We start from the raw sequence: 72089 nt of genomic DNA, 5'->3' as shown, positions 1-72089 counted from the left end.
CTTGGAGGAATGAGTGTTATAAAGGAGAGCAACTAGTTCCAGTAATGGTGGAACTACTCATGTCATAAAGAGGAAAAGAGGCTGACTAATAGGACCACTCATCACAACGGTTCCTCCAAGAAAGGGTAAACATCGAGTGAAAGTAGATGGTAGGCCAAGCAAATTATGATGATGGAAGACAGAAACCAAGGTTCATAATGCAGAAGTATGCTGATAAAAGTGGCAATCACAAGGGATAAAAATGGTGGAATCATCCTAGGGTATATCCAGAAAAGAGATGAAGAAGAGGACATGTGGCTTAGGTTCTAAGTCATGGTAGGTCAGAGAAGGACTTCAAAAATGGGAATAAAATGACTGCATGGACACCAAGATGACAAATAGGTGCTAACTAGGTCATCCATGTATAGGTAAGCTCTACTACCAAGCGATGAAATGCATAATGGAAAGTGGCTAAAGTCACAACTTGATAAGGCAAAAATATGGCACTGATGGTCAATAATGCATTGGTGATAGTGATATATGACCTACCCCTATATGCTAAGTTCAAGAGAAACACACCTAAGGTCCAATGGATGTCGCAATAGAAACACCACCCTATCCTGTAAAAACCATCCAGAAAGACTAGACCCATGGTTAAATCACATAATGAAATAAATAAACATGGATGAGGTAAAAACAGGACCATATATATATATATATATATATATATATATATATATATATATAGTTGGATTTTTGGCATAAATAAGGCATGACAAATACTCGCATCACACACCAAACCAAAAAAAATATAAAGCATCACACTCCTATGTACAATATGTACAAGCACAACATAGTCTAATAGGTCACGCTAATGGGTGCCCACAGATGTGCACAGGCCAAGGATTTCTATACACAAACTCATGGAAGGTAAGAGGACCATATGGTTCACCAATGTGGGGCCATGCCAAAGGAAATAAAACTACCTATTCTCGAAAGGTTGACCATGTCAGGGACAGTCTAATATAGTCGCGCCCTCGAAATTAACCTGAGGACATATGGTAGGATCAAGACATAAAAGGGGGATAGGATGCTCGTCAACATGTGGTAAGGAGTTGGACAATTCACTGACAAGTTAGGTAGTATAATACCAAGACTTGACTCGGTCCATGGGTGACATTTCCAAGGAAGGCCAAGGATATTCCCCCTGGGTCGATTCAATATTTATATTGAAAATCTCTACTTGTTCTGAATCAGGTATACTAGAGGAAAAAGGAGACATAATCTCACTAGGATTATCAGTTGGTAGATCCATGACCTCCAAGTTGACTAACCGGGGAGGTTTTTCATCAGGGGAGTCATGTGGAATGGGAAAAATCACGACCCATGTGGGAAAAGGAACTGGTCATATTCCATATTATGATGGAGTTTCTGACCAATATGATGAGCCACTGATGGAACTACCAAGGAGGAAATATCTTCCACAACAGGTGTCAGAGGGTGCTCACTAGCTTGATCAAGTTCCATAATATCATGAGACACCACCTAAGGACCAGGAGGTCTATGGAGTCCACAAGTGCCGGAAGAGATCATATGCATAGGATCTTTAGAAGGAGTGTTTGGCAGAGGGACTTGAGGAAAAACTCCCATAAGATGGGAACTTTTAAAGGGTCCAGCTCCAACACTCTAAAATTGACCAAGGTGATCTCCCACAAGTGGGACTGAATTCCCCGTAGTGAAAATTTGGGCCAACGACATGCAATAGTCAAGAAGATCAATGGTGACAATCTTGCCTTTATGAGGAAAGCAAAGGACACAAAATACATATGATACCATTGTGGTCATGGCATAAAACCAACTATGACTAAGGAGTAGGTTATAATCCAAAGGGGTGTCGAAAACTTTGACATCAACCTATACAATTTTCCCTCCTAACTCAATGGAAAAGTTTGGAAGAACCCCCTTAGGTACAAAGTTATGTTCGTCAAAATCTTGGAGAGCCATGTTGGACATGGCAATCATTGGAGAGCCAAGAGATTTCCAGTAGAATACTGACATAACACATGTGGAAGAGACTTCATCCACTAAAGTGCGATGAATATTTCAATGGAAAATATGAACAATGATTTGAAAAGCAATATGACGGGAAAGGAAAGGAGCAACTTTGTTAGCATTAAAAGCGATAAGACTAGAGTCAGATAGGTCAACTCCACCAATGGCAGACAATAAGGCTTTACATTGTTGAGGACAACTTTGGAAGACCTCCAAGGTAGACATGGAACAAGGAGCTTGGGTAAGATCTTCAACAATACTGTAATGCTGAGAAACCCTGGCAAAAGGACTATGTGTTGTCTTTTGGAGAATACCCTTGGGAGGGTGATAAATAGGTTCCACAAGCTTATCCAAAGTGAGAGGTCCAGTGGAAGGTAGTGAAGTTGATGATTCCTTAGAGGGATAACTCAACTCAGGAACATCATAAGATTTGGTGTGCATAGTCATGCTGATATCCTCCTTGCACATGAAGATGGGTGAACTATGAGGAGAATGGGAAGATGACCCATCATTTTCCCCTTTCATAGGTTAAGGAGGTTGAGCAACCATCTATTGTTGGGGTTGTGTAGGGAACAGATGAGTCAAAATGGGAAGTTTTTGAGTAGATGTTCGTGAAAGAAGCCTATGGACTTCATCCATTTGAGGGAATTCGTGAGTAAGGTGGTCACCTTGACAAATTTTATAGGGGGACTTGAATTTATAGCGATGTTCACCAGTGCCCCCTCCCTTACTTTGAGGGTTGGGTTGGGACTCTTGAGAATTTTGGTTTGTTTTTTTATTCCTATTATTATTCTTTTTACCACTTGATTACTGGTTGTTCTTTGGGTGAGTGGACTTCATTGTCAGAACATTGATGGACTGCTCAGGAGAGGGTGCTTTACCAAAGCTGGACACACTTTCTGGGGCTTGAGATGTAACAATTAGTTTCCTAAGTTGGGTGGAAAGTTGGCTCATAGAATTGGAAATAGACTCGATCACACCATCGACATGTGGGCCAGGAACATGTTTGGGAGGGTCAACAAAATGCCTATGGGCATTAGAAAACACTTCGTAGAGTGTACCCGGCTGTGAATAGATGAGATTCAAATGTTTGGCAACTAAAATGGCTTGTTCATTGGTAATAAATCGAAACATAGACACATCCTTGGAAATATGAGGTCATAGAGATTAGATGAACTATTTACGTAATATCTGATTAGGTAACTTGGTTCTCACCAACCTCTTACAACGACACCACTCATAAATATGATATAAATTAATGTGGAATTGTCTTGCTTGAAATTAGACAAGAGGACAAAGTCAATGTCATATCGATTAGGTAACTGGAAGTGTGTCAAAAACATTTTAGCTACGAAGGCAAAGTCACCGTAGGATGCAATATCTAACTCGATGTACCACTTTGCAACATCCCCAGTCAATGTACGTTGGAATAAACAAAGTTTAACATAATCATCCACCAAATAATTGTATGAGCACCATAAATGATAAGTGGTAATGTGCGTGGATGTATTCTCCCCAATATTTCCTTAAAACTTGGGAATATCTTATGGTAATTTGGCAAGCATGGGTGGCCACCAGGGATCATGACGGATGGGGTCATTAGTCAATTTCACCAAATCCGGTAAATCAAGAGAAGATAAAAATGGATTGTGAAGCTGACTAAATGGGTCATAGGCAGTAGAAGCCCCTAACCAACCATGTTGGCCCCCTATATAAGGAATAGAATGATGTATTTTTTGGTGAGGAAAAGGGTTTGCCCTGACATAATCCTGCTGCGGGCCAACATGAATTGTAAATGGATGTTTCCCCCCGAGATAAGTACCTCTAGAGAGAAAAGGACCCGCAAAATCATGGTTCTTGATGGGTTGTACCTAGGGATAGAAGAAGAACCACTCTGCACAGTAGGACTAACATAAAGGGGATAATCCACGTGAGAAATAGTACTGGCAGCAACGTTGCCCCCAGGTGAACTAGCACCTCCAGTATAAGTACTAGTAGGTGGTGCCCCTCCAAAGAGCGAACTGTACCAGGCTTGTGACATACTAGAAGAAGCATTGTCCCCAGGCTTACCAGGAACAACAAGTGATCCCCCCCCACATATTACTAGAAGTAACCATGCCTAACTGAGGAACATGAATAGTTGGTTGGGAAAAGTGCAGTGCAAAGATTCCTGAACCTACCGACTAACTAGGCTGAGGCACCATGGTCAGCATAGGAGATAGTGTGGGTGTGGAAACGTTCGAGAAATTTGTGAGGGTTATAGAAGAAACTGGTGGAATTCCAAAAGAAGAAGTGACGGGTGCGGACGAAGGAGTGGGTATATCCACGCTAAGAGGTGGCAATGATGTCATGGAAGTTGATACTATCGATGCAGAAGGTAAGGAATTCTTAGAATCTGCCATAGGATAAATCACATACAAAGGCATGTAAGTGTAGGTTGGTGTAGAACCATCAGGGTTTAGCCGCAATAACTCTGGTCGTAATGGATCAGTCAAAGATGGATTGGCAAGAACATCAAAGTTGTCCGCCAAAGTCTCGACAAAAATACGGTCACTACCAAAAGGACTAGGTATAGACAACAAGACGATGTGTTGGTATAATTCTTGAGCACCGACAAACACTCTCTATGCAGGAGTAACAAGTCCACCTCGTTCAGGAGGTAAACTGTGAAGACGACGTGACCGTCGATGAACAAATTCATTCAGGGCGATAAACTATAATTTAAACACAATTATGTTAGTGCAAACACCCTAAGGCCAAAAATACTGACTCAGACCAAACAACACACACTAGAAATGTCCTAGAAGATAGCACACGCAAACCAAAATACAAAAAAGTTGGTGGTGGAACAGTTATACTAGCGACCTGTTTCCCAACCCTTTTAGCTATGAAATCGGCACAAGTGCCCTCACAAGATGTGGAACACCCCCTGAGAGGACTAAGAGAGTATGACTAATATATGTCCCAGGTACAAAGAAGACGACCCCAACCCTACACCTATGTATGAGCCCTAAGAAGATAGGCCACTATGGTCACCACCTACAATAACATGACCTAGGGGGATAGTCACAGGACAAATGCACATGTAAGGGCATGATACTTAACTCCAAAAAGGAGCTAAGACTAAAACCCCCTTGCGAGTTGCCTCCCAAGTGGTCCCTAAGTGATAAGAATACCATTTGTATGCGTGCAACTTCTACTATATTGCACCACCTGCAACTAAGCGAAATGGGTCATGTCACCCCGCTTAGCCCAAGTGTGACCTCGTACTTACCTTTTTGTGAGCAGGGTTTCCCAGACCACACTACTGCAAATGGATTTAACTCCCTACTACAAGTTGCTAAGTTGATTTTATATTCTTGGATTAGTTAACTCACACTCCTATCTCCAAGACTCTAGCCTAAGCTTGTGTTGGTGTACTACTAGCAAAAATAAAATATGAATCTAGTTAATTTTATTATCATGTTGATTTTAGTGGTTGTTGTTTACAGAAGTGGGATGTGGCGTGAAACTAAGATGGTGTGAATGACTCTTAGTTAGTCACCCTAATGCAACTATATGCAATTTTTTATTTTCATTTCGATGAATGCTAACTACAGGAGGGTAAGAGCCTTCTAACACACTAATGCCTATTGTGATGCACCTCTTCACTAAATCTTTTTAAATGCAAATTATCCCAAAATTTTGTGAATTAATGACCCAAAACAAACCAAGAAGGAAAACCAAAGCAACCGAAAAGAAACCAAAGAAAAAATTCCCAAGCAAGAACACAAAGCACTCCAAAAGCATCACAACTAGGAAAACAAAGCCCAATAAAAGAAACACACTCAAAGAGATCAAACCAAAATCCAAAAGTCAAAGGAGGAAGGAAATGTCAACAAGATAGGGTGGTAGGATAGTGGCTCAACCAAGGCCAATGTTCTACAAAGGTCACAACCAGACCCTAGAGGTAGAAATTCATAAACAAGATCAAATGAGGATGATATAAAACAATCAAAACACACTCAAAATAACTTTTCTAGATGACAATTGCACAACCAATCACAACACCACCAATTGTGACGAAAACGACCAAAAGAGGAAAGAGATCACCCAAAAACAAGTGAAAAAAAATATTGCACAAAGGACACAAAGATTTGAAAGTGAGATATGAAATAGATACAAGAAGTCACTAAAGAATCCAAATAGATCTGAAACTGAGATCTAGAGATGAGAACACTAATCCTCAACCAAAGCACACAAAGAATCCTTCAAGGGAACCTTGAAGAACATAAGTAATGGAAGATCCCAACCAATGAATAAGAAATGGCTCAATCTGACAAAGATCAGCAGTTGATAGCAACAAAAACAATAGATCCAACAGGTCTCTAATAGATCAGCAAGTTCTGAAGAAAAACACCCAAAAAATCAAGCAAATAAGCTGAAAGAAAACCCAAAAATTGGAAAAACGAATAGAAAATAGGCTAATTTTTCAATAAGCCATATCTTCCTCATATAGACTCTATTTCAAGTGGTTTTTTTTTTTTTTTAAGGAAAAATTTAAAGAGGATTACAAATCTGTAATTAGTTTTACTCAGTTTTATACAGAAAATAACATAAACAACTAGAAAAACAATCGCGCACAAGGGTGGAAGAAAAACAAAGTAGTCAATCTTCAATTGGACATAACTCTCTCATATGGATTATATTTTCAGTGATTTTTTTTGTTTTGTTTTGGGGTATAAATTTGAGAGGAATCTAGATCTATGGTTATTTTTATCAAATTCTATACAGAAAATTCCAGAATTTGATTTTAAATGCACAATTTGTTCTTCTCTCCTAGAAAAACAAAAATAAAGCTCCAGATATAAGATCAGCTCATACTTGAAGCAAGTAAATACAATGGAGATCAAAATGAATCCAAAAAAATACAGAGAACTCAATGGGAATAAGAGAAAACAAAAAATCATAAATAAGAACAGGAGATCTAAAAATAAATAGGGTAAAATAAAAATTCTCTCATTAAAAGCACCAATTCTATTGCATTTAATTATGCAAGGAGCTATTGCTCCAGAATCTCATGCTCGATTGAGATCTAGAAAAAGAAAAAGGAAAGAGAAATAGAGATATAATAGTGTCCCAACCCAAATGATCAAACATGAATTAGGCAGTGGGTTCTATATACTACAAGGAAATATGTGTGCACCTGGCCTCCTCGTAAGTTGGGGAAGGATTTTGGGTATGATGCAGATTCCCGCACTCCACTCAAGCGATCTACCTCATCCACACCTGATCTCGATCCATACACACAACCACAAACAAACAAAGACAACAAGTGACCTTCCTCAAAAAATCATTAGATCAAAATATCATAGAAACATAAGAAGTATCACTGCAAACATGTAGATGCAAAGAAGGAACATGAATCTATTAATCCAAAATGAAATTACAAAAAATGTATACCTTCCAGCAAAAGAGATCCTCTCCTCAAGCTTGCAGTATGTTCTCCTCCCAATACAACAGAGCTCTCGCGCTATAGTTTAGATACTCTCCTTTGCCCCCTTTCCTCTTGGTGGGATTATATATGCTCATTCTATCCTCCAAGAGAATGTATCTAGACACCTAGGGGCCTCAGAAGTTAGGAAAATTCTACAATAATGGACCCCTATCCAACTCATACACAAGTGGGTCAAGTTGATCTCCTTGGGAATGACAAACTCTGAAAACCTTTTTCACAATTATGAGATTTTCTCAATTATCTCAATTATGAAATAATTATTATCTCATAATTATAATATTTTGGAAAATTAATTATGAGAAATAACTCAATCATGTAATTCCACCCTTTTATCATGGGATAAATCTCACATAAGTAAAAGAAAAGGTGAAAATGGATGTGTTTTAGCCAAACAACTGAGGTAAGTTGATATTGGGTTTCTCTCACTATAATGGAGTGGAAAATAGGGTTATAACACTTTTTATCGTTGAGGCCTTTATTTTCTTCATTTTCATTCATTTTTCCTTCAATTTTCCTCTCATGCAAATATGTGACTCTTCATCTCCCTTTTCTCCTATTTTTTTTTTTTTTTCATAAACAAAATGTCAACTAATGCCTCTTTTCCTTGGTCAATTTCCTTAGCCATAATAAACTAAAAGTGACACCCACTAGGATGTTTTTCCCAACATTCAAATCCAAATATGTGTCCCATGACCTTGGTCTTATTTTTCCTTTATTAACTTTTATTACATGAACTTTATCCCGAGGTTGTTATAGCCACTCCATGAAAATCTCCATGCCAATGATGACACATAACAAGAAAATTACATGCATCCCAAAATCAGCAAGGAAATCACACATGTAACCTGTTATCTGCAAAGCAATCCAGCTATAGTTGTTGATCCAATTGTTCCCTTGCGCTTTCTTACTTTCCTTTGCCTTCTTTCTTCAAAGCCAAGTGACTACTAGAGTGCTCCAAGCATGCTCTAAGATTTCTCTAAGTGTGCAAGAGTATGACAGAATGGAAGAGAGCTCAACCCAAAAACTATCAAAAGGCTCCACTAACAAAATTTTTGTATTGATCCTCAAAATCCTTTTTATTGTTGAGGCCTTTATTTTCTTCACTTTCCTTCATTTTCCCTCTAATTTCCTTGCATGAAAATATGTGTCCCTTTGCCTTCCTTTTATCCTATTTTCCTTTATTTTCATAAATCAAATGTAAATTATGCCTATTTTACTTTTCCAATGCCTTTGTCAATTTCCTTAGCTATTAATTAACCAAAAGTGATCCCCATTATAATATCTTCCCGTCATTCAGCTTGGAATACGTGTCCTATGACCTTGGTCTTATATATTTTTACATGGAAAATCAACTAGGGGATGTTACACCCGTAATGGGATAATTGAGGAAAAAATGTACATAGAAAAACCTTAGGGATTTGACGTAAATGGGAAGGAGTCACATGTTTGCAAGCATAAGAAATCCTTGTATGAATTCAAGTTGACACAGAGAGAAAGTTATTCTAGGATTGATGGATATTTGTTGAGTATGGGTTTCACTAAAAGTGAAACCAATCCTAGCCTTTATTAAATATTAATTAGGATTGATGTACTTATTATGGTGTTATATGGAGATGACCTGTTTATTACATGTGCAAAGAAGCTCATTGTAGGGTGCAAGGTAGATATGGCAGTTAAGTTTGAGATGAAGGACATTGGCATCATGCATTACTTATTTGGATAGGAGGTTTGGTAGAAACCATGGACAATATTCCTTGGGAAAGGAAAGAATGTAATTGAGATCTTAAAGATATTTTGGAAGAAGGACTGCAAACCTATGGCCACACCCACGATTGTAAATCTAAACAAGGTGACAACTATATATTTAGAATTTGTGGATTTCAAATTTTGCAGGAATCTTATAGGTTCCTTAATGTATTTGGTCAACACTAGAACAAATATAAGTTTTGTAGTGACCACCTTGAGTGAGTTCACAATGGAGCAAAGGTAGGAGCATTGGGTAGCAGGAAAACATGTGCTCAAATATTTAAGGGGCATATTAGAGTATGGTCTAATATATCTTAGAGATGGTGAAGTGAAGTTGAAAGGGATTATAGACTCAAGTTGGGTAAGTAATGAAATAGACAGAAAGAGAACCTCAAAGTGTTAGTTTAACTTGGGATCAGTGTTGATATCTTGTTTTAGTAAGAAGCCAATATCTATGGGACTTATCTCAATAAAGATAGAGAATACGAAAGCTAATATAGTGGGTTGCAAGTTGATCTGGCTTCACTAGTTTATTGTAGGTTTATTTGATCAAGAGTTGGATCCCATGATGATTTATTGTGGTAATAGAAGTCATATTAAACTCTATGTGAGTGTATTGTTTCATGACAGATCCAAGAAAATAGAGGTTAAATATCACTTAATTCAAGACATGATTTAGAAGGGACTAGGGAATCTACAATATATTCCCACCAATCAATAGGTAGTTGATATTCTAACCAAAACCTTAATAAAATGGAAGTTTGAAGCATTCAAATATGGACTTGGATTGGTGCATAATTCTTTCCTTGAGAAGCGTGAGCAAGAGCTTATTGCACAGGTTAGGTGTGAACGTGTGAGAAGTAGTTCGATATAACTTCTACTAACCACTTAGTAAAGGCGGGAAATAATATCGTCATGCAATTTTACTCTAAAATAAAAGTCAAAGTCAAAGTCAAATTTCCCATGTTCTCCTAGTCTTAGAAATCTAAATGAAATATTATAAGAATATTAGTGAATTATATTTTTTCTAATTTTAGTCATACACATCATTATTGACATAACAAGGTTACTAAGATTAGGAGATCGGTTGCCAGGATATGGAAAATTAATTCCTAAGATTGATGAGATTAGATATCTCTCTCAAAGCATAAAGAAGACAAGATATGAGGTGATGAAACACACATGAGAATACTTGAGAGAGGTGGAGACCAAGAGAAGGAGAGTGCATTTGAGAGCAAAAAATATTGATTTGCTATAAAACAAAAGAGGGAATTTGTACGACAACACCATCATCTAGTTGTATAGTAGTAGTTGTTTCCTTCTTTGTTCAATAAAGCCATACTTGTATTTCAGCATGTTATACTTCTCTATTGTATAGTGTTTTGTTTACCATGTCACTACTACCTTTTTTGTTCAAGAGAGCCATTTTTCTATTTCAACAGTCTATACTTATTTGTTCTATAGTGTTTTGTTTACCATACAACTGCTAAGTTACAACAGATTGTGGATGTACCTTGTAATCTTTGATCACTAGAATGATAAATTATTTTGAAGAAAAAAATCATTATGCATGTACGTTATTCATGTTATTCATTTATTGCTTCAGTTGTTCATTTTTCTAGCCATATGTGTGATTGTTGCATGTTAAAAATATTGATTTCTATGATTAAATAAGTTTAAATCTAATATATTTACTTAAGAGGAACATAGAACAACAACCATATAGGGCCTTTTGAAAATTTTGACAATGTATAATTCTTTCGCATTAATCACATCATTAGGATTGGGTCGATGTTTCGAACTAGCGAATGTGGTTCATCCTCAAGACAAGGTGAAAAAAATCATACAATCTTTGAGAATAAATAGTAGGGATGCATCATAGCCCAAGGTCAACCATTGGAAAAAACTAGCCGTTGAAAACTAGTCGTTGAGATCTAGCCGATGGAGATTAGGTAAAATGAGATTCACAAAAAGGAATTATTTGATATTCTAATTTTAGTTATAAATTATTTGATATTCTAATTTTAGTTATGGTAAATTAGTTATAATAGTAATAAGTTGTCAAGATAAAATAAGTTTTTAATTAAAAAAGGATGGGAGATTATATAATAATAAGATAAAAATAGTTGTTATATATTAATTACTAATCAGGTTATTATGCTACAAGGGATGGAAATTATTTAATATAAATTTTAGTTATAAATAAGTAAATATTTATTATTTATTATTATAAATTTAGTTATAAATTAGTATTGTTAAGAATACTCCACATTAATAAGATGGTTAAGAATAACCTATAAATATTACTAGCGATAGTTATTAGGAAATTATAAGAATATTAAATACTAGAGAGGTATAGATCTAAATAATTATATACTATAAAAAAAAGGTAAAGAGGATTTATGATAATGAAGAAATGAGAGTTAAGAGAGAGATCCAAATTATTATATGCTGAGAGGTTAATTGTTAAAATAGGGTTGGATTATGGATAAAGATATGTTATCAAAATATACAAAAAGGGAGAGGAGGAAATTTATTTAAAAAAGAGTCCATGGGAGCTTAAGAATTATAAGATAAAATAAATCAAGAAAAAGGAGGGGGAAGGGACGATAAATACACGAGGGACAGAGGGGGGGATAAATACACAAGGGACGACTAGTTTTCAATGACTAGTTTTTTCCAATGGCTGACCCTGGGCTATGATGCATCCCTGCGCTTTATTCTCAAAGATTGTATGATTTTTTTCACCTTGTCCTGAGGATGAACCACATTAGCTGGTTCAAAACGTCAACCCAATCCGAATGATGTGATTAATTCGAAAGACTTTCATCTACAATATTCTCAGATCTAAAAATGTATAACTTGTGTGTTCAATATAAAATTGACACATGGCATATTGACATATATAGGCACACACACAAAGAATCAATATAAATTCATTTTAACTTCAAATCTATGGTTCACTAAAGGTCTAGTTCCCTCTCAATTTCACTAAATCAAAACTAAAACTTACAAAAAGTTTTGCAGCCTCCAAGGATTTGATTCCTTTGTGTATACACTAAAAAAAATACTAAAATCAAAATATATCTATAACATTTACCATATATGGAAAGAAATTAAATTTCTCTAAATAATTTTTTTAAACCAGCCTAGATACATTTTAACTCTAGAGGGATCAAATCTCTTTTCAATGTAAAAGAGGTTTGCATCTTAAGAGATTTGATCCCTCTTGAGTCTTGGTATATTTGGAGGTTCAGATAGATCTAGATTGGTTTAATTTCCCTCTTTAAACATACTATATTCCACCTAAATACTATAGGTCCTCATAAATTTGAAACTCAAAAACCACCAACAACTTAACTATGTAAATTTTACCTTAACTACATAACAAAAATTAATAAAAATAATAATAATAACATACAATTTTCATTTTTATTATTTTAATTTAAAATTATTTTTATTTTAACATAAAATTATTTTTATTTTTTTTACAAATCAAAATATTTACAAAACATTACAATATATTTTAACATTTCTATCACCTTCAACTAAACACAAATAAAAATATGTCCAAATAAAATTACAACCCATTAATATTTCCACCAACACAATAAATGTTGAGTTTAAATAAATTTACAATTTTCACAAACAAATAATATTTGACAATCATAAATTTAATTACGGAAACTAGTTGAGCTTATATTCATAGTGTTAGTGATGGTTCACAAACTAAAATGGTGATTTTAATATTATGTTCTAGTTTGTTGAGTCTAAGAGATTTATTTTATAATTTAGTGTGAAGATAATGTGAAAGTATGTTTGTTTTAATTTAGAGTTTATACTTGTTTTTATTAAAATAAAAATAAAATGTTTTTTAAATAAATTAATTTATATGAATATCGATTTCATTTATGTTTATATTTATATATAAAAAAATGTTAAAAATAATATTTTAATATTGTATATAATAAAACATCTAAAATAAATTATGAATACAATATTTTAATATTTACTTAAAAAATATATACCATCTAAGAATACAATTTAAACAATAAAAAATTACACATTAATTTTACGCACTCTAAAATAAGTTTGCATATGAAGAAATTTAATATGTTACTTATATTAGATAAGTGGTTAAGATGGATCTATGCTAATAGATAACTAATCGCCAAATTGAAGTAAGTTTTTAAGAGAATATAACTAACAGTTATCATGATAATGAAATATTATGTATCAAATTCAAATCAAATTTCTAAACTTAATAATATATATGAAAAAAATATTCTTAAACATTTAAAAGTTATAAAGATAATAGCCAGAATCAACCTCTCCCAATTAAATATAAATACAAAACCGACCCATTACTAGTCCTATATTTCACTCAAAACAAAACGACTCAATTACTAAATAAAACAAAGAGAGTTTAAATATACAAAAACCCATTTCAGTAAGAAAAAATTGAAATACACAATGCTAAGATGCTTTGATTGAACTTTATTTTTTGCACAAATATTTATTTAATGGATGGGGTGAATAATAGAAAGATCTTAGTCTCTTAATTGGTGTCATTTATCCCAGGAATTCAATATATCTAATTTAACTTTCACATAGATGATTATTTTGTGGGAAGGATTTGGAAACGGGTGTGATACAACTGCTATGAACGTCTCGGCGGAACCCTAGGGAAAATCAGTGATCGTTGATCCGTGGAAGTTGAGTTACAATTCCATTTTTCGGCATAGCGTTTTCAGATGTAACGGCAACTCCTTTGTGATGTTTTAATCTTTTCAATCTCACTTTTCTAATTTTTATATTTGTGGAATTTTATAAGAACAAACTAAGTGTTTAGCTCGATAGGTGTTGCAAAAGTCATCAATTGAATTAAATAGTGAGTACAATAAAAATCCTTTCAAACTTCAAGATGGTATTTATTCTCCACATTTATTAGCTACTATATTAGGTTTTTTGAAGTGTATATCTTCTCAAAAAATGTGTAGATAAAGATAAAATTTATATTTGTATAGTAGACTTATTATTGAGGAATAGTTATGAGGGAAGAAATATCATTTTTCATTAGAAGAAATATCATTTTTCATTAGGACTCTTGCGTCCAAGTTTACACCTTTATTCACAAGATCATCTACATTAGAATTGTTCATTCTCAACACATGAAAGAATTAATAGTAGAGAATGCTAGTTTTAGATTCTTAATTCTATCAATAATGCTTAGCAACTTGCAATCCTTAGGCAAGGATCCATGAACAAGGTGACAGATAACAAGTTGTAAATCTCCCAACACCACCAAATCTTCAATGTTTACTTAAAAATGAGCCCTTGCAGTAATCCATATGCCTTTATCGCATTATTTGTGTAGTTGTCTAACCCCAACTATACTCAAGTTCAAATTTTCCATCAGCGTTGAGAATAACCCCTCTAACTTCCACAACCCCCTTTTATTATTATTATTATTATTATTTTAATAATAATGAGTATTTTTTATGTTAAGTCCACACCTTAATGCGGCAAATACTCGGGGAATTTACATTTCAGCTACATCAGTGGGCATCAATTTTGACATTTGCAGACTATCTAGCCATGCCCAGTTGTCACTACTAACTACAAAAAGTAGCAATACTCTTGTTATTCTACTAGTGTAAACACGGCAAAACAGTGACAGAAGGGAAATGCAGTAGAAACTAGCCATTACAATTGTAGATTAGATATCAAGATTCAAGATCAGTTAGGCGATTTAAGTCAAAACCCATGTTTGTTTCTTCTAGAGGGGTGCTCGACTTGGCCATCTGTAGTTGGAGGTCATGTGTCATACTTCTCAATGCCCCAATCTCATCCTCTAAGCGGGCTATCTATTTGCTTTGATTTTCCATGGTGTCTAAATTCTTGCATGTCGATTCACTTTGTTGATGCAACAATACCTGCAGGTCATATATTTTTGCTCTCATTTCGGCATGCTCTTTGTTGCATTGTTTGCAGATAGAAGGGATTGGGGATGCAAAATTGGGATAAGTCCTTTCCATATGCAAATTTTTGAATTTGCTTCTCGCCACCCTGCCCGAACGTGCTTGCCAACGACCCCAAGATCCAGTAGCGATGGAGAAATAATGTCGTAGAGAAAAGACAGAAACTCGAAGGGACAGACGGAGGGCCCTAATTTATCCCCAAGCAGAGTTGGAGGAATTCTCTTCACCCATCGGGATTCCCTTCACAGAGCCAATTTTCCTAAAAAGGGAGGCACCGCCTAGACCAAACAGGAGAGTCTCACTGGACTAAGAGACACCCACCTTCACCATAGAAAAATTAAAAGCCCATACCCTTACTACCTTTCAGCCATACTTGTCGACAACCAACAGAATGGAGAAATTTACTCAACCCTAAGGTGGTTCGGAGTCTCGAAAATTTACTTTAACCGCTGAAATTCTCTTCACTGATCCAACTTTTCTTAAAGGGGAGGCACAACCTAGAACAAACAAAGGAGTCTCCCTAAGCTGAGATGCACCCGTCTTCATCACAAAGAGATTAAAAATCCATACCCTTACTAACTTCCTGCCGAACATGTCAACAATAAACAAAATGGAAAATTTAAATGGCCCTAAGGTGATTTATAGAATTTACCTTGCCGATACCTCATGTGGAGATGAAATATGGAATCCGAGCCACTAGGATCCCAAGACACCTCCATCATTACCCTGGTGATTGAGGGGACTCCTTCCACACATACCCTGAACCTCAATTGGTTAAGCAGTCTAATATTTTCCAGAGGGAGTAAATGCAACTTATCGGTTGAGGGAATTTGCATGAGGAGCAATTGATGTCGCCTGGGATGATCCTTGAACGGTGAGAAAGACAAGAATTTTTCCACACTTTCATGCAGATTCGGCGAGATGAATATCATGTGAGGATGAATGAGAATGCCCCGCATCATGATGAAGAGGGAGGAGATGATAATGTGATTGAGTGGAGAGGTATTATGTTTCGATGCCAATGAATTGCAGAGCGGAAACTTGGAGGGGTAAGGGGAGATCATGGGGGAAATAGGGGTAACATTATTATTCTTCCTTTTGGGAATGGAACTAGATAGGGAATTGTAAATGAGAGCCAATTTCATGATAACCATTAGGGGATAGGGGAGAAACCCTCGACACCATTAATTTCTGTTTGACCTTCTTTCATTTGGAAAGCCTTGTTCATTAGAAGATCAGTCTTTGAATTAAGGTTCCTTAGGATATGAAAGGACTGAGAGCTAGCGAATGAGAGGAGGATACCTTGGGCTCGTTGAAGCATCTGATTTAGCTTGTTATCCTGAGTGATGGAACTTGCTCACAGATGCCTTATGACAAGAAAAGAGTCTCCTAGGATTAAGATGTCTCTAATTCCCCTCTTTTGGCTAAGAGGAGCCCCATGTAGAGACCATATACCTCTGCTTGATTATTGGACTTTCTTCCTAATCCCTAAACATACTTGTCGACTATTATTCCTTTGAGATTGAAAAAATTCCTTCCCACTCATGCTACCCCTCTTTATTATTATTTCTTTTAATAATATAAATTATTATTATAAAAATTATATTTCTCAATAAATTAATTAAATCATTAAAACAAATACTTTTATGATTTTTAATTTTGATAGGCAATTTTAACTTAACCATTCCCTATATATTATTTAATTTGAACTATTTTTATTTAATTAAATATATATATATATAGTTGCATATAGTTTTTTTATTATTATTTAACTTTAAATTATTTTGAATTTAATTTAATTTTTTTAAATATTATTTAATTTGATAAGTTTAATCCAATTTATTTTTATTTAATTTGATATATATATATATATATATATATATATAAAACAATTTTTAATATGTAAATATTAAGATTTTTAAATACGAGATCATCTGGTTGATATATTTAAAATAAACTATCAACATTTATAACGGAGATTGCACCATCATTATATATATATATATATATATATATATATATATATATATAATTTTTTTCTTATTATTTCAATGATTTTCAACCATTTATATATTATTTAAATAATTTCATATATTTTATAATCACTTTTTAATATTTAAAAATTATATATTTTTAAATAATATTTTTTTCTTTTTTTATTTTAAATTTTTATATTCTTGTTACAATTCATTAATACAATTTTTACATATTTTTATTCAAAGTAAAATATATTATTATGTTTACACATGTTATAAATTGCAACATCAATAATAAAATATATTATTATATTTGTGTATGTTATTAATGGGAACATCAACTTAGAATAACAAATTTCTCATCCTAATGTAACCTTTTGTAATATTTTAAAAACAAATATTTTGAAAAAAATTAAGCTTACATTGGGAAGCTAAGCTCATCACAAAAGATCATTACTTTAAATGGAAAATAAAAGAGGCCATCGAAATTGAAAAGAGGAAAAACAATATAAACCGGGACAAAGGCCTTATCATAAGCAACACCTGGAAACCCTTAATAAATCGTTCCTCTCTTAACAACAATTCTAATAATAAGATCATTAACTTATAATAAAATTTATAAACACATAAATTTTGATTTATTGCTTCAACTTATAATAATTAAATAAAAAATAAAATTTATTATTAGCTTTAATAAATTTATTAAGATTAAACTTAGTAATGATTAAAAATAACTAGTGAATTTAAGATAAAAGAATAAAAATAATAATTAACATAAATCATTGATAAAAGTAATACTTATTATTGAAGTTTTTAAATGATTAAAATAAATTTATAATCATATTAACTTTGATTCTTAACTTATAATAATTAAACATAAAATTTATTATTCATTAACTCTAATAAATTTATCAAATTTAAACTTAATAATGTTGATATATTTAAGTAACTTAAACTATTTCTCACACATACAACTCCTAACAAATTAATAAATACTTTTAATAATAATGATTTCTAATATCAACAATAAACTTAAATCTCATTCAAATTCATAATAACCTAAACTAAACCAAACATTACAACTACACATTTTAACAATTAAATTTAATATAAAAATAAAAATAATTAACAAATCATAATAAAAAAATAATACATACAATAAACTTAAATCTCTTTCAAATTCATAATAACCTAAACTAAACCAAACATTACAACTACACATTTTAACAATTAAATTTAATAAAAAAAAAAATTAACAAATCATAATAAAAAATAATACATATTATTTAGTTTAAATAATTATATTCTTTTGATCCTTAATTTTGCATAAACATTATATAACAGTGTAATTTAAAATGAACTATGAATTAAAAAAAAAATCATTTTATCATATATAATTAATAGAATTGCTTTAAAATTACAAAAAGCAGAATAATAATTTACACCAGCCGACCCCAAACCATTCCCCTCATAAATCAATCCATTAGTATATATATCCTACCTATTCCGTGCCCTAATCCATATCAATCTTCTCAAGAATCTAGGCGTTCCCTTGAAGATGGACTCACATAGTAGTCTGAAACGTTGGGTTAAAAAACTCTGAACAAGTTATTCCACCATTATTTTGAATATATATATATTCATTTTTTATTATAATAAATATATATGTGGTAGGAGAGAAAAGTATTATTATTTACACTTTATTCAAATATTAAAATTTACAATATGTGGACATTCAATTATTATTATCAATATTTATTATAACTTTGAAATGCATTTATTAATATTATGGAGGTTCAAGTGTTATTTTTATCATCATAGATACTCAAATATTATTATTATGCACATTCAATTATTTAAATATGTTAATTTATGGTCAAATTAATTCAATAATGGTTAATCATGTTAAATCATTGTCATTTATGTTTAATTATATTTAACCATAGCGAACTATGGTTAACCTTTGTCACTAATGGTCTACTATGGTCGCCAATGGTTAATCCTCATAAAACCTTCGTCAAACAAGGTCAATCGATCATCAACCTTGTTGATCTGAATTTAAAAACTTGAAGGTTTATTACAAATTTGCAAGTAAATTTATGTCTTATGGGCAATGGATCAAGTTGCAAAAGTACATAAATTTTACTGTTTAAAACTCATTTTTGCAGAAAATAAATAGAGACAAATGAACCATACACAACAACACATGACAACAATTAACGGAGTTCACCCCTCTTGGGTTATGTCTCAGGGTCCAGCTTCCAATGTATGTGCTCAAATCCTTAATTACATAGATTTACAGTGCTAAGAATGCAAAACTAATGCTGCCGATGGCTTCAGAAGACCCAAAAACCTCTATCTGGGCTCTTGTTGGGCTAAAAAAGGCCAAAAAATCCTCAAATTGTGGCTCCCAAAAGTTTTTCTACTAATTGTTCTACAATCTGTCAAAATTGGCTATCTGTCATACATTTTTTGCTCTTCTGCAACCTACCAAGGGACAATTTCACCTACCGCCGGCGGGATTCATGCTGACAAAGGTGTAATTTGTTGAACATATAAGTTGTCCAATAACTCCTCTTCACCAAAATTTTATCCCCCGCTCTTGGTTATATGGGTCATGTGGCCATGGGTTGCCCCCGCCACCTCGCACCTACCTCTAGACGTTGTGGTCACATGATCTCCATAAGGTCGAGGGTCGTGCTAATACCCTGCCCCCACTGGTAGCTCCCAACGTATCGCAATGGTTACATGGATTTCATGGGACCGGGGCTTAGTCCTTAGATTCCGCCCCTCCACCATAGCACCTGCATGCTCCGCTACAGACCAATGGAATGGCATAAAACCTGGGGCTAAGGCTTAGAGCCACGTCCCCCAACTGCGCATTGACTCATCTTTAACATAAACCTGCAAACCTCATATGTTAAGTAACACAGGTGCAGTGTAGTGGTAAGACTTTGTGTTGTTGGTCAATAGGTTGCGGGTTTGATCCCTCCTGGCCTACAGGACAACCTCATAAAATTTTACACAACCTTTAGGTGCCACATGGCATCCTCTCACTGGTCCACGCAAACAAACATCCATCAATCAAAATCGAACAATTGGACTAACCACAGCATGAAACTTGGCGAAACCTTATTGATCCTTGACTCAATGGTATGCCCAGACACCATGTTGGCATCAGTAGTACGAATTTCCCAGTTAGCAACACTACAAATATTTTAGTTGTTGAGCCAAATGATCAGAACATCATAACTTGAGCATACGATATCGATTTTCAACAATTCAAGCGGCGTTGGCTTCATGATGATGAGCACTATGATCTGGAACTAGTTTTAGGCATTTTTTTATCACTTTCATTTTTGAGCACTTTTATGATCCCCTCGATCAATCCTCCCCATTGGAAGCTTTTGGACCACCAAAAGATTATTTTCAGTCAACATATAGGTGAGGGTACATTTCCCTCACCCTTCCAATCTCAATCCATTTTGTCTTACTTGGATTAGTTTCCTTGAGTCCTACACGAAGGTATTCCACATAACCTTTGTGTGAAGGCCTTGTTTTTCTGTCAAGAATGGTATCTTGCTGTAATTATTCAAGATATCTAGGAGAGAAGTCTTCTATTTTTGAAATCTGAATATTCTCTCCTTGATATTCAATCAAAGGACGCTCATATAATCTTAAATTCTCCACATGTACAACTGCATAAACTTGCATATATGGAGGCAAATCAAGCAGGGAAGCATTATTACCCATCTTTTCTAAAATTTTAAATGGTTTGTATCTGATTAGTTTTAGTTTTTTACCTTCTCCTTGAAGCCTTTCCTTGCTAATGTAAATCCAAATCTCATCTCCCACTTGAAAGTTGTGATCAACACGATGCTTATCATGTCTTGTCGTGTACTTGGCTTGACTCTTTTCCAACTTTTCTTGTACCATTTGATGCACCAATTGAACTTATTCAATGAAGCGCTTGGTCATATCTATGTCACCGTGTCCTTCAATTGCAACATCTTTCCGAAAGATAAGAGATATTTTTGTAAATATCCCAAACATGCTTCAAATGCAGATGTTTGAGTAGAAGAATGCTTGGCCCTATTGAATGCATGTTGGATGTAGTGTAAATGTTCATCCCAAATCTTAGGATGTTTGCTATAGTAACCACGAAGGAGATGTATTGTTGTTTTGTTCAATTCTTCTATCTGACCATCAGTTTGTGGATGAAATGTCATGCTCTTCTTCAACTTTGTGTCCATGAGTCCCCATAAATTTAACCAAAATTTCTTGATAAATTGAGAATCTCGATAAAAAATAATAGAAGTGGGTAACCCAAAATGTACCCATACATTTTGAAAGAACATTTGTGCAGTATGTTCATCTGTAACATGCTTCTTACAAGGCATCAAAATACACATTTTTTTCTGAAATTATCCACAACAAAATAAAGATAATCATGACCTTCCTAGAAATAGGCATCCCTCCCACAAAATCCATAGAAACACTTTCCCAAGGGTGGGAAGGAACAGGAAGTCTAGTATACAAACCCAACTTTCTATTGCTAGGCTTACTAGTAGCACACATAGAACATCCTCTTGCATATGTTGACACACTTTCATTCATACGCGGCCAATAGCAATACCTCTATAATTGTGCCATTGTTTTGCCTACACCAAAGTGTCCAACAATAAGAGAAGTATGACCTTCCCTTATGATGTTGACTCTTTCACCCTGTGGAACACATAACATGCCAAGATGATACAACAAATTATCGTAAACATGATAATGCAATTCTTCTACTTGGTTTCTTTGACACAAATTTTCATATACATCTTTAAAGTCTTCATCTTTAGCATATTGTTCAACATAGCTGTGATGCATTATAGAATTATGCTTAAGAACTACATATGTACTAACAATAGGTCTTGATAGCATATCAACAACTTTTTTTATATATACCTTTCTCAAACCTAATTACCAAATGGAATTGTTGTAGAAAACCCATCAACCTAAAATTTCTTGCTTGTCATAGCTTGGTTTGTGATTGTAAATATTGCAAAGATTGATGGTCGGTGTGAATACTTGTTTTCTTACCCATCAGATAATGCTTCCATTTTTTCATACATACAACTCTTTGTCCTATGTTGGATAGTTAATTACAACATTGGTAAAAGTTTCAAAATGATAACAGATAGGCTTACCATGTTGCATCAAAACTGCTCCCATGGCATAGTCACTTGCATCGGTTTGTATCTCAAATGGTTGCTTAAGATTTGTAAGTGCAAGAACTAGTGTTGGAATGATTTCCTCTTTCAATGCAACGAAGGCTTTTTGTTGCTTGCCTCCCCACTGAAAAACTTGTTTCACACTTGTCAAAGCATGTAATGAGTTGCAATATTGGGTTTAGGCCAATTCAAAATGACTTCGACCTTTGAGGGATCAATCTTCAACTCACCCCCTCCAACAATATGACCGAAATAAAATAAAGAGGTGTTCCCAAATTCACATTTAGTTTTAAACACTACAATGGCAAAGACAGAATATGAAGGATAATTGTTAGATACATATCTTATTCACATGATATACATTCATAGTACACTCATGTGACTCTTGTATTCATCTTCCAAGGTATCTTGGATTGCCTTTGACTTTTCAACTTCCACACTGTAACCCTTAGCGGATTAGGTGTCCAATATTCCCCCCTTAATTTGAAGGGGTATGTGTGAGTCCAAGAAGAGAGTTGTAATACAAAAATTTTCAAAAATGCATGGTAGGACTAGGCTTAATGTTCTCTCTTAAATGTTGGCATAAGGTGGTGGTTTAAGGATGACCACCAACATTGGAACGCTTAGTGAAATTCCCCAAACTCTTCTAAATATGGCAAGAAGCTGAAATATTCTGCTAGAGGAAGTGTTCCTAATGCTTTGGAGAGGGAGACCTTAAACCTGGAAAAGGGAGGTCTACAACCTACGATGATTTAAGGATGACCACCAACTTTGGAATGCTTAATGCAATTCATTTTACTCTTTCAAAACTAGCAAGAAGTTGAAGTCTTCTGCTAGAGGAAGTGTCCCCAATTCTTTAAAGAGGGAGAAGCTCAAACTGAAAAGGGAGGTCTCAACCCCGCATAGATGGTTTAAGGTTGACCACCAACCAACAGAATGCTCATGTGCATCTGTTCCTCTGGCTACAACTTTGAATTAGGCAGCAAGTTCAGGTTGTGGCTCAGGCTCGCTTGATGTGGATTTGAAGCTTGTATATGACTATAACTTCCCCCTTGTCAAATATAAGGTGAGAAGATGGAGAAAAATCAATTGCAAGATTGTTCAATGCTCTAGAACAAGTTCTGACATATGATTAAAATGTCTTCTTGGTTGTTGAAGCCCATTGCTAAGAAGTGATCCATCCAAGATGAATCTTTGTTCTTGTCTGAGGCTTTTTTTTTAAGCATCTGTTTGAAGAATGAGTGGTTTTATGAAAGTGCTCACGTGGATGAAGATCAAAACAATTATCTTTCATGTGGCCAACTCGGTCACAATGTTGGCATTTAACATTTTGTTGTTGTTGTTATGGAAGGGGAATAGAATATGGAACATCTGAAGGTGAACTGTCATAAATAAATCCATCAATCTAAAATTGGATGGGCTTTGAGTAATATGGAATATGAAAGGACACATCCTTGTAATATCCAAGACCAGCTATGTGCTTATTGTTGGCAATCTATTCCCAAGGTTTGATGATTGGCTTGGGAAGTGCAAGTCGAATTTCTTCTTTTACATGCAAATCTGCTCTTGCATTAGGCACTGAATGTGAATCAACCTTACTGATTTCATCACTTGCTGGCTGTTGATGGAAGCCAAATTCAGACTCAAAAAGGGGATTATTTTGAACAAGAACAAGTTTAGAATTATGCCTTTTCTATTCTAACTCATCCTGTTGTAATTGCGACTCCAACTGCAAAAATTCAATGTTTTCTTGTGGATTTTGTAAACATATTCTAATGTCACCAAGAGAGGATTTGTTGAGTTTTATTGTTTCGTTGGTAGTAAATTGTATCAAAGTGTTTGAAAACTCTAATGCTTCATAAATCTTGGCCATAATTGCAATAGTATAGACTCAGGGAATGGGATGTTGTCTTCTATTGAAGTTTTTATTTTCAGAATATCGAATAGCTAATAGCTAAAGAAAGCAACTTCTTCAAAAGGATAATTACAAGATAAGAATGTAAAGTAAAATAATTACCTCCGTTGGACAAATTCAACATTACTGAGGGACAATTTTAGCTTCAGAATTCAACCTACTTTGTGGAGTAAATTCACCCTCTTAGGAGAAACCAACTCAGCCTCTTGGAGTGACAATTCATCCCACAATCAAAAGGATCCCCTACTATCCATAGTGAGAATTATTCTGCAAGCTTAACCTAAACTTGGCCTCCTAAAGGAATGTTAATGTCTGGAACAACTCAACCTCCTCAAGGAAATAGAATCCTCTTGCAAAAATGAATTTTCTCCAATTCACCTGAGAATTTAACTTCCAACAAGGCAACAAGTCAATTCAGGCCTCAGAAAGATATGTTCCAGTACCAATCTTGAATCCAAGAGAACTTGTCCTAGCAACAACAACTTCAATCTAGTTCAATAACAATCTCTGATATGAACAACCTCCAAGAAAATACACCAATTTGATCCACAAAGGATAGTCTTGGCTTCAATGAAAAACGGAACTTGACCTTCAAACAATTTCCACTGAACTCCTAAATAATGCCAAAATTACAATCCACAGTGATAGATAAATTTGTCCCCTTTTTGCAGGGAACCAATCGAGATCACAAAATCTTTAGAAGATAATACCTTGACAATATCTCAAGCTACATAAATATTATAGATCCTGCTCACCTCCGAAGTCTTCTTCAAGATCAAGAACACGCTCTCCACAAATGTGGTCCTCTCCAAGAGGAATAAATTTATGTCAGATAGACGGGGGTCAGGATCTAGAAGATGCAGTAGGTCTCCTAATATCAGGTTTGAGATAAGACCGGAGAGGCTAAAATCTCCATCTCACCGAGTAGGAATTTCTCGACATGCAATGGGTTCATTACAATCTTCCATAAATCAACGTTCTTCTCTAGAAATATCAAAATGGTCTAGTGATAGAAGGGATGTAGAACACATCAGGGATTATGATTCAAGGAGGCACTCAATTCCCACGAGGAGTTCACCACGTTGATTGTCTCCCTGAAATATTAATAGATCTGGTTGGCTAGATTCTGAAGGAAGATCAAGGAATTGTGAAAGAGATTTTGTGGGTTATGGTACTCAAACAAAAACTAGCTCGTGAATGAATAAACACGGATTCCAAACATATTACAAGGAAAAGCTCTTCATGCTTCAAGGAACACCTTTCATTCTATGAAGAGGAGAGGCTGAAGTATTTGGTGGGAAGAGCCTTACAGTCAACAAAGGATATGAACAATAATATACCACTTTTATAAACTCTTTCCACACAGTTTTAAGCCACATAAAGAAACTTTAACGCAATAGCAATCAAAATGACAAATCTTCTCGCCAAGAGACATTCCAACACAGTTAAATAACACAACCATTGATTAATATATTCAAGTGACACAACCAGATATTTTTACCTTCACGGGAACTACTTCAATGCATTTCTCAGAACTTCAAATAAAATCGCGTAATATACACTAGGAGCATCAACTTGGAATTAATGTACAACTAAAATGAATAGGTAACATTTGAATGAGGAATGGAGAAAAAGAGAGCAACTTCGATTTGTTTGCAGGAACAGTTTTGAGTGAGAGCATAAAACTAACAAAGAGCATTAAAGCGTTGCATTGGTAGAGAGGGACAAGTCTGAAAATATTCCTCTTTCTAGTTGCAGGGCCTAATCTTCTCACAATAGAGGAATGGAAAAACTAACAGAGGTAACAACTTTTATTTTAGAAAACAATAAGAATGGCATAAAATCCACAAGGAGGAGAGCATTGGTTTACAAAGGCCACACACCATGGCTCTGATATCATGTTAAACACAACAATGGTGAAGACATAATATGAAGGATAACTGTTAGATACATCTCTTATTCACATGATATACATTTATAGTACACTCTTTTGACTCTTGGATTCATCTTCCAAGGTCTCTTGGACTGCCTTTGACTATCAACTTCCACACCGTAAACCTTAGCAGATTAGGTGTCTAACATTTAGACATCTTCAAATACAATCTTTCTTTCTTTAAGACATCTAAAACTTGCTTAACATGCTTGACATGCTCTTCACGAGTCTTATCGAAAATTAGAATATCATCTAAGTAGACAATATCAAAATCATCAAGGAATGGTCTCAACACATAATTCATAATTCTCATGAATGTTGCAGGTGCATTAAAAAGCCCAAATGGCATCACCAACCATTCAAACAAACCTTGTTTTGTTTTGAAAACAGTTTTCCAAATATCACCTTCAGCAATTTTGATCTGATGATAACCAATTCTCAAGTCCAACTTAGTGAAATAAACAACATCCTTCAATTGATCTAGTAAATCATCAATACGAGGAAGAGGATAATGGTTCTTTACTGTGATTTTGTTCAATGCTCTAAATTCCACACACATGCGCCATGTACCATCCTTCTCTGGAACCAAAACAATATGAGACCCACAAGGATATGTACTTGGTGTGATGACCCCTTTGAAAAGCAACTCTTGGATTTGCTTTTCGATTTCTGCATTCTCTAAAACTGACATTCTATACATGCCAATATTCATAAGAGGTGCATCCTACTGCAATTGAATCTCATGTTGGATTCCTCGTTTAGGAGGCAATCCTTCAGGTTCCTGAAACATATTTTCATATGTATTAACAACTTCAATCAAATCATGTTTGAGTTTTTCATCACATCCTTGGAAGGCTTCAAATTCAACAGTTTCTTTGGGCTTGATCATTAACAATACAAAATTCTTACTAGCATTTACAAGCCCTTTCATTTGTCCAACACTTATAAGAGACAAATTCATTTTCTTGCGTTGTGCTCTAACAATATACTCAATTCCATATTTAAACAAATGATATTTGTTTTTTGTGGTGATAAAATATGGATCTTCGGTCATATAAGAATGGAATTCCCAAAAAAATCCCGCATATGTCAAGTGGTACAACATCAAGCTCTACCTCATCAATAAAGTTTGCAGTGATGGCGAATTTAAGTTTGCTTTTTCTTGTCACTTGCAATTTGGCATTGTCACATACCCAACCCAAAGGATAAGGTTTAAGATGAGGGATAGCTTCCAAAATTTGTTTCTTGACAATGGCTTCTAAAATAAGGTTGGCTTAAGATCCCCTATCAAACAAAGTATCTACTTTTTTATGTTTTATTATGACTCTAATATGGAAAATTTTAATTCTTTCTTTATCATTTTGAGTTTCAATGGGCTTGCTAGAAGAACTAGTGCTTGTATTAGAATCCTTACCTTTCAATCCCAGAGCTGTGATTTTGGTCTCATCACTGGAATTAGATCCTAGATCTTGTTGAGTTGTTGCAAGAATATTTTGTTTCCCCTTGTTGTTAAACTTTTTTGTTCTTAACTCTGGATGAATTTCCAGCAGTGATCTTCATCATGGCCTTCTGTTGAACACTGTTTACATGTGAGTTTTTCTCTCTCTTTCTTGACTGTAGCATTCTTTTTACCCTTTCCTTTGAACTCCCCCTTTGCTTTGTCTCCATATTTGAATTTCTTTTTGTTATTCTCTCGAGGGACAATTTTCCCTCTTGCTTCTAAATGAGTTTCTGTAGAAATTCCCACTATAGATCAATAGATTATGCAATATACTAAAGCAAAATACAAGATGTACTACAACAAACTTTGCAGCAGCTTAATCAAATATGAGCAAGATCAATTGGAACACATATAACTGAGAATGAGAAATCAATCACACATAACACAGAAGAATAACCCGGGGAAAGCCTCAGCCTAAGACCCCAATCTCTGTATTATCATACAAGTGGAAATATGTTCGAGTTACAAAAAGAATCAAATCTCAAGCTATCCTGCTCTCTCTGCAATCAAACAATACAACTCACAAATTGAATAGACACTAGATATACCTTCCCTCAGCCCTCCAAGCCTCCTATTTCCTTGCGCAGTTTTTCTTGGGGTCCAATGACGTCACATGTGTGAATTGGCCTCATCACACTCACTAAATTGAAGAAGTAACTGTGCAATCTCCAAGGAATGAATTCCTTTTGCATGTAAGAGATATTCACAATGGAATATTCCTGCAACTGATAGTACATTGTCCCTCCATCTGATCTCAACTAGGTCTCTGTCTGAACTGACATGCATGAGTTATTTATGAGAGAATATCCAGTTATCTGAAGTGCAGCAGTTACATGCATGCATGCATTAACTAACTGAACTCACAATTAATTCAACAAAATATTACAACTCATCCTTATCTCTTTAACTGATGAATAAATTCCTCAAATAATGGATAAACTGTTGCATGTCCCCACATAGACTTCGTGTTTGATTTTCTACAACTAATTAACTCAAGACGAATTAATTATTTATTTTACAAATAGCTGCTAAGATCAAATTCGAATTTTTACTTCTCTATTTTAGTTCGCAACTAACTAAAATAGGAAGGTATCTCAAAATGCTATTTATAGTAGTACTAAATTTAGCACTTCTATATTTAGCATTTCTTGTTGCTATTTTCAACACTCCCTCTCAACAAGAAAGGGATTATCAATAATCCCAATCCTATTTCTGTGGAACTCGAACTTGCATTTTGAAAATGCCTTAGTCAAAATATCTGCATCTTGTTCCTCGGTCGAAACATACAGCAACAACATGATCCTCTTGACCACACAGTCTCGAAGATGGTGATACCAGATATCAATGTGCTTGGACCTGTCATGAAAAACTGGATTCTCAGAGAGTTTGATACAACTCTGATTATCGCAGTAGATCACAGTTGGATCCATCCTCTAACCAAACAATCCCACTAGAATCTTCCGCATCCAAATGGCCTCACATGCAGCCTGACTAGCAGCCATGTATTCAACCTTTGTTGAGCTAAGTGCAACTAATATTTGTTTCCTGTTGTACCAGGAAACTGCAGCTGAACCAAGGTTGAAGATTCCTCCAGAAATGCTCTTTCGGTTTGATGGACTCCCTGCCCAATCCGCATTTGTGAAGCCCTGAAGCTTTACTCCCTCTATCCGTCTGTACCACAATCTGAACTGAGATATGCCTCTGAGGTATCTCAGCACATGCTTTGCTACCTTCCAAAACAGCTTGGTAGGTTGAACCATAGCTTGAATCAGTTGGTTCACTGCAAAGCATAATTCGGGTCATGTGTTCACCAAATACATAAGTGAACCCACCAGCTGTTGATAAACAGTAGCAGCTACTACCTCACCTGAAGTAGCATCCTCCTTCCTCCAGTTCCCAGCTAGAGGAGTCTACATGGGCTTGCACTTCTCCATGTGAAAGCGCCTAAGTATCTCATTGGCATAATTGCCTTGAGAGACAGATACTTCACCATCTTTCTACCACACCTCCATGCCTAGAAAGTAGTGCATAAGACCCATGTTTTTCATTTCGAACTCTCTTGCAAGTTCCTCCTTACAATATTGTATCAGCTGAACATCACCTGTCAAAATCAGATCATCGACATAAAGAACAATGATCAATGGTTTACCTTCTACCATGATGTGGTAAAGGTTTGCATCTACTTCACTCTTGGTGAAGCCCAACCCGGTGAAATAGTTGTCGATCCTGGTGTACCAAGCACAGGGTGCTTGCTTCAACCCATACAAAGCCCTCTTGAGTCAACACACATGTGACTCACGATTGAAGGTCTCGAAACCCTCTAGCTGCTTAATGTACACCTCCTCCTCAATCTTCCCATTAAGGAATTTTGTCTTCACGTCCATCTGATGGATCTTCCAACCCATCTGAGCTGATAGTGCCAACATCAATCTGATAGATGAGTACCTTGCTACAGGAGCAAAGGTCTCATCGTAGTCGATCCTCTCAACCTGTGAGAAACCTCGAGCAACAAACCTTGCCTTATGTTTCTCAACACTGTCATCAGCTGCCTGCTTTACCTTGTAAAACCATCTGGAACTCACAACTAACTTGCCCTGAGGTCTTGGGACAACATCCCACACACTATTCCGAATGATAGAGTCGTACTCCTCTACCATTGCATCAACCCAAATTGATTGCTTCACTTCCTTCCCGAATGAAGAAGGTTTAGTATCTACACACTCCCCAACCAGGGCCATGTACCTAGTGTACTGCTAAGGCAACCTCCTCTGTTTGCACTGAGAAGATGGTTGTCCCACATTCTCCCGCGCATCCAGCATCAACATGTCAACTTCCCTTGAGAGTTTCCACCCATCTCTAGAAGTCTCAGCATGAGTGGATGTCTCCACTCCCAGATCCTCTGCATGTGGCTGTTCCACATCAATCTGCTCATCCTCTTTAGGAACTGAAAGTTCCTCCTTTGCATGCAACTTGAGTTCCCTCTCAAGTGATAATCGCATGGCTTTCTGCTCGTCAAACTTCAGATCCCTGCATACCACTATCCTCTGACTGGTAGGCAGGTACACCAGATAGTTGTGGGGTGTGTCTGTGTACCTCACAAGTATTCCCAACTCAGCTGTTGGATCCAGCTTCTTCCGGGCATCTTTGGTCACATGATAGTAAACTGATGATCCAAAGATTCGGAAGTGACTCACATCTGGTCGCTTCCCAGAAAATGCCTCCATTAATGTCTTCATTCCCAATATATGGTGCGGGCTTATGTTCTGCAAGTATACTGGTGTATTGCATGCCTCAACCCACAAATGCAGTGGTAGGCTTTGGTCATGCAACATCGCTCAAGCTACTCCCACAATCGATCTGTTCTTCCTTTCGGCCACCCCATTCTGCTATGGGTTATGGGGTGTCGTCAATTCCCGTTTAATTCCTTCTGCAACGCAAAAGTCTTTAAACTGTTGGGAGACACACTCTCCACCATTTTCGCTACGTAAGGCTTTTATTTTCTTTCTAGATTCTTTCTCCGCCAAGGCTTTAAATTCACAAAACCTCAAGAAGGTCTGATCCCTCTTTTGCATAAAGTAGATCCAGCATCTACGAGAAAAATCATCAATAAAAATAACATAGTACCTTTGTTTAGCAATGGAGGTTGTAGAGAATGGTCCACAAATATCTGAGTGATCTCGCTCCAAGATTGCTCCAACTCTACTATCTTGATCCGGAAAGGAAGATTTTGCATACTTAGCCAAGGTACAACCTTTGCATGTATTCGTTTGCTCTAGTTTTCCCTTGGGAAGTCTGATAGAAATCTGTTGCATGATCTTCAGGGATCCATGGTGCAAGTGGCCCAGTCTTCTATGCCATAGCTCGCCAACATCTTGTCTCTGTACCATCTCAGCTTTGGAACTCATTGCATCACAATTGTCTACCTCCAACTTGTAGAGATTATTTACTTGAATCCTAATTCACTTGGTCTGTCCAGTACCGATATGCCTAAGGAATACCTTTCCTTTACTAAAGACTACATCATAGCCTTTATCTTCTAGCATAGCAACGGACACAAGATTCTTCTTCAGACCTGGTACATACTTTACATCAGTCAAGGTGAGAGGAGCTTCATGCTCCCTCTGAAACACAACTGTACCTTCACCTAAAACACGACACTTTCCATCATCGCCCATCTCGATCCGCATATGGAGATCCTTCTCCTCCAAGGTATTGAAAATATTCTTGTCACCTGACATGTGGAATGAAGCTCCACTATCCAGGTATCACATCCCACCATGGATGAAACCATGCATGCGATAAGCAAGAAATCCAACTCAAATTGTGAGGCCAATGCCTGACCATCAAATCCCTTCGAGGAACCTTTCTTGGATATCTTTTGTGGACAATTCGTAGCATAATGGCCCACTTCATTACAATGAAAGCATCACACTTTTGATTTGTCAAACTTCTTCCCACCATGGGAAGGGTTGGATTTGGGATGGGACGCCTTCCCTTTCCCTTTCCTCACCTTACTTGCTAAGGCTAGATTTTCCTCGTCATCTTGCTTCGATGAGGATCCATCTCTGGTGCTTCTTCTTATTTCCTCCTGCATTAGATCCGACCAAATTCGTTCCCAATCTGGTAGTTTTTATCTTCCATTAACCAAGTCTTGGTAGCTATGCCAGCTCTTAGGAAGACCGAGGAGTGCAAGACTCACCATGTAATCATCAGTAGTCGTGATCCCTACACTTCCAATCTCATCCCTGCAGGTGGTGAGCATGTTCAGATATGTAGAGATTGTGTCGCCCTTTTCACACTTGATTTTCCAAAGCTTGTCTTTCAGCGCCAGCTTCCTCTAATCATTGTTGTTCTGATATAGATCTTTCAATGTTTTCCACATTGAAAATGGTGTCACCTTCCCATGGAGGCTCGAGACAATGTGGTCTCGAACTCCCTCTAGGAGGATTATCCTTGCTCTAGCCACACATTTCTTCCATTTCACGAATTCTGTAGCATCAGTCGGCTTGGGGACTTCTTGATCAATGAAGTCCTTTAGACCGCTATCCTCTAATACTGCTTCCATGTGATCCTTCGAGGCTATATAATTCAAGCTACCATCAAGGGCATACTGGAGTCTTAAATCGTTGAACGCCCTTGGTGAAATTGAGATGTGATAAGAACTCGATTTCTATTTTCAAGAACTTCAACCTTCGAACTTCTCCCTTCTTGTATACTGTTCTTCGCTTTGATCACCTTTTCTATGATACCATGTAGAAATTCCCACTGTATATCAATAGATTATGCAATATACTAAAGAAAAATACAAGATATACTTCTACAACAAACTTTGCGGAAGCTTAATCGAATATGAGCAAGATCAATTGGAACACATATAACTGAGAATGAGAAATCAATCACACATAACACAGAAGAATAACCCGGGGAAAGCCTCAGCCTAAAATCCCAATCTCTGTATTATCATACAAGTGGAAATATGTTCAAGTTACAAAAAGAATCAGCTCTCAAGCTATCCTGCTCTCTCTACAATAAAACAATACAAATCACAGACTGAATAGACACTAGATATGCCTTCCCTCAGCCCTACAAGCATCCTATTTCCTTGCGCAGTTTTTCTTGGGGTCCAATGATGTCAAATGTGTGAATTGGCCTCATCACACTCACTAAACTGAAGAAGTAACTGTGCAATCTCCAAGGAATTAATTCCTTCTGCATGCAAGAGATATTTTGATGCATGAGCATTCAACCCAATGAAAATCGTTGTAAATAGTAGACATAGGGGGTCATGCATTTTAGGAAATAGTTTTCCTAAGTTCCAAGTCAATGTAATATTTAGGCCTTTAAGTGTGATTTTATTAGATAATGGGAGAATATGTAAATGCTCTCAAAATAAATAAATGAGAATATGAGTGGTAGAAGTCAAATCCAACTCTTAAATAGTTCCATGATTCTAGGAACAAGAGAGAGCTTTTAGGCATTAAATGGGAAGCTGATAAGAAGACTTTTCTGTTTTAAAACAAAGGAAAATATGGAATGGATAAAAGTCTCAAGGGGACTTATCTACCACATATGTATGCATGCAGAGAGCTTTAGGGCTTTTGTTAGAGGAGTGATCGGGTCCTTCAGTGATCCAATCCAATGTATTCTTATAAATAGTGAACCTGCGTGTTCAATAGGAGGAGGGCCACTAATAGTAGAATCAGGCCTATGTGTGTCTGTGTGAGACCGAGGTGTCTCTGGTGTAATCTTTTCTTTTATATTAATACATGCAAAGTTTTCCTGAGTGGGTTTTCCCGTTATTCCATTATATTTGCATTAAAGTGATGTGGCTAGTAACAAGGGGAAATCGCATATCAGAAGGTGTTGACGCTCATGTGTAAAGTGGCTTGTGGAAGTCCCGATAGCCGATAGCGATTGCAATAAAGTTTTAACCTCAGAATCTATGCGAAGCTGAAACCGTAAGGAAGGTGGAGAAAGAGTATGTTTGTGGCATTTTCCTTTGTAAAGGGTTTGATAAGGAAATAGCACCGAATGTTAGGTTTTGTGAGTTAAATAAATAGATAACCAATGGTTGAAGTGAGAAGGTTATATATGCGGCAAAGAGCTTAAACTAAGGTTTTTGGGTTCATATAATCCCGATAGAGGTTTTAGGCAGGGTGATTGAAGTTTCGTTACAAAGGAACTGTATAAGAGGGTCACTTGACTATTAATGGTCTAAAGGTTTGACTCCATTGTAGATTCAGACACGTGGGACAGTTGTGGATGCATTATTGTGTTAAATGCATACTATGGGTATTTGCCGGTGGTTTACCCTACACATATTCACAATGGAATATTCCTGCAATTGATAGTACACTGTCCCTCCATCTGATCTCAACTGGGTCTCTGTCTGAACTGACATGCATGAGTTATTTATGAGAGAATATTCAGTTATCTGAAGTGTAGCAGTTACATGCATGCATGCATTAACTAACTGAACTCACAATTAATTCAAAAAAATATTACAACTCATCCTTATCTCTTTAACTGATGGATAAATTCCTTAAGTAATGGAGAAACTGTTACATGTCCCCACATAGACTTCATGTTTGATTTTCTACAACTAATTAACTCAAGATGAATTAATTAATTATTTTACAAACAGCTACTAAGATCAAATTCTAATTTTTACTTCTCTATTTTAGTTCAGGGACTAACTAAAATAGGAAGTCATCCCGAAATTCTAGTTATAGCAGTGCTAAATTTAGCACTTCTATATTTAGCATTTCTTGTTGCTATTTTCAACAGTTTCCTATACACATCATCTAGATTTGTAGGGTTAAACATAAGACTTGTATGTCTCAAGTCAATATGTAAACCACCTAGGTATTTAAGGAGAGTGTCTTGTGATGATAAATCTACACCCAAAATTAGAGATATTCTTTCAAACTCTTGTGTATAACTCTAAACACTCATACCTTTTGTTTGTTTGAATGTCAATCCATTATTGCTTTCTGCATATAAGATAATGGATAGAATTTTCTCCTTAATGCAGTTATGAAATCATTCCAAGAAGAAATTATCTTACCTATTTTCATCAAGTCCTCTTGGGTTTTGGCCTCCCACCGTATGAGAGCTACACTTTCCAAACGAAGAGAAACAAGTTGGATCTTAGTGGAATCATCATCAATTTATTGAATCCTGCAATATACTTCAAGTTGACGAACCCAATTATCCAATTTCTCAGCATTTACTTCCCCATTGTACATAGGTAATTCGAATTTGAAATCAAGATTTAACAAAGGTGTTTTGACATGTCCTTTTGGAGTTCTTGGAGGAGCATGTGAAGGGGTTGAAGTGGAGGTGGATGAAGGTGAAGATGGAGGTGGAGGAGGAGAATATGGAGGTAGGGGTGGAGACTTATTCCCATCTCCTCCATTAACTTTTGGTGGATTTGAGCTCTCTCCTTGAAACCTTGTTTTCCTTTCTTCAAACAAAACTCTCACCATTTCAGACATTTTCAAAGAAATCCTTTCTGAAAGTTATTTCATCCTCAAACATCATCTCATTTCCTTCTTCATGTGCCATGATTGGTGAAGCTTAAGGTGTATGTAAAAAAAAAGACCAAGGTCATGGGACATGTATTCCAAGCTAAATGGTGGGAAAAACATCCTAGTGGGTGTTCATTTAAGTTATTATGGCTAAAGTAATTTGGAAAAGGTAATGACAAAGGATTTAGAAAGGAAAAATGACATTTTTAAAACATTTATTTATAAAAATTATGGAAATTAGGAGAAAAGGAAGGTGGAAGATCACAGGTTGCATGTGAGGAGGAAAATGAAGGAAAATAATAGAAATTGAAGAAAATAGAGGCCTCACTGATATAAACGCTTCTTAGGATCAGTGGGAAGGCTTGTTAAGTGTAACCTTTTGTTAGTTCAATTTTGGAGCTCTCATTCTATTCTCTCTTTCATACACATGGACACTCATATTTTTCTTGGACCACTCTTGGAGAGTGTGGTGTACTTGGATGCTTGGAGAAAGAAGGCAAAGGAAGATCAGGAAAACACAAGAGGACATTGGGATCAACAACTACAACAGGCTTTTCTTGTAGGTATGGAGTTTCATGTATGTTTTCCTCACTAGTTCTAACATGCATGACATGTGCATGTGGTTTATTGGTCATAATTTTCCATTGGCATGAAGGATTGCTTGGATTGAAAGTGTATTTTCCTAGCCTTTCCGTTTCCGGGATAACCATGGTGTTTTGGGTTCATTTTTTTGTTTTATGGTTGGTTCTCGTGTTTCCTTTAGCTTGGTTTGAGTTATTAGTTCATGGAGCCTTAGTTGGTAAAACACTCTAGAAGCATTGTAATGGCTTGAGTTGAGTTACTAGTCCTGGAACCTTGGTTGGAAAAATGCTTTGGAGCTCTGTAACAACTTAGGTTGAGTTATTAGTCCTGGAGCCTTGGTTGGACAAACATTCTAGAGCCCTTGGTGGGTTAAGTTACTAGTCCTGGAGTCTTGGTTGGACAAACGCTTTGGAGTTCAATAGCAGTTGTGGGTTGAGTTACTGGTCCTGGATCCTTGGTTGGAAAAACGCTCTGGAGCCCAGCAACAGTCATGGGTTGAGTAAATAGTCCTTGAAGCAAGGTTGGAACAAACACTCTGAAGCCTTAGATAGCTTGGGTCGAGACCAATCTGGTGATGGTTTGTGATGTCCGACCATGAGGTGGAATCATTGTTTAATGGGTTGAGGTGGTTTAGCCTCTAGAAGCCCTGGTTCAATTTTGATAGATTGTTTCATGAGATTCCACATTCATGCTTGGAATATGGCATGGGGGTGACTAGCTGAAGAGAGATTTAGCTCAGCCATGTCTATGGTTGGGTGGTTCATGAAAGTCCCGAACCTAGTTGGTCATTGCATCATTGATATGAGGTTATTTATCCTGGTTAATTCATGAGTATTATATTGTTTATCTATGGATTGTATGCTTGTTGTTTCCTTGGTATTTTTGTTGTTATTATATTGGTTATGAACATGTATTATGACAGTGGTTATGTATGGATCTCATCATGTTCTTACTTGTCAATGAATTAACAATGTGTCTATGGCCTAATAGATGTAATTGCATCTAGTTTGTTGAGGCATCAATGCTTCTTAGTGATTCTCAGATAAGTATGAGACCCCTATGCTCATCTCTACTGTTAAGACCAGTAGATTTCATATTTGTGATTTGTTTTATGAAATGCTTGTCACGGCTAGTAGGCATCTAGTCCAGTCATTGTCAATGTTTTTGCAAATGTATCATTGTTTTGTTGTGTAAAATCATCTTTGAAGGTGTCATTGGGTTCTGGGCAGTGACCTAGGCTCTAGGCCTGAAAAGTGGCACAAATCTTAAAGTCACAGGCATAACCGTGGGGAAAAATATTCCCCAGATGCTCGCTTGTCCTTGTTGAGGGAGTGTCTGGAGCCTCTTAGACACACCTTGGTCCATATCAATGGAGCGTCCATTAGATTGATGCACTTACCTTAGTGTTTGGGATGGCTCCTACGAGTTTTGTTGTTGATGTGGAAGGTCTGCGTAATGTTTCCACCAGTTCCACTTGCTTAACTGACATATAGGGAGTCAAATCATATCTTAGAAACTTCTCATCACATGTTTACCCCGGTTGGCCGATGACTTGGGTAGATGTGGGAGGATGGTTTTACATAGTGGTATCAGAGTGGGTTACGCTCTCTTTGAGTCATATATGATACCACATTGTGGTATTAAAGCGAGTTTCATTCTCTTTAGATGATGTTTAGTTTCCATTATCTTTGGGCTATATCTGACACCACAGAGTGGTATAAGAGCATGGTTCACCCCTCAGACTGGATGGGAGGTGTTGGTCATGCATTCATGTCGGTTGCATATGTGTTCCTGTTGTGGTAAAACACAACCCCCCCATTTTTGACTTGTTCACTTCAAATAATGGGGACCCTTTCTATAAAAAATTTGGCTAAACACCTTATAGGATTTTTATTTAGTTGATTATCCTACGTGCTTGTTAATTTTTCATTTTCTTTGGATTCTTGTTTTGATTACTTTGATAAAATCGATTTTTAATAAGCTTCTCATTGATGCTTATTTTACCTCATTTGGTCAATTGGTTTGAAAATGGTACTCCTTTGAAATTCCATCATTTATCTAGTCTGGATTAAAAATGCTATTTTTATTCTTTTTATTTTCGAAGTGGCTGTAGTTTAGAAAATTTCATAGCTAAACTAAACATCATTAAAATAAAACCAAAATAAAAACTGATATTTAACATTAAATTTTAAGATTAATTAAATTAATTATTATAATAAAATATAATTAATTTAATTAAAATTAAAACTTAATATTAAAAATATATATATAAAAATAAACCAAAAAATAAAATAAAATAAATTCACATCGCAATATCGGATACATCGCAAGTTTTATAACATGCATATCTAAAAAACCCCAACCCAACTTTCTTGCGATATGCGATGGCTGAAAAGCTTAAGGCATTAACCAAGGTTTTTATAAGCTTTGATTTAAGTTTTCTTGCGATATGCGATGGCTGAAAAGCTTAAAGCATTAACCAAGGTTTTTATAAGCTTTGATTTATGTTTTAAGTTTCAAAACTCAAAACATATGTGAGTGGAATAGGAAAGAATAAAGAGGTGGGATAGTGTAAGCAGGTTAGTTTATGTTTTTTTTATTAGTTTTATTATTAATTAATTTAAATAATTAATTTTATATTAATTAATTTAAATATAAAATTTAATTAATTAAATTAAATTAAAACTTAAATATTATTTAGATTAATATTAAATAGTTTGTAAATAGTTAATTATGTTAATTAGTTAGGTTAACATTAATTAATAAATAGTTATTAAATAATTAGTTTAGTTCATAATTAATAATTAAATTAGAATTAATTATTAGATAATTAGAATTCTAATTTAGATGCAAATTACACTTGGAAAAATTCATAACGAATCAAGTTTTCAGAACCTCGATGGAATCCCTTCATGCGATGCGATCAAAGTTAAACCATGAATTTCATTTTAAAGTCATTCTCGCATTTATTCTGGATCCGATATGAGTATTATCCTTATCTTATTAATTTATCAAGTCCACCGATATCGCAAGATTACAATGAACCTTCTAAAAGAATGTGCGATGTAATGTTTTCATGCGATGCGATATTGCGACATCGCATATCGCGTATCGCAATTTTAACAAGCTCCTCAACTTAAACATTAAAGGATCTGCGATTGGAAAATGCGATGTGTTAAAGGATTTTAATACAAAGTTCTTCACCCCTTATGCCTCCCGTACCTCCACCTCACTCACCCTCACGTCACACTCACCTCACACTCCACTCACCATATCCCTCCATAAACTCACGTGGATGAATTAATGGGTTTGGATTGATTTCAATGGTTTGTTTTATGGATTTTGGGTTTGGATTGATTCCAATGGTTTGTTAATTAATTTTTATATTTTTATATTATAATAATTATATTATAATTATAATATTTATTATAATTTTAATATAATTTGAATTATAATATTAATTATATTTAAATTAACTTTTTCAAATCATTTGTATATTAACTTAATTTTGTAACTTAATTAATTTTTAATTAGATGATAATTAATTAGAATTAATTGTATATATTAGTTAGTTAATAATTAAATTAGAATTAATTATTAAATAATTAGAATTCTAATTTAGGATTAGATTTTTAATTAAAATTCTCATTTTTAGCCCAGCGATAGAATTTCCAGATTTATGTCAGATTTGACTCATCGACTTTGGAAGCTCATAGAATGAGTTTTACTTAGCCAAATGAGGCCTAGGACGACTCATTGGAAAGATAAAATCAAGGAGAACATTTCTGAGGAGGTTTCATTAATAGATTTGGTCATTAATTGAATAAAAAATCATGCAGAAGATCAAGCTCCGAATTTCTAAAAAATCAATTCTCTAAGTTATTTTCTGCATTTTCATGTCCCAAGCCTCTTCTAATTGCAGATCCATTCGTCAATAATATCCTTGGCCAATTAAACCATCCCAAGCATCAATAGAGAGCTTATATTTTATTTTCAATTATTTATTTAATTGAATTTGATTGGATTTGTTTTAATGCTAGAAATAGTATTTTGATTTTATTTGTTACATCTTAATTTATTTTGATTTCTTCTTGCAGGAAAACAGTAGAAAAGATTTGGAGAAAAAGATCCCAATCAATGAGAAAGCTCCAACGATTAAAAATTGGAATTTTGAGCAAATAAAATTGGATTGGGCAGATTTCTCTTCAACAAACTTTCCTCTCAAGAATTCCCTTGCAAATATTATAAATAGCAGATTGAAGAATGTAATAAGGGGGTTGCTCTCTTCTGCAATTCTGGAATTCTAAAAGCACTTTTGTAATAAGGATTTAGAGTTGTAGGTGGGAGGAGTGGAATCTCAGATTTGGAGATTATTGAGGTTTTTCTTTTACATCCTGAGTTATGTATAATGAACAGAGTTTGCACTATTGTAGCTTTGCTTTTGAAAGCAGAAGCTTGGGCATTGTAAAGGACTATTAGAGACCGGAGCTGGAGAAATGGATTCAATAAATTGGTATTTCGAATACTATTATTTTAAATGCTGGTTTTATTTTATGATAACAGGAATGGTGTCAATTTACTTACATATTTGTGCACTTTTGTCGGTATGGGTAATTTGCTTCTATTTTATGTTGTTATTTATCTCTGCTCTTATGAGCTGAATTCTGATTTCTGAGTAACTATTTACTCATAAATCTATCTTTTAATATTGGATGAATAAATAGTGATATTTTGTGAACTTCTTCCGCATATTATTGTTTAATTATTCAAGTTACTGATTAAATGATCAAGATCATTCTGTGAACTACTTCCTGAGTGTTGTTGATTGATTATTTCAGTTAAAAGGTCTTAATAGGATGTGTTTGGTATCCATAATGTCAGTTAATTGAACTATTTCATTAACTTGATATTCATTATAAACGAGACATCTAAATCTCAATATTTTAAATACCTGCTCTTGGTTAGGTTAGATCTATATCTACCTAATTGAGATAGGATTAAGATAGTTTCTTTTACTTGCACCTTAGAATAAGTTTGCATTTAGAGAAAATTCTACATTCTTTTAAATCATCTTCCAAAAGAGACAAACTTTAGTAGTGGATTGGCTGAGCCCTAAATCAGCTTAAGGATCACTTTCTTGCTTAATCGACAAGAAGGACGATCTGATGTCTCTTTCCATTGGCGAATGAAAGTCATATTTTAAAGCCATTGGAGATTGAGAGAAGGAAATTGGACCTAGTTGAACCAGTCAGAACCACCATTCCAAATGGAAAAGGAGTTGCGTTAAGGTCTGGACCGGGTGGTCATCCCCCATGTTGTTGCAGCGACTTTCGAGGCTTCAACAGTTTGGCGCTAGAAGGAGGGTCTGAAACTTGTTGTCTGTTGGAGTCTTTTCAATTTTAACATTTTATTTAATCAAAATGGCTCCTCTTAAACTTCCAATTTTGAGTTGTATCCATGGACATGCATCTTCCAATACTCCACCCGAAGTGATAAGACTCTTGTCTCAGGTAAAATTCAATGGTAAGAAAAATTCTTCTGCTTTTAATAATGTCCTTCAATTTATTCAAAATGTTTCAAATTATGATTTTCAAAGAATTGATGAAGGCATCTTATGCAGAATTTTTACTCTCACATTTGCGGCAAAAGCCAGAAACTGGTGTAGAACTCTTCCAGTTGCCTCAATTCACAGCTGGGATCAATTTGTTACAATTTTCGTTTGTAAATTTGACCACTATGATTATGATCAGGTATGTGATGAAATTGAATATCTACGAAATGAAAATGAGTCTGTTAGAGATTTTAATATTCGATTTCATTTGAATTGTTTAAAATTTAATGTCGAAGATGAACCTATGAAAGAAGAATCACTAGATTGGTTTGAACATAATTATTCTCTTCCTCCTATTCCCGATCCATATGAAATTAGTTCAAGCTTTGTTCCATCCCCTTCCAATATAAATGAGAAATCCAATTTGGATGTGCAAATAAATTGTGATGAAGAGGTTTCACAAAGCTTGGAAAATATTTCTGATCAAATACAAGAAGACAATAGCAACAATTTTGGAGAAAGAACTGCCTTGAAATCTGAAAGCTACTTTGAGGTAAATTCAGAAAATCAAATTGGAAATCAACAAATGCAAGCAGCAGTCAAAGTAAATAATAAAATGCAAACAACTGTACAAATTTCTGAATCTTTCCATGATGAGCAAATGCCGAAATCAGAGCAGCAAAACAATCTTCTTCAAAAAAACATGAGCACACAAAGGAATGATCTGGAATCTGAAATTTACAATGAGCATAATGTACAAGAATTCTCAAACAGAGACAATTTTAAATGCATTATTTCAGATTCACATTTTTCCCTTTATCCTGATATTTTTAATGATGGTAATTTTTCCCCTCTTGGTATTAATGATATTTCAGAAATTAAAGAGGATGGTCTAAATGAATTACCAATAAGTTTTTATCAAGATAGAGAAACAATTATTGATCACTCTTTTGCCATTAATGAACATGAAATTCTTGTCCCTCCTTGTTTTGATACACTAGATGAGATTGAAGGGAAATCTAGAGAATCTTGTGAAGTCATTTATGATAATTAGTTTGACATTGAAGATGCTGATTTTTCTCGAGAAAATCATCAGAAACTTCAAATAACATCTGAGAATGAGAAACATTTTAATTTAGAAATTATTCCAACCAATCCTCATTCTAAAGCAGCAAATTATCCTCATGATTTCACTATTCAAGAAAATATTCCAATTTATGATTCATATCATGATCAAGCTTTCATTCCTATTCATAATCATAATTCCTTCTAATTCACAAGTTGGAATTCGAAATTACTCAAATTCCATAATTCTGGCCAATCCTTGTGAACGAGAAATTAATTCAAAACAATCCCAATTGTGCTGTAACATTAGTTGTATAAATAGTGATTTCATTTTATTTCCTCACTTATGTTGTATAAAATCAAATTTATTTTTAGATTTTAATTCGCAGATTTTTGATACATTACGCTGGCATATTGAGCACTTTACTATCAAACATTCAATTGATACATTGCCCTGTTGGAAAATTGAAGCTTTATATTATAATCAAGAGCATCAAAAGCTATTTCAATTTCAATCAATGCTAATGTTTTATCAAAATCTTCTATCTTTCCAAAAACAATATCAACAAGAGAATGTATTTTTAGAAATCTGCCAGCAATCCAATTTAATTAATAATCTTCCATTTCATTTGAAAGATTTCCATCCATTTTTCATTAATTCGTTTGAAAAATATTCGGAAACTTTTCCTTCATGGAATATTTTCAATAGCTTAACATTTACACATAACACTGACAGTTTCTTTCAGGCCTTTGAATCCAAAAGCTCATATCCACAATCTGGCCTGTCATCTCTTCCTTTTAACATTTCCCAATTATTAATAGAAATCCATTCAGATTTTTATGATCCAATTGGTACTCATTTAGAAAGGAAATTTCAAGAGAAAGAGATTTTCATTAAGTTGCTAACGATAACTGTGCATTCTACTTACATATTTAATTTTCTTAGTTCAATGAGATTTCTATTTTTATTACTAACATTTGAACTATACATATATGCAGGAATAAAAATGAGAGGATGGTTACACTAGAAATATGACTATACCTAGTCATTTTCATGTATATGGTTAGAATAGGAGTAGAATTAATTTAGTTAGTTTGTTTTATGTAGTTAATTTATTTTAAATAGTTCTGTAGATTAAAAATAAAGGAAACAATCAGCGCTTCTCATATCATATACATGTTCAAGGAAATATTTATCTGAAAATTTCTAATTCTTCATTCCCATTTTTAAATCAAAATTTATTGAAGCAATATCTCTATTCTACGTATTTTGAATAATATCTTAATTAAATTCAATTAGAATTGCACTTGGCATTGATCGCCTTAAAGCCACTTTTCTTCATTTCAAGGTTTCCTTCTAAGATTTTCTTTGGAAATTTATATATTGAAGGTTTTGATGACATAAAGCTTCATCACATCATTATCCCATGAAATGTATGACTGTCTATGATAAACTTAATTCTAACTCAAATATTATTAGTCAATCTAACCTTTCACGGTAATCATATGAAGTTCATATTTTCTTCTTTGATATCTGCTAAGTTGACCTTAAGGATGTCAATTTTGTTGCGTGCACACATTCAAATCTGTGTTGATATGCTTCCACAATTAGTGGCTTTATCCCATTCTGATCTTTAGTTTATTATTTGATGCTACAATACGCATCATATTAATTTACTGAAGGCATTATTGAACAGTCATTAACAATACAGAGTCTTTTCAAGTTAATTCAGAATGAGCAAATGTAATAAATTGTTGTTGTAATTCAAAAGGGAAGACTATTTATTTCATTCCTTTAGTTTTGATTTTTTTGATATATAAATATGTTTTGCAGCTCTTCTTAAAAGCTTCCAATTCTCCGCCGGATCATATTTTCGAATTCGATACTCTTCTTCTGACTTTATTTCAAGAAGCAGCGATAATATTCATCAAAACAGCTACACCAGGAAGTTTCTGAAAATTTAGTTTATTTCTTTAAGCATTCCTTTCATTAGAAAATGATTAAGTTAATGCTTTGAAACAAGAAGATTGATATCAGACAGCAAGTTTTCATTGTGGCTGAATTTTATCATCATTGCTATCTAAAAATCCTAAAACACTTACAACCCTGCAAGGTATGATTTTTTTAAATCTCGACATAAGAAGGAATGGTTACGCGATTACTTTCTATTTCTTCATATTGTTGAGACCTTGGTATAAACATTCTTGTTTGAGTTTATCTTGCGAAACTTGGATTTTCCTTTCTATTTTTAAAATTTATTCATTTTTATTTTTTGTTTGTTGATTTCTTTCTCATTTTAGCATAAGAATTCTTTTCCTTTGGTTTTTAGTTTTGATTTTGGTAACTTTGCCATGATTTATATGGAATGCCTACTTGTTACCTAACAATGGTCAGCATACATGAAGGAAAATTGTTAATAGTCACCTATTAGCTTTTTCTTAAATCTCTTATTAAGGTTTGATTTTCTTATTATAAAGTAGACATACTTAAGGAAGAAATTACCAATCAAGAGAAGTTGGAAAAGTATCATAAAATATGGAGAAATTTATTTTTCATCAAAATTGTAATCATTTTGAAATTTCAATATTTTATTAAGATATTTCAAAATTCTATTATCAGTCAAGAAAATTTATTTTTAACCAAGTAAAGACACTTTACAACAAAGCACCTTTAACTCCGAAATTGTCATTCTTAACTCTTAAGGAGTCAATGATTATCCCTGTCCCAAAGAGTCTTATTTTTCTATAGTGTAATCCAAAAATATATTTAAAACCTAAAAGATAAGAGGTCTCATCATGAGCCTGCTTACCATGATCATAGGGGAAAAATAGGCTGACATTACCAACACTGCTAAACAAACCAGTGTAATGGCTTATAATTACAAACAATTATAAGACAAGGGGTCTCATCACGAGCCAGCTTGTTCAGTCCAATTATAACTAGTGAATGGAATTGTCAACTATCTGGCTACCAAACCAGGACAATGGTTTTTAAGAACTAAAAAAATAAAAAATAAAAAATAAAAATAAACATATATAAATGGATATATCTCTAGGTTAATAATTCTTAAAGAGATGAGATTCTGAATTATTGGTGATTAAAAGGTAACCCTGTCGAGACTATAGATGTTTGCTGGTAGCAGTGGCTCTACCTATGACAAATGAGTATATTTTAAAAAAAACTATGTTGTAAAGTGACTCGTGCTTTATCTCTACAACTAATTAAAGGCTGATATAGAGTTTTGAAATATTTTAATTTATGAGGAATTTTAAGAAAAATTACAGTTAAATGATTCTATCTTTTATTCAGACTAATGAACATAGTCAAGCATTTCAAAAAAATAATAAATTCTCTTTTCTTTAATTATTTTTAATTGGATTTTAGGAAAATCTCATTCATATCAAACAGAGATAACTGATTCTTCTTCCGTGTGTCGCCATTGTTGTGGTAAAACACAACCCCCCCCATTTTTGACTTGTTCACTTCAAATAATGGGGACCCTTTCTATTAAAAATTTCGCTAAACACCTTATAGGATTTTTATTTAGTTGATTATCCTACGCGCTTGTTAATTTTTCATTTTCTTTGGATTCTTATTTTGATTGCTTTGATAAAATTGATTTTTAATAAGCTTCTAATTGATGCTTGTTTTACCTCATTTAGTCAATTGGTTTGAAAATGATACTCCTTTGAAGTCCCATCATTTATCTAGTCTGGGTTAAAAATGTTGTTTTTATTCATTTTATTTTCGGAGTGACTGTAATTTAGAAAATTTCATACCTAAACTAAACATCATTAAAATAAAACCAAAATAAAAACTGATATTTAACATTAAATATTAAGATTAATTAAATTAATTACTATAATAAAATATAATTAATTTAATTAAAATTAAAACTTAATATTAAAAAAATATATAAAAAATAAACCAAAAAATAAAATAAAATAAAATTCAAATCGCAATATCGGATACATCGCAAGTTTTATAACATGCGTATCTAAAAAACCCCGACCCAACTTTCTTGCGATATGCGATGGCTGAAAAGCTTAAGGCATTAACCAAGGTTTTTATAAGCTTTGATTTATGTTTTAAATTTCAAAACTCAAAACATACGTGAGTGGAATAGGAATGAATAAAGAGGTAGGATAGTGTAAGTAGGTTAGTTTATGTTTTTTTTATTAGTTTTATTATTAATTAATTTAAATAATTAATTTTATATTAATTAATTTAAATATAAAATTTAATTAATTAAATTAAATTAAAACTTAAATATTATTTAGATTAATATTAAATAGTTTGTAAATAGTTAATTATGTTAATTAGTTAGGTTAACATTAATTAATAAATAGTTATTAAATAATTAGTTTAGTTCATAATTAATAATTAAATTAGAATTAATTATTAGATAATTAGAATTCTAATTTAGACGCAAATTACACTTGGCAAAATTCATAACGAATCAAGTTTTCAGAATCTTGATGGAATCCCTTCATGCGATGCGATCAAAGTTAAACCATGAATTTCATTTTAAAGTCATTCTCACATTTATTCCGGATCCGATATGAGTATTATCTTTATCTTATTAATTTATCAAGTCCACCGATATCGCAAGATTACAATGACCCTTCTAAAAGAATGTGCTATGTAATGTTTTCATGCGATGCGATATTGCGACATCGCATATCGCGTATCGCAATTTTAACAAGCTCCTCAACTTAAACATTAAAGGATCTTCACCCCTTATGCCTCCCGTACCTCCACCTCACTTACCCTCATATCACACTCACCTCACACTCCACTCACCATATCCCTCCATAAACTCACGTTGATGAATTAATGGGTTTGGATTGATTTCAATAATTTGTTTTATGGATTTTGGGTTTGGATTGATTCCAATGGTTTGTTAATTAATTTTTATATTATAATAATTCTATTATAATTATAATATTTATTATAGTTTTAATATAATTTGATTTATAATATTTTTATATTATAATAATTATATTATAATTATAATATTTATTATAGTTTTAATATAATTTGAATTATAATATTAATTATATTTAAATTAACTTTTTCAAATCATTTCTATATTAACTTAATTTTGTAACTTAATTAATTTTTAATTAGATGATAATTAATTAGAATTAATTGTATATATTAGTTAGTTAATAATTAAATTAGAATTAATTATTAAATAATTAGAATTCTAATTTAGGATTAGATTTTTAATTAAAATTCTCATTTTTAGCCAACAGAATTTCCAGATTTATGTCAGATTTGACTCATTGACTTTGGAAGCTCATAGAATGAGTTTTACTTAACCAAATGAGGCCTAGGACGGCTCATTGGAAAGATAAAATCAAGAAGAACATTTCGGAGGAGGTTTTATTGATAGATTTGGTCATTAATTGAATAAAAAATCATGCAGAAGATTAAGCTCAGAATTTCTAAAAAATCAATTCTCTGAGTTATTTTCTGCATTTTCATTTGTCCCAAGCCTCTTCTAATTGCAGATCCATTCGTCAATAATATCCTTGGCCAATTAAATCATCCCAAGCATCAATAGAGAGCTTATATTTTATTTTCAATTATTTATTTAATTGAATTTGATTGGATTTGTTTTAATGCCAGAAATAGTATTTTGATTTTATTTGTTACATCTTAATTTATTTTGATTTCTTCTTGCAGGAAAACAGTAGAAGAGATTTGGAAAAAAAATATCTCAATCAATGAGAAAGCTCCAGCGATTAAAAATTGGAATTTTGAGCAAATAAAATTGGATTGGGCAGATTTCTCTTCAACAAACTTTCATCTCAAGAACTCCCTTGAAAATATTATAAATAGCAGATTGCAGAATGTAATAAGGGGGCTACTCTCTTCTGCAATTCTGGAATTCTAAAAGCACTTTTGTAATAAGGATTTAGAGTTGTCGGTGGGAGGAGTGGAATCTCAGATCTAGAGATTATTGAGGTTTTTCTTTTACATCCTGAGTTATGTATAATGAACAGAGTTTGCACTATTGTAGCTTTGCTTTTGAAAGCATAATCTTGGACATTGTAAAGGAATATTAGAGACTGGAGCTGGAGAAATGGATTCAATAAATTGGTATTTCGAACACTATTATTTTAAATGCTGGTTTTATTTTATGATAATAGGAATGGTGTCAATTTACTTAGATATTTGTGCACTTTTATCGGTATGGGTAATTTGCTTTTATTTTATGTTGTTATTTATCTCTGCTCTTATGAGCTGAATTCTGATTTCTGAGTAACTATTTACTCATAAATCTGTCTTTTAATATTTGATGAATAAATAGTGATATGTTGTGAACTTCTTCCGCATATTATTGTTTAATTATTCAAGTTACTGATTAAATGATCAAGATCATTCTGTGAACTACTTCCTGAGTGTTGTTGATTGATTATTTCAGTTAAAAGGTCTTAATAGGATGTGTTTGGTATCCATAATGTCAGTTAATTGAACTATTTCATTAACTTGATATTCATTATAAATGAGACATTTAAATCTCAATATTTTAAATACCTGCTCTTGGTTAGGTTAGATCTATATCTGCCTAATTGAGATAGGATTAAGATAGTTTCTTTTACTTGCACCTTAGAACAAGTTTGCATTTAGAGTAAATTCTACATTCTTTTAAGTCCTCTTCCCAAAGAGGCAAACTTTAGTAGTGGATTGGCTGAGCCCTAAATCAGCTTAAGGATCACTTTCTTGCTTGATCAGCAAGAAGGACGATCTGATGTCTCTTTTCCATTGGCGAATGAAAGTCATATTTTAAAGCCATTGGAGATTGAGAGAAGGTAACTAGACCTAGTTGAACCAGTCGAAACCACCATTCCAAACGGAAAAGGAGCTGCTTTAAGGTCCGGACCGGGTGGTCATCCCCCATGTTGTTGCAGTGATTTTCGAGGCTTCAACAGTTCCTTATGCTTGTAGTCCATGTACTTGTTGCATTTGCATGGTGCTGATCATGGTTGTAGTGATGTCACCATATGAAGGTTGATGATGTTGTTGTGGGATGTGTCGTCATGAGTGTATGGTTGTATATACATTTGTTATGCATGTCGTCGTTTATATGCTGTTATGCATGCATTTTCATGGTGAAGTTTGTTATGCACAAAGTCATTGTATACAATTAGGTCATCATGATGATATTGGTATGTTATGATGCTAATGTGTTGGTTGAGATAGAGCAGGAGATGCAGATCATTAAGGTGAAGTTGCAACATTGGACCTCGAGGCAAGAGCATGTCATCATACATGTTTGTATGTTGGGCATGTGGGTATGTAGGTTAAATATTGTTATATGCATTATGGTTATGTGTATGACTTTCATTCTGTTGATGTTATGGTTACATACATGATAGATGCTAGTTGATTAGTGTAGTCATATGCACATGTGTCAGATAGTCATGAATGATAGTAAACTGTGGTTGTATGCATTGCTATTGTTGTTTGATGTTAGATAACTTGATGATTAGGTTATATGTTGCTGATGAGCATGATATATAACGTGTTGTTGTTATATGCTAGTAACTTGATTATTAGGGTTATTACATTAAGATATTGATGTTATATGTATCATACTAATTTAGATTGGTCTATGAAAATGATTAGGATTATGACATTCAGGTATAAGTGAACATGTTAGCTAGTGACTATTATAACTATCGTGACCTTATTTATGGTTGAGTTGATATGTTGTGAATTTATATCGTGCTAATCTAGCTTGATTGTGCAGACAAAATAGCCTCCCCTGAAATATATTAAGATGTGAGTTTTCTTATGTCGTATATTTGGTGCTTTACTGTTCAATTATGTCATTTATTTGGTGTTTGAGTGTTTGGTGTCTATTATGTCGTCTAGTTGATTTATCTAACATGGTATGTTTATAGTTTGTTTGAATGTTTGATTAATTGCATATATGAGTATGTGTTTGTAAGGTTGCATGAAGAAATGATCTTGTTTTAGGATGGTTGTACTAACACATATGTGTTGAGAAAACTGATATGTACTGAGTGTAACACTATATATTATGACTCATGAATATGAGTTGATTTTGATTATGACATAGTTGTTAGTCTTGTTGAAGGCTGATTTCCAAGTAATATATATGTTGCCTTGATATTTAGAACATGTGATTGACATGTGTGAACAGTTGCAGGAAACATGCTTGGTATTAGCATGACAAGGTAATATTGATTTGTTTATATAACTATCCATTGGGTGATGTGACAGTACATAGTACGACGCAGTTGCAGCAAGATAAAGGTAAGAGAAAGGATTTGGGTGAGAATTCCTTTGGTTATGTTTGTAAACCGTAATTCCAAATGAATCAGTTCTTTGCATACAGGAAGTCTTCTTAACCATAATTTGTCTAATATTATGTGGATATGTGTTATATTCATGGACATATATTTGACAAGTATATCAACTAGTTCTTTATTATAGTTGGATTCGTCAAGGAATCGGAGTGCCTTGAGAGATTGCATGGATGTTTTCAGTTACAAGGTAGTGTGATTGGCATAACAAGGTAAGATAACTGGTATATTGTTATATTTATTTAGACATTGACAATTATGTGTTTATGGTAGTTTGATGCAGGAAGTTGCATGGAAAGAGAGGTTGCCATGAAAACTTGAAGAAGGATCAGGTTGAGCTTTCCTTAGGAACCATGGGATTGAGTCATGGTGTCTATTGTTAGTCTTGTGCTTTTGGTATTTTGTGATTTTTTGAGCTTGATTTGTGGTTTTATTTATGTCTGGTGCAAGGCATTGACACTTTGTTGTGGTGTCATGTTGTTATTGGTTTTCATGGTCTTCTTCTTGTTTGTTTCTTGTGCTTGTCTTTTATGTTTTGAGTCTTGGGAATTGGTTAGGAAAGAGGAAAATTAATGGAGATCGGGAGAAGTTGAATGAAACCGTTAGGTAATATGAGACTCAGATGAAGCTTAGTGCATAAGTAAAGGGAAGTTGAAGGAAATAATATGGCATCTAGTTGGATTGGTTTGGTCCATGGGGATAATGGATGGTGGTAGGGCAGTCATGAGAAACGTAACAAGAAAGGTAAAGTAAATGGGCTTAAGGAAACAAATGCCTTGGCTATTTGGGAATTTTTGTTCTCAATGTTCTGCATGTTGTGCATGAATAAAGGAAGTTCTCTTAACCTTGACCTTGAGATCTAGTAATTATGTTGTGATCGTGGTTGCTTTATGCCAAAGTTTATATGCATATATGTATGTATGTATGTTGTTATCTGACAGGGTCATTAGGGATCATGATTGTTTTATGCCGATGTTTATATGTATATATGTGTATGTATGCATATCATTATCTAACAGGATCATGATTTTTTATGCTAATGTTTATATATATGTATGTATCTATGTATCTATGTCACTATGTGACACAATCATTAGGGATCATTCTTGTGGAAGAATGATTGCTTAGGTAGGTGAATGGCATGAAGAGGTTCCTGGTCTTACGAGGAATCAATTGGGAAGAGTAGCTCTCACAAATCTATGAGGTCAATATCATTTGGATATGAGTTGATATTGTAAACTTGTATTATTCCTACATTTATGTTATGATAGGTAACTCTAAGGGATACATTAGTGGAATGAAAACATCATGATCTACGACATGCTAGGATAAGCATGGATGGCAGAGAGACACTAGAAGCAAGGTTGCTTGGTAGGTTTCGTATGGTTTTGGATGTGTAGTGCTATTGTTGAGTATATGTTGTGCATGTTGTATATTCAGTGATTGTACCTATGGTGATGTGTAATGTTGTATATGTAGTATTGGTGATGTTGTATGTTTGTTGCATATATGGTGTTGTGTGTATATTACATATGCAGTGCTGGGCATAGATGATGCTATGTACTTGTTGGATATGCGATGTTGTGTACATATCGTACTGCGTGCATGTTGGATATGCAGTGTTGTGTGCATATGGTGTTGTGCACATGTTGGATATGTGGTGTTGTGTATATATGATGTTATGTACATGTTGTATATGTAGTGCTATGTACATATGGTGTTGGGTGCATGTTGTATATATGGTACTATGTACATAAGGTGTTGTGTGCATGATTGTACATGTGGTGTTGTGTCCATGTCATGCATGTGTCACTTTGTATATGTGGTGTTGTGTACATGTCGTGCATGTGGTGCCATGTACATGTGGTATTGTGTACACTTCGTATAGGCGATGCGGTGTACATGTGGCATTGTCTACACATTGTGCAGGTGGTGTCGTGTACATGTGATGTTGTTCACACACTGTGGAGGTGGTACTGTGTACATGTTGTACATATGGTACTGGTGTATATATGGTATTGTGTGCATGTCATACATGTTGTGTTGCAAGTATGCGGTACTATGTATGTGCATGTGTAGTCATGGCATTGTGAACTGTGTATTCGTTGTTTTGTACTATGTGTACGTATGTGTATTATGTTTTGCACCGAATGTAGGAGTATGTATTGTGTTGTGTTGTGCACCAGGTGTATGTGTATGTGTCATGATGTATATCAGATGTATGTGTATGTGTCGTGATGTATATCAGGTTTAGGTGTATGCATTGTGCGATGTCGTGCATTGTGTTTGGATGTATGTGTTGTGATGTACATTGTGTATGTGTACATGATTGTAGAGAAGTAAAGGAATTGGGTGTTTGTCGAGCGTGGCAATCAATTTGGTTTGCATACCAAATAAGGACAAAGATAGAAGCTAAGGAATGATTAAAGGATAAGTATCAGTGTTTTATTTTAGTTTTATTATGCATGTGATTTATGATTCTAGTCTTTGATGATTACATGTGATCTATGATTTTGGTTTATGATGGTTACATGTGATTTAGGATTTTGATCTATGATGGTTGTATTTTGAGATAACCTGATGTGATATGTTTATACATGATGATTTGGTCAAAGATGCTAGTATTACTTTGGGGGTGGACATGTGAACCTCTAGATTCCCTTGTTGTAGATGTAGGAATCATATCCTTTTATTTGTTGGTTGAGAAAATGTGCATATGTGTGTATTATTGTAAATATTGTATCAAGCTAGATTTAGAAAGCTCCATAGACAGTATTATTATTTGATGGGTGAAGAAAATGTGTATGTGTGTATATGTTTTTATTACTGCAAATATTGTAATGAGATATGTTATAAAGCTCCAGTAAACAATATGTTTTTCATGTTTTAGCAGTTGATCATTGTAAATAATGCAATGAGCTATCGTATAAAGCTCCATGGGTAGTATGTTTTGTTTTCATCAGTATTCTTGGTTATAGATGTCATTGAACACTTAGAACGGTGTTCCCCCAAGGGGGAGGGTTCTGTAACAACCATGGTTAAAAATCCATGTAAAAAAAAATAAGACCAAGGTCATGGGAGACGTATTCCAAGTTGAATGGTGGGAAAAACATCCTAGAGGATGTTCATTTCAATTATTATGGCTAAAGGAGTTTGGAAAAGGCAATGGCAAAGGCTTTGGAAAGACAAAATGGCATTTTTGGCACATTTATTAAGAAAATAATGGAAAATAGGAGAAAAGGAAGGTGAAAGGTCACAGGTTGCATGTGATGAAGAAAATCAAGAAAAATAAAGAAAATTGAAGAAAATAGAGGCCTCATTGATAAAAATGCTTCTGAGGATCAGTAGGTAGGCTTGGTCAGTGTAACCTTTTATCAGTTCAGTTTTGGAGCTCTCGTTCTATTCTCTATCTCTCATTCTCGTGGACACTTAGATTTTTCTTGGAGCACTCTTGGAGAGTGTGGAATACTTGGACGCTTGGAGCGAGAAGGCAAAGGAAGAGTAGGAAAATGTAAGAGGACATCGGGATCAACAACTGCAATGGGTTTTTCTTGCAGATATTGAGTTTCATGTATGTTTTCCTCACTAGTTTTGGCATGCATGGCATATGCATGTGGGTTATTGGTCATGATCTGTCATTGGCATGGAGGATTACCTGGATTGACAATGGATTTTTCTAGCCTTGCCATTTCTGGGATAGCCATGGTTTTGTGGTTTCATTTATTTGTTTTTCTGGTTGGTTCTCATGTTTCCTTTAGCTTGGGTTGAGTTATTAGTTCATGAAGCCTTGGTTGGACAAATGCTCTGGAATCCCTATAATGACTTAGGTTGAGTAACTAGTCCTGGGGCATTGGTTGGAAAAACACTCTAGAGGCCTGTAACAGCTTGGATTGATTTATTAGTCCTGGAGGCTTGGTTGGAAAAATGCTATGGAGCCCTTGGTGGGTCCTAGAGCCTCAATTGGACAAACACTCTAGAGACCAAAAACAGTTGTGTGTTGAGTTACTAGTCGTGGAACCTTGGTTGGAAAAATGCTCTGGAGCCTGGTAGCAGCTATGGGTTGAGTTAATAGTCCTGGAATCTGGGTTGCAACAAATGCTCTGAAGCCCTAAATAGCTTGGGTCGAGGCCGATCTAGTGATGGTTTATGATGTATGACCATGAGGTGGAATAATTGTTTGATGGGTTGAGGTGGTTCTGGAAGCCCTGATTTGGTTTTGATGGATTGTTCCATGAGATCCCACATCCATGCTTGGAATATGGAATGGGGTGGACTCGCTGAAGAGAGATTTGGCTCAGCCATGTCTATGGTCGGGTGGTTTGTGGAAGTCCTAAACCTGGTTCGTCATTGCATCAGTAGTATGAGGTTATTTCTCCTTGTTAATTCATGAGTATTATACTGGTTTATTTCTGGATTATATAGTTGTTGGATCCTTGGTATTTATATTGTTATTAGGTTGGTTATGAACATTTATTATGATGGTGGCTATGTATGGCTCTCATTATGTTTTTACTTGTAAATTAATGAACAATGTCTCTATGGGCTAATAAATAAATTTCAGTTAATGTGTTGAGGCATCAATGCTTCTCAGTAATTCTTCGATAAGTATGAGACCCTTATGCTCAGCTCTATTGTTAAGACCTGTAGATTTCATATTTGTGCTATGTTTGACGAAATTCCTTTCATGGCTAGTAGGGGTCCAGTCTAGTCCTTGTCAATGTTTTAGAAAATGTATCATAATTTTGTTGTGTAAATTCATCTATGAATGGGTCATTGAGTTATTGGCAGTGACTTGGGCTCTGGGCCTAAAAAGTGGCACAAATCTTGGAGTCGCAAGCACAACACTGGGGAAAAAAAGTCCATGGACGCTCGTTTTTCCTTGTTGTGGAAGTGTCTAGAGCCTCCTAGACATACCTTGGTCCATATCAAGGAAGATTCCAAGGGTTTGAAGCACTAAAACTTCAGTTGGTCTCAGGGCCTGGTTACCTGAGTGGTTGGGATGGCTACTGGGAGTTCTGTTGCTGATGTGTAAGGTCTATGTGATGTGTTTCATCAATTCCACTTCCTTAACTGACACATAGGGAGTCAAATCATATCACAATAACTTCTCGTCGCATGTTTACCCCGGTTGGCCAATTACTTGGGTAGATGTGGGAGGAGGGTGTTACATCCTTAAACCAATTTGAGGATTTGGTTCTTCAACCATCCCTTCTCCTCTTTTCATCTTTAACCTTGTAAGCATCAAAAAACACTTGCAAACAAAATCTAACCCTCAAAATAACCAAAGCTTTGATACCAAACTGATCTAAATTTAAAAACTTGAAGGTTTATTAAAAAATTGCAAGTAAATTTATGTCTTATGGGCAATGGATCAAGTTGCAAAAGTACCATAAATTTTAGTGTTTAAAACTCAATTTTTCATAAAATAAACATAGACAAATGAAGCATACATAGCAACACAGAACAACAATTGATAACATAGTTCACCCCTCCTAAGCGACCTCTTCGAGTTCAAATTCCAATATTGGGCCTCTTCAATTATGTCCTCAAATATGTAATTACCTATATTTAGAGTGCTCGGAATGAAAAACTAATGCTGCCAATGGCTTCATAAGACCCAAAAACCCCTATCTGGGCTCTTGTTGGGCTCGAAAAGGCCAAAAACTCCTCAATTTGTGGCTCCCCAAAGTTTTTCTACTAATTATTCTACAATCTGTCAAAACTAGTTATCTGGCATACATTTTCCACCCTTCTGTATCCCACCGAGTGATAATTTCACCTAACGTTGGTAGGATTTGTGCTGATAAAGGTGCAATTTTTCGAACATATAAGTTGTCCAATAACTCCTTCGCGCTAAAATTTTAGCCCCTTCTCTTGGTTATATGGGTCATGTGACTGGGGGTGAGGCTAACCGCCCACCCCCGCCACTCTGCACCTACCCATAGACGTTGCGGTCGCATGACCTCCATAATGCTAGGGGGTGGGCTAACAGCCCCCCCCGCTGGTAGCTCCCAACATATCGTCAGTGGCTATGTGGATGCCAAGAGACTGGGGCCTAGTCTTGAGGTTCCACCCCTCCGCCACAACACCTGTACACTCCATCCCATTCCAATGGAATGACATAAAACCTAGGGCTAGGACTTAGAGCCCCACCCCCAAACTGCGCATTGACTTGTCTTTAACATAAACCCGCAAACCTCATATGTTAAGTAACACAAGTGCAGTGCAGTGGTAAGACTTGGTGTTGTTGGTCAACAGGTCATGGGTTCGATCCCACCTGGCCTGCAAGTTGACCCCATAAAATTTTACACAAACCTGAGGTGCCATGTGGCATCCTCTGGTTAGGTTATGTGACATCCTTTCACTAGTCCATGCAAACAAACATCCACCCAATCAAAATCGAACAATTGGATGAACCACAACATGACACTTGGTACAGCCTGATTATTCCTTGACTCGATGGTACACCTAGTGAGCATGCTAACATTAGCAGTACAGACTGCCCAGTCAGCGACCCTACAAATATTTTAGTTATTGAGGCAAATGTTTAGAACATCATAAATAGAGCATACGATATTAGTTTTCAGTGATTCAAGTGGCATTGGATTTATGATGACGAGCACTATGATCTAGAACGTGTTTCAAGTGTTTTCGAGCATCTTAATTTTTGAGCACTTTTTTGATCCCCTGGGTCACTTGTTAACTATGGTCAACCATCATCAACCATGGATGAACCTATTGAAACATTATCAACTATGGTCAACCGTAATAAACTGCAATCAACCATCTTGAACATAGTCAACCATGTTTAAGCCTCAACAACCATAGTTAACCATGGTCAACCCTCATCAACCATAATTTGGCCATGTCTAACTTAATTCAACCATATTCAGCCATATTTAACCATGGTCAACAATGGTCAACCATGGTCTATATGGTCAACCATGTCCACCCATAGTCAACCATGCTCAAACAAACTCATCCATGGTCAACATGGTAAATATGGACAATAAGTTCAATCATAGTCAACCATGTTCAACCATGGTCAAACCATCTCAGAAATGGACATCCATATTCACCATGATCATCCATACTCAACCATAAATAAGTAGATTCAACCATGGTCAACCTGTGTCGTCCTTAGTTAACCATGTTCACCAACAGTTTATCCTCATGTACAATCCTTGTCAACCTTGGGAAACTATAGACACCCATCATCAAGCATAATCAACCATGATCAACCCTCAATAACCATGGTTTTCTGTCATCAACCATAGTCAATGATGGTCAATCATCATCAACCATAATTTGACCATATCTAACCATATTCAATCATGGTCTATTGACCCTCCCCAAGCACGTTTGCCATCAACTAGCACAAGAACATTAATAAATCGGTTGATATGCATCTATCCCACCTTTCATACATCGGTCAATGCCATTACATTTAATATTATTTTCAATGTGACAAACAATAAATGGTAATGCAATGTGATGAACAAAAAATGTAATTGCAATGTTATGAGCAACAAATGACATCACAACTTTACAAACAACAAATGTCATCAAAATGGACAAACAAAAAACAACATCGCAATGTGATGAATAATAAATAGTTCTTGCGAGAAATTAACATCATTTTAATGTGATGAATAACAAATAACATTACAATGTGACAAATAACAAATGTCGTCTTGATGTGAGAAACAATAAACAGATTCACCCCAATGTGAATAATAATAAATAAGATTGCAATGTGATGAACAATGTCATAACACGACAAACAATTAACCTCATCACAATATGAAAAATAATAAACAATTCCACGATGTGTCAAACAACAAATGACATTATAATGTGATAAACTATAAACATCATCACAATGTGACAAACAGTACACAATGTCACAATGTGATGAACAATAAACATCATTGCAATATGACACACAACAAACGATATCACAATATGATGAACATAAAAATCATTGCGATTGGATAAAAAATTGTGGTCACAATGCGACAAGGAAAATCATTAACAACCATGGTCAACCATTTTTAACCAAGTTAGCCATGATCTTTCCCTGTTTGACCAAGGTTAGGCATGGCCAACCATAGTCATATGTGGTTGAGCATAGTTAATCATAAACAATAAGGTCAACCGTGGTCAAGATGACCAACTATGTTTAAAAATATTGTTAACAATATTCTTTTAAGAGATGTAATTTTTCTTGAATCTTCGAAGACTGACAATATTTTTAGTAGAAGGTCGATTGTCTAGATAGATTCACTCATGTAGTGACATTTCATGAATTTGATAGTGAAATTCCACATCTTTTGGGGGGGGTGTGGTTCCGGGGCGGGGGGGCGGGGCACTATCTTGGATCGATCTCTAAAATTTCCTTTTGAAGCGCAATCTCTCCCTCGTGAAGTTTTCGTTGAGAGGATTGGAATGCTAAATCCTGTGCAGCCCCATCTCATTCAGTGGATCAACCTAGAACATCTCAAAGAGGTCCTCCAAAATTGTCTTATCAAAACACTTGATAGTGTTCATCATGATGAGGATGGAAAGACAAAAACTAGAGGTTCCACCAAACAAAATGGAGTCGATGTAGATAATTATGATTTACTTGATGTAGATTATATGAATGTTTCATACAATTGTGGATTGAATTTATCTTCTAATTTTGAACCAACTTCCTTTCAATAAGTTGCTTCTCATGATGAATGGAAAGGAGCAATGTAGAAGGAGAATAATACTCTCATAAAAAATCAAACATGGAAGTTGGTGGACCCTCCATTCAAAACCAAACCAATAGGATGAAAGGGAGTCTATCAGAACAAGTGAAAATAAGATGACTCACTTGGCAAGCACAAATAATGGCTCATGGTAAAAGGATTTGCATAGAAAGTAGGTATTGACTATGAGGATAATTTCCCCCCCACAACAAAATAGCCCACCACCTAAAGTCTCTTTTCCTTGGCAATTTAGAATGGATGGAAATTTCAACACAAGGATGTGAATATTTTTTTCTTGAATGGAGACTTGAAAAAAAATGTCTTCATGTCTCAACTGAAATTTTTGTTGTGAAGGCACAAGAAAAGAAATTATGTATACGCATAAAATCTCTATATGGCCTAAAATAGGCACTGTGAGCGTGGTATCAAAATTTAATTGAGCATATTGTGAAATCAAATTTTAAACACTTTAATCTTGATGATGCAACTATATTTATCGAGAAAGTTGGAAGAACTATTATATATCTTGTAGCATATGTAGATGAAATGTTGATGACAGAGAAAAGTTATATTTCATCCACAGAGACATAATTGAATAAGGGTTTTGAGATGATATGTTTGGGACATATTTACTACTACTTAGGAATTGAAGTGACTCAACATCCAAAGTACATATTCAACTCCCAAAGGAAGTACATTGGATAATCGTTGAATATGTTTGGCATGGTTGAATGCAACCCTCTTTCTACACCAATGCAATAAAATTTGATACTCACATTGAAATAAGAGAATGAATTTGAGGATGCAACCAAGTACATACAACTTGTGGGAAGTCTTCTCTACCTTACTACTATCAAACTAGATATTTCTATTACAAGGAAAACACCCTCTAGTGGAGGTCTTTGCAGAAGCCACTATAAAAATAGTCAGAAAACTAATTTGTAGAGGAGGTCACTAGTGGAGATGGGTGGGCGGATGTTTTAGCGGATGCTTTTTAATGGTGTGCCTATAATACCCAAATGCACCAATGCATTGTACAATTATACGCATTGGTTCTTAATAGAATATGGTGCTCTGTGAGTCGTGACAGAGTTAATTTTTTATAAAAAATAAAAATGTAACTATGTGCTAAGTACATAATGTGCATAGGTGCGTATGGTACTCAATAGCGCCAGAAAGGGTTGAATTTAAAAAAATAAAAACCAATTGTAAAATTCATTTTTCCCAGTCTGGTGTTATACTCTCACGATGCCCCAATGTTAAACAAGTACACAAACACCCAAGTGTGTAACTAATATAGTGCATCCTTGTTGGGTTTTTAACTTAAAAATAGTGGTGTGCTTATTATATTATATGCACCATTGTCGTTAATTAAGTTGAATGCCTCAGTGCTTAATAGAAAGTGGTGCACTGTTGTCGGGTTATTTTTTATAGAAAAAATAACACCGCACTACCTATATCTGGCACATCGGTGTGTATACTACTTGATAGCACTATACAAAGATTAAATTTAAAAAAAAACCAGTTGTAAAATTCATTTTCACCATTTTGGTGTTATACTCAAATGAAGCATTGATGGTATTAATGTATTGAAACACACCAATGTGTAAACAACAATAGGCATCACGATAGCATTTTTAATTTAAAAAATAGTGGTGAGCTTAGGAAAGTACATGCACCAGTGCGGTTACCCTAGCACAATGGAACATGGTTAAATAAAAATAATCTATCGGTCTTAAAAAAATCATTTTTTCCATTTGTAGTGTTGTACAACTCTCAAGAACTAGTTTTACTCTTGCCTTTGTCAAGTTCCCTATCTTTAGTGCTTCCCTTGCTTGTCATCCTTCCATCTGTTTCTTAGTGCGTTGCTTTCGAATTTTCTCAAATGATGCTCAAATTTGTTTTTTTCATTTACGTGGTAATCATGCTTCCCCGACGAGAAAATTTTGAGATAATGTCCATGTTTCTCTTTAATTTAACTTTTTAGTGGAATAGAATTGAAAATTAGGTAAAAAGATCCATTGTTTTTTAATTTATTTTCCTCTGTGGCGTGTTTGACTCGTTTAGCTCACACCAATGGTAGTGAACCCTGTAAATATACAGGGTGCACCACAAATCGATGGCTTTCATTAACGCACCACAGTTTTTCACTGTGTTTGGTAAATTAATACACACCGGAAAAGTTATAATTTTTACCACGGTGCATCTAGTAAAAGTTCTTCTTGATGCGTTTGTTTTTACCAAACACATTGCATCCATAAATATTAAAAAAATGAAGCTTGGTGTGTTTGTTAACCCAAATGTTTCATTTCAATGAAAAAAGGTTATGTGTACGCACCGATGTATAATTTTTTGTCAACGCACAACATAGATAAGTAAAAATAACCAATGTTCAAGTGATGCATCAACTAGTTGTATGCACCATTGTTGATGTTTTCCTATTTTTTGGCGCACTGAGGATGTTTCTTTTTTAATTGAAAGTCATATTTCCATATGTATAAACACATTTTTCATTTAATGATAAAAAAAAATTTGTTTTATGTACAAGGCTAATGTATTTTATATGCCAATCATGCAATAGAGTTGTCAACAGAGGACAAGCAATAGCAACAAGACAAAATGTTGGACCAATACAATGTGGTATGACTGTGGGAGGAATGAGACAGGGAGAGAGATTTATACCCTCACCATATTATCACAGTGACCCAAGTCCTCTTGTGGAATGTAGGTCTCCTTAAGTAATATGAGGTGGATGCATCCCTGAAGGGGCACTATGGGTTGTTGGCACAGTTTATCCATCGGTGGGATGCCCACCAATAGGATTTCCATGTCGGTCCTAACATGTAGTATGGACCCACTAAGGAGAACATATATTTTATCACTGGTCTATCCAGGAGAGGGGAGGATTTTCCCAGTTCCCTAATGTCCCCCATGGTGTTGCAGTAGAGAGTCATCTTGTCTACTCTCAGAGATATGTTGGGGATCATGTAGTGTGTGTAGCGGATTTTCATGTGTCTGGCAGACAAATGGATCACTTCTCTTAGTGTAGGGGAGGTTAGGTGCCTCTCACTATTAGTGAGCACCATTTCACACTATACTAGTGATGGGAAGTGAATTAGTTGCCCTCTTTTTTTTTTATGTCGATTATTTGGTGTAGAGGCCACGATGAATCAGATGGTCTACCATTTTTTTGTCGCAGTTTTGCATGGCTTTAGATAGGTTTCATGCTATGATACATGGGAAATCCAACTTCCATTTTTCATTAGAGATTTTTTGTTTGTTTTTTGAGAGGTTTATAAAGACAAGGCCTACTTTGACCGTCACCCTCCTAAGTCGATGACTGAGGTGCAGATGTGCATGTGGGGCAAGATTATGCCCAAGAGGGGCCTTCTGGAGTATCCATACAGGATTCTTGCTGAGGCACTGAGGCTACTAGGTAGTGAGGTTGACCACATGTTTTTCTTGGTGTCGTGTCCTTACGCGGGGATGGATTGGCAACAACATCCCAATATCGTCTTCATAGTGGATGAGCCTTCAGATGATAGAGGTAATATTAGTGTTTTATTTAAATTAATCTAGTTTCCTTTTATTGTCTTAATTAATTAAAATAATATTTTTTCTAACACATTCTTTAACTTGTTTCATTAATTTGCTTATTGAAATTGTCTAATTATTGTTATGTATTAAATAATTTGTAGACATTAGCAGTTTCATTAGGGACTTGCATCCTCCCCCACTGGAGGGAGATGCGAAGATGGTCGAGGCTACGGAGGATGAGGCACATCCTCAAATGCAGATGCGCACGGGCATGCGAGCGCGTAGGGATGGTGTCAGATTCAGGATGGAGTACTGTGACTAACTCTCTAGAATTTTGGTTGAGGAGGGAGTTTGCCTTGCGATGGATCGATAAATTAGGGATAATCCTAGGCCCCTTGAGCCCTTTAGGGACTTTCCATGTGATATGATGAGTCTTATGCATCATATCGTCGAAGCTACGAGACTACATGAAGTGAGGAGGGATGGGCTTGCAATAGATACACATGAGTCTTCACCCAGTTTTGCCCCATAAGATCATGGTGATCAAAGCGATGATCCTTCTGGTGATTAGGCTGGTGATCCTATTAGTGATCCTTAAGATACACAGTCTTCATCTAGATGCACTACCCAACCAGACCATGATTAGGGCATTGATGATCTTTCCATTAGTACTCCACCTCCTCATCATTCACCTCATGATCACACACTGCCTTATGTTTCTTATCCTTGGAGAGTAGAACAAACACCTTCTCCTCTACTTCATATTTAGAAAGTTGAGGAAGTTTACCATCCATCGTCTTCTGCTACAAACCATACTTCCACTACTATTGTTGTACTAGATATTTGACTTGATCAATTTTTTGAATTGTTTGTATATATATATATATATATATATATATATATATATATATATATATATATGTATATATATATATATATATATATATATATATATATATATATATATATATATATATATATATATAATTTTTTTTGTTCATGTTGATGTAATTAATTTATATGTATGTGTTGATATGTATATTGTTAGGTCATGTTAGATATGTTCATTTAATGTGCTTGAACAGAGATGTGTACGTGATAGCAGTTATTTGACATGAGATGTATATTTGAGGATGTGTGTGGTGATGATGTTAGATTACAATTCTTTTGTTTCGTTAGATGTCATCAAAAAGATGATGTCCTCTTATGTAATTAGATTTGTGTGCTAACTAATGACATTTATATGTGCTGGAGGTGCATATAACAAGATGATGTTAGTGAATTTGAATATGTATTTTAGATGATGTTTAGGTTTGTTAGATGGTTATCATCATCATCATGTTTATTTTTATGAAATGATATTTATTATAGATTATGTATTAGTTAACTTATATCAAAATTTAATATATGAAATTACATGCAAAATGACTTTTAAAAAATAACAAATATATTTTTTTAATTTACAAAGTTTAATATGGTTGAAACTATAATTGTAAATTTACAATGAATATTTATCTATTGTTTAAATAGTTCATATATATTCATTCTAACCTAATTAGTAAATATATTTCAATACTCACAAGGAAAAAATAATTAAAGGTAAAATAATTTAGTTAGTTCTTAATAAGATGAAAAAGTGTAACTCATTCAAATTTTAATATAAATTATTAATAATAATAAATTATTCAAAACTACAATGTAAACAATGAAAAATTACACAAGGTCTATATATTGAGGTAGGAAACCACTATAGATCCATCTTAATCACAGGTTTATGAAGCACTAAAAGAGATTACATCTTTTGACATGTACATCCTGTTTCAAGTTTTGCATTATAAAAAGAGATTTTCATATAATGAGATTTAATCCCTCTCGGCTCTTGGTACATCTGTTGTTAAGATGGATCTATACTAGTTTATAAAATTAAAACTATTGTTCAATTTTAAAAAAATTGAGTTAGAATTTGTTATAATTAATTTACATTTAATATAACTTGAAAAGTTATGTTTTAATAAAATTTAATTTATCACTAAATTTATGAAAGTTTCAAGCAATTTGAATTTAATATTTATAACAACTCTTACCAATTTAAATTAGAAATTTTTCTCTCTAAAGAGGAGGAAGAAATGTAAAATAAGGCTTTTGAAGTTACTAGTAGTTGGGGATTTTCTCTATTGGAAGTTCTCCCTTAAAGTGGCAAATGAACTTTTTTCTAGAAATAAAGATATAACTTTTGATATAACATCTTGGTGCTAATTTGTTCTTTATTTGCTATTGTGGTTTAAATTTATCTTCTTCTTTTTTAATAAAAAAAATATGAGTTAAATAATACAAAAATCATACTATATTAGATTTAACTTTTTGACAAATAATATATTTGAATATTTCTTAATCAAGAACTCAAGAAATATTATTTTTTCCACATACTTATGTCATTAATTTGACCATTTTTAATGTTGATTGTGTGACAATATTTCTCAGTATATAAGAGACTTGATCATGGTCAATTACCTCAATATTGTTGAGAAACATGCATTTGACTTGTCAAACTTTACTTTCAAGTTGTATAATAACATCATTGTCCCCAATTGGGTATACTTTCACTAGTCGCCAAGTCCAAAGAGAGGGGTGGTGGAAGAAAATTTTAGGCTTTCAAATAAGGTATCAGTGATATAAGCATCATCCCCTAACTCGTCCTTCCAGAATGCATATAACAACATTGCCTCCATGGCAGTGATATCACATAAGTAACCATCCATACCAACCTCTATTTTATTGCCTTCATTACCAACTTGTGATGAAGAACTACTATTTCTGTAGTCATTCCTAATTGGTGAATTTGGACGTAGTGGGAATTGAATAGATGATGGATTCAACCATTCTTTGTATGCTTCCTCTCTGAGTTTTTCTCTCAATGCAGCCTTCTCTCGATTTGACATTGTAGTGGGGTGCTTTAAAAGATAGTAGGTGGGTCGCTCATCATCACTATAATCCCAATTTCAAAAAATATTGAACATTAGTACATCAATGATATTAGTAAGCACAATGAAATTGGTTTGTTGAAATTACATTATACCAAACAATTATTACCAGTGTTGACCTATGATTATGACTGAAAGATGCCATGTTCCAATTGGCAGAGTGAAGTGATTGTCCATTTTCATATACCAACTACTAGAGGTATGTTTCCATTGATAAGGGATTCTGACATTTTTGAAATGGTGGAATAACTTTTGCATCTGAACTTGATTCTAAATCAAGATCCCGCGTTTTTGTAGACAATTTTATTCAAATTGAAACTGATAAAAAAAATAAAAAATCAATTAGATAATTGAAATATAAATAAAATTTGAATGTACTGGAGATGGAAAGGGAGAACCCCGCAAAGGGCTTTAAGAAATATGGAACAAGTTGGAATTTGAAGAATTATCCATTTTATATTATGAGAGTTTCTCCTTGCATTTGAGAAAAACCAATAATTTTTTTTTTGTGTGTACATAATAGGTTTGTGTATTACTAGATATAAGGCATTTCACATGTAAAGCATGAGGACAAATTGTTGAATGGGATCTAAACCCAATCGGCCATGTCCATATTTTTTAAAAATGACTTCGGTTTACTGATGCACCACGTTTTATATAACACACTGGTGTGTCATATATATATAACACATCAAGTTGCCTATGAAAAATAACATCATTAAGTTAAAAAAATTGTGTTTAATTTTTGTTTTCTTTTTTTACTATGATGGTGGTGCTTTTACCATTACATATCGCACCATCATAATTTAAAGTTAAAAAAAATTGTTGTTGGTGCTCAATAATTAAACACCTAGTGCATTTACTAAATTAAATGCAATAGTGCTCCCATGACAAATAGCACCGTTAAGTCAAACCACTTGTGTTAATTTTATATGTTTTTGTTATTTATTATGATGGAGGTGCATTTATCATTACCTATTGCACCATTGCTCCTGTGACAAATAATGTTGTTAAGTCAAACCACTTGCGTTGAATTTTTTATGTTTTCATTATTGATTGTGATGGCGATGCCTTTATCGTTACCTATCGCATCATCATAATTTAAATTAATTAAAAAAATGATTTTCATTTTCGGTGATCAATAATTAAACAGTCAGTGTGTTTACTGAATTAAACGCACTGGTGTGTTTATTCAAATAAATGCACCGATTTCCAAAGCTCTTTTTAGCTGAAAATTATGTGATTTATTTATAATATATATCTAATGCTTTTGTATTGAATGGTACATATTGTATATTGATAAAAAATGTTTGAGAAGTGGTCAAGTGGCAAAAATATTGATCGACATAATGACAGCACATCCAGAAAAGCAAAAAAGACAAGTTCTTTCTAATTTATTTACAAAATTAATATGTTTGAACTATATGTAAGCTTAACTAATATGTATTGGTTAGTGTGTGTCATTCAAAGCCACAAAATGAGGAAACTCGATAATATTTTTTTTATCTAAGTGTAAAAGAGCGTCAAAGCCTGATGGAAAAATTACAGAAGGATGAATCATGTGAATGAAAAAATACTATTCAATGAGTTTATTCTTTTAATGTTTATTAATAATATACTTAAGAATATTAGATAATATATTTCAACAATCTATTAATTCACATGTGTTTAATGTCCTAAAGAGACCAACAATGAAGGAAAATAATGTCGTTCTAAGAAAGAAAATATTATAGAATGTGTAAATCACAATTAATTGGTCCTTAGCTCATCTCGAGTGGTGCTAAAGGTTAGTGGAAGGGGGGGAACTTTTACAAAACCATGAGGGATATAGTGGAATGAACATATAGACGTACTTTCCATTTACAATACAGAAATCAATCCAATGATTCCAAGAACCAAGCTATATTAAAACTGCAGGAAGAATTTCCAGAGCAATGGTCAATGAGACCTGTCATACTTGCAATAACAAAAACATACAACAACAAAAGGGAATCATTCAAAAAGTAATATTCCTAATTAAAATGATTTTCTAGAATTATATGTATATATTACTACAAAACATTCATTTATTAATATCAATTTTGATATATTTAGTTTTCATATATCAATATAAAAATAGTATATTACTTTTTCAAGAAGATTATGAAAATATCAAAGGATTAACGAGATGATATCATAAACATGCCAATAGGAATGTCAAAAAAAGTGTACGAGGAGATGGTCAAAGAAATGGACATAATTGCATCACGGGAGGAGAAATCTCAACAACAACGTGCTTCAAATGTATGTAACCATAGAAATTTTCTATTACATACATATAAACAAATAATTTAGCATTAACTATTATTTTTCAAGTATTTTCTTGCAAAAAAAAAAATGGAACCCATTTAGCACATAAAACATAACAACAAGGAAGAAAAGGGTTGATATCAAAGTTTGTGAGTAACTATTAATATTTCCTTATAACAACTTAAGATTTCATTTTTGTATATTTTAAGTTGTTTTACAACAACCATCCTTGAATGTCTTCAAATAGGTGCTAACATACAAAGAAGAGTTATCGGAAGAATTGATTGACATTAGGTTAAATATGGGTTGTGAGTACATGTTGGCATATCAAAAATTAATTATGGAATGTGTATGTATCTATGCTGTTTTACTTCTCTGATTTTATAATTTCTAAGTAGAAGGAATTGAAGAGAAGTGAACCCACGATTAAGTCGCGTCGACAGAACCCTTTTTAAGTCATCAGAATGGGTCATTGAATTATAGTGATAGCAACCAGCTGATGAAACGAGGACTGTTGGATCAAAACGGAACCAACGAAGGAGATGCGATTGGCGATCGCTTATCGGAGAGTTAAAAGACTTGAATAGTGGAATTAGCGATGGTCGAACACCGGTAGCGATAAAGCCAATCGGCGATCGAAGGTTGGGGTGATCACTTATCGGAGTTCGAAGGATTGGTGTGGCAGAAGGTTAACATAGAAGGTGGAACCGACGATGATATGAGTGCGAACCTATAAGATTTGAGATCCGAAGGTGATGAGGCTCATGTGTAAAGTGGCCTATGGAAGTCCCGATAGCCGATAGCAATTGCGATAGAGGTTTTAACCTCAGAATCTGTGCGAAGCCAAAACTGTAAGGAAAGCGGAGAAAGAGTATGTTTGCGGCATTTTCCTTTGTAAAGGGTTTAATAAGGAAATAGCACCAAATGTCGGGTTTTGTGAGTTAAATACACAGGTAACCAATGGTTGAAGTGATAAGGTTATATATACGGCAAAGAACTTAAACTAAGGCTTTTGGGTTCATATAATCCCAATAGAGGTTTAAGCGGGGTGATTGAAGTTCCGTTACAAAGGAACTGTATAAGAGGGCCACTTGACCATTTATGGTCTAAAGGTTTGACTCCATTGTAGATTCAGACACCTGGGACAGTTTTGGATGCATTATTATGTTAAATGCATACTATGGGTATGTGCGGGTGGTTTACCCTGCACCATTAGTGGTATCAGAGCAGAAGTTTCTATCAGAGCAGATTTGTAATTTGTAAGAGGGAACTTTGAAGTTCTTGGAAGACTATAGCAGTTCCAACAGAGGCTTGGAGTAGACAGGAACAGAGGATTCCTTGAAGGAAAGAGGACTTGGAAACCAACCAGAGGACAATCCATTCAAAGTGCAGAAGAATGGGTGAAACAAGATCATGCTGAGATCTTGAAGGTGAGGTAATGTGTTCTGTTTTAAATTAAGAATGTGTGTTTTTATACTAATGCATAGGTGACAGCAAGAGAAGCTGTGAGAGAAGAACCAGATGTGTTCTTGAAGACAGAGTAAGGAGAATACTCTAAAAGAGAAGTGGCAGTGAACCTGAAGAATCCAACAAGAGATTGGACAGAGAGGACAGCTGAAGTGTTCTCAAGAGGAAGTGAGAGATTGTAGAAGCCTAGAAGGAGAAAAGGTGTTGCTCAAGAAGAAGGGGAGGTTCCAGACAGAGGACCTATTCTTACCAAAAGACTGAATGAGGAGAGCTTAGTGAGGTAAGATTGTAGCTAGGAGGACTAGCTGTTGCAGAGGCTTGTTGCAAAGGAGCTCATTAAGAAAGAAGAGAAGAAGATGACTACTGATAGTCATAGCAGATGTTCAGAGAGAAGCCACAACAGAGGATATAAGAAAGAGGATGCCAAGGAAAATGACAAGAGGATGAGTCAAGGAAAAATTGACAAAGACATTGCTGAATTAAAAGAACAACTCAATGCATTAAGGAGAATGCTTGAGGAAAGCCAGAGACTAGGTTGGGCCTTGAGGAAGAAGCCAGTGGAATGGCATGAGATGCAGAGAAGGCTACAACAAATTCAAGTGAAGTGGCTGAAGGAAAAACTCAAGGAAGTTGAGTTAGAAATGGAAGAATCCATTTATGAACTAGAACAAGGAGAATTTATAGGAGAAAGTGAAAATGAAGGCTTGAAGACTGAAACTCAAGTGAGACCAAAAGGTCTGATGATTTTAAAACTAAAAATTTGTGTATGTATGTAGGTGAAACATGTAAAGAAGGACAATGGGCTAATATTGTCATGAAGAAGGAAGAAGACCAACAGAATCAAAATTATGTTCTGGAAAAAGATGAGATAGATAGATCTCATATACAGCTGGAGAAAGATGTCAAGCAACCAAGTGAAGGGCTTGAGGAGATTGAAGAAGAGACTATCAAATAATTTCTGAATCATATGAATGATTTAGAACAACAAGAAGATATGATGGTTGAACCATCCAGTGGGACCATAAAGTATATTTCTTTTAAGATTGATAGTTTGTCCATGGATGCAGAACAAATGCAGGAGAATATTAATACAGATGGTGAGACAAGGATAGCTCTTAGAGAAAATAAACATCAAGAGACTGAAGGCAAATTGTAGGAAGAGACTATGTTAGCTGAAAACATAGTAAAGGATCTTCACTATGATGATAGGCACAGTGGAGATAGCCATGGAAACTGTTGAAACAAACAGTAGGGAAGAAGGACATCTACTGAAAGATGTTAAGAAGGAGGAACCCTATGCAAAGGATTTAACCTTGGGAAAAGGAACACTAACAAAGGAGTGTTTTGAAGAGGATGGACAGTCTTTTGAAGATGTCAAAAGTTTTGAGGAGTACTCTATGAGAACAGAGTATAATGGAGAAGACCTCTTGATTGAGGGAAGTAGTGATTTGCTACAGCAAAAAGACCTTGAGATTACAAGGGTCAAAGGAAGACAGTATTTTAATAATGCAACACATCATTTAAAGGATGAATACGGAAGAAGATAGCATTGTGATGAAGTGCTTGGTAAGTGTGAAGAAGAAATTAAACTATTGGAGAAACTGATGAGAGAACCTGACGATAGAACAGAAGCTGCAGTTACAGTTTCTGAACAAGAAGATGTGTCTCAAGTAGCCATGGAGACAGGAAGATGAAATAATTTGTTTGCAG

The sequence above is a fragment of the Pinus tabuliformis genome, chromosome 4_1 (assembly GCF_031772625.1).
Source record: "Pinus tabuliformis cultivar Carrire ecotype Pingquan chromosome 4_1, CPIR1, whole genome shotgun sequence".
NCBI lineage: Eukaryota > Viridiplantae > Streptophyta > Pinopsida > Pinales > Pinaceae > Pinus > Pinus tabuliformis.
Note: the sequence above shows the minus strand (reverse complement) of the source record.